A 72,089-nucleotide genomic window follows, 5' to 3' on the forward strand; every position below is an offset into this window, starting at 1 on the left:
AACACTACAGTGATTAGGTAATCTTTTCGCCATTCGAAGTTCCACATCATTAGAATATACTCCGAACCCCACTTGTCCATCCAATTTGGAGCCATCAGTGTAGAAATCTATATATTCTTTATTCCCCGGGGTCTGTGTGCACCACGCCTCACTGTTGGGGATTAGAGTCTCAAACTTTTTGTCGAAAAGTGGACTCGCCAAAGTGTAATCCACTACGTTAGGCACATCTGGCATTATTTTGAGGACAGAACTGTGACCGTAACCTTTTTCCGACCACAGCGATAGTTCGCGCAACCGCACAGCCGTTGTTGCAGCTGACTGTTTGGCCAAAATGTCTAAAGGCAATAGATGCAGCACGACATTAAGGGAATTTGTTCCTGTCTTGCTGAATGCGCCTGAAATACACAAACACGCCATACGCTGAACTTTATCTAAACAAGTCGGTTTCTGGAGTGCCGGCCACCAGACTACAACACCATATAGCATTATAGGTCTAACCACTGCCGTGTATAGCCAATGCACAATTTTTGGTTTCAGTCCCCACTTTTTTCCTATTGCCTTTTTGCACGAGTACAAAGCTACAGTTGCCTTTCTCGCCCTTTCTTCAATATTAAGCTTAAAGTTCAGCTTCCTGTCCAAAATAACGCCAAGGTATTTTGCACATTCACCAAAGGGAATTTCAATACCCCCTAAGGAAATAGGCCTAACCGTGGGAGTTTTGCGATCGTTGCAGTACATGACTAATTCTGTCTTTGCAGGATTTACCCCAAGACCATTGTCTTTCGCCCATTTCTCAGTCATCCGGAGGGCCCTCTGAATAATATCTCTGATCGTGGATGGGAATTTTCCCCTGACTGCCAGAGCCACATCATCTGCGTATGCCACCACTTTTATCCTTTCTTTTTCTAGAGTAACCAGAAGGCTATTTATAGCAACATTCCAAAGAAGAGGTGATAGAACTTCTCCTTGGGGAGTGCCTCTGTTCACATACCTTTGTATGTTTGCTTGTCCTAGTGTGGCTGAAATACGTCTCTTCATTAGCAGTTCGTCTAACAGCCTGAGTATACATGGATCAACATTCAGAGTTGTCAGTCCATTTAATATCGAGCTCGGATGGACATTATTGAACGCCCCTTCGATGTCTAGAAACGCCACGATTGTGTATTCTTTGACAGATAGTGAGCTTTCAATAAAGCTGACTAGTTCATGTAGTGCGGTCTCAGTAGACCTGCCCTTCGAGTATGCATGCTGTCCTTTCGAGAACAACCTTGAATCGATTCTAGTTCTAAGATAAATATCTATCATCATCTCCAGAGTCTTAAGTAGGAATGAGGATAAGCTGATTGGTCGGAAATCCTTCGCCCTCGAGTGAGAGGCTTTTCCCGCTTAAGTATGAAAACGACTTTTGTTTCCCTCCACTTTCCTGGGATATATGATAAGTTGATACATCCTTTATATATCACTGACAACCAGGGGATAATTTTGTCAGTTACAGCTTGTAACTCCGCCGGAGTAATTCCATCAGGTCCGGGGGATTTGAATGGTCCAAAGCTATTTAGCGCCCATCTTATTCTAGTTTCCGATACAATTTCCTCGACAGGAAACGACCGCTGAGCAACTGTGGCACCGCCAGTACATGGTTCAACCGTCTGATTTCCAGGAAAATGTGTGTCCAATAGTACCTCCAGCGTCTCCTCACTGGACGTTGTCCAATTTCCCTCCGATGTTTTAATGAAACCTGGAGCGGAATTGGTGGATGCTAGAACCTTCCGTAGTCTGGAAGCCTCGGACGTATTCTCAATACTGCTGCAGTAGTCATTCCAAGAGTTATGCTGAGCCTTTCTCAGTTATCGCTTGTATCCTCTCAGATTCCTCTTGTAAGCGTCCCAGTCCTCAGGGGCTCTGGTGGACTTTGCCTTGTTAAAGAGCTTCCTGCAGGATTTCCTCATATTACTTAATTCCGTAGACCACCATGGTGGTCGATGTTTCCCCCTTGGCTTTCCTCTAGGGCATGCAGCTTTCAGTGAGATGTTGAAGGCCTTAGTAATCCGCTCCACTGCGTGTTCGATATCTTGCACATTTCTCATATTTGTCTCTGTTATTTCCGGTATCATCATATTGAACGATTCCCTATACCTATTCCAGTCAGCTTTCCTAACATTTGGCGAAAATATGGTCTTGGTGATATGAACATCAAATTTGAAACTGATGTAGCGATGATCTGAGAAGCTGTGTTCACTTAAAACATGCCACTCAGATATCATTTCATTCAGTTCTTGCGAGGCCAAGGTGATGTCCAAAACCTCTTGCTTGTTTTTAGTGACAAAGGTTGGGGCATCTCCCTTGTTGCAAACTACCAGATTAGTACGCAAAATCAAGTACTAAGGAGGATTACATATTTAATATGCCTTTAATACATACCACCATAGAATGGTGATGGAGGTATAATAAGTTTGCAATTCCCTTTGTAATACATCGAAATATGAATTTCCGTCTATATATATAGGTATTCTCGATCAGGGAGAAATTCTAAGACGATATAACCATGTCCGTCTGTTTGTCTTTTGTAATCACGCTACAGCATTCAATAATGGCGCTATCGTCCGGAAATTTGACAAAAAATCGTGTTTTGACAGCACGCAGGCCATGTTCGAAAATAGACTATATCGGCCCAAGTTTCGGGGTGTAGCAGCCCAAGAAGTTAAATCGGGAAATCGGTCTATATGGGGTCTATACCAAAAACTGAACCTATATATATATATATATATATATATATATATATATATATATATATATATATATATATATATATATATATATATATATATATATATATATATATATATATATATATATATATATATATATATATATATATATATATATATATATATATATATATAGGTTCAGTTTTTGGTATAGACCCCATATAGACCGATTTCCCGATTTAACTTCTTGGGCTGCTACACCCCGAAATTTTTACTCGATTTGCCTGAAATTGAAAATACGTGTGCCGAATATGGTGTGAATCGGTCTATAGTTTAGACCTATCTTCCTATTTCATTTCTTGGGTTTCTATACTCCGAAATTTTTCTAAAATTATAAATATAGAGGACGTGTAGGTCCACAAATAGGTGTGCTGAATATGGTGTGTATCGGTCCATATAGACCGATTCCCGATTTGACTTCTTGGTGGTCTAGACCCTCGATGGAGGAGGGACTTTAGGTACACAGAGACCTGTATCAAATTTGGTTTACATCGGTCCGTATTTAGGTAAGTCCCTCGATTTACAGTTTTTAATAGACATTGCAATTAGACAAGATATTTAAAATTTCTTTAAAACTCAAACTAAACTGAGCCTATCTATTATTAATTAACATTTTTATACCCACCACCATAGAATGGTGACGGGGGTATAATAAGTTTGTCATTCGAAATATCGATTTCCGACTATATAAAGTATATATATATATATATATATATATATATATATATATATATATATATATATATATATATATATATATATATATATATATATATATATATATATATATATATATATATATATATATATATATATATATATATATATATATATATATATATATATATATATATATATATATATATATATATTCTTGATCAGGGAGAAATTCTAAGACGATATAACGATGTCCGTCTGTCTGGCTGTCTGTTGTAATCATGCTACAGTCTTCAATAATGAAGCAATCGTGCCGAAATTTTGCACAAACTCGTCTTTTGTCTGCAGGCAGGTCAAGTTCGAAGATGGGCTATATCGGTCTAGGTTTTGATATAGTCCCCATATAAACCGACCTCCCGATTTGGGGTCTAGGGCTTATAGAAATCGTAGTTTTTATCCAATTTGCCTGAAATTTGAAATCTAGAGGTATTTTATGACCATAAAGAGGTGTGCCAAAAAAGGTGAGTATCGGTCCATGTTTTGGTATAGCCCCCATATAGACCGATCTCCCGATTTTACTTCTTGGGCTTATAGAAACCGCAGTTTTTATTCAATTTACCCGAAATTGGAAATCTAGAGGTATTGTAGGACCACAAATACGTGTGCCAAAAATTGTGAGTATCGGTCCATATTTTGGTATAGCCCCCATATAGACCGATCTCCCGATTTTACTTCTTGGGCTTATAGAAACCGCAGTTTTTATTCAATTTACCTGAAATTGGAAATCTAGAGGTATTGTAGGACCACAAATACGTGTGCCAAAAATTGTGAGTATAGGTCCATGTTTTGGTATGTTGCCCATATAAAACGACCTCCCGATTTGGGGTCTTGTGCTTATAGAAATCGTAAATTGGAAATCTAGAGGTATTTTAGGGCCATAAAGAGGTGTGCCGAAAATGGTGAGTATTTTGATACAGCCCCCATATAGACCGATTTCCCGATTTTACTTCTTGGGCTTCTAGAATCCGAAGTTTTTATCCTATTTGCCTGAAATTGGAAATCTAGAGGTATTTTCGGGTCATAAAGAGGTGTGCCGAAAACAGTGAGTATCGGTCCATATTTTAGTATAGCCCCCATAAGAACGATCTACCGATTTAACTCCTTGGGTTTCTAGAAACCGTAGTTTTTATCTGATTTGCCTGAAATTGTAAATATTCTGGTATTTTAGGCTCACAAGAACGTGTATAGGATTAAGTTTTTATCGGTCCATTTGGTAATGCCTCCATATAGACCGACTTCACTTCTTGAGGGTGTAGAAGGAGCACTGATCATGAGAATTGCTTGAAACTCAATGTAAATTTCCAGATTTTACTTCTACAGATTTAAGATTTCAAATCAAGACGTTATTTTATAATTTTCTTGCACACTTACAAGAGATGTTAATGATTCCTCTAAAACTCAAACAAAAATGATTCTTATAAATTCAGAATCTGATATAGTCCTCATAGGTGAAATCTTTAAATTTATCTTCGGGAAATGTCCTCAAGCCCTCCTGAATTTTCACAGGAAACCCTAATATTTGGTTCATGGTGGTGGGTATTTTAGATTCGGCCCGGACGAACTTACTGCTGTATATACTTGTTATTCAGTCAGATAGGGAGTATAGAATGCTTTATGACTTCATCCATATTCGGCGTAGGCATATTTTCTTTTAGTACTGGATACCCAAGCCATGACGGACTAAAAGAAAACAGACTACTCGTTCATCCAGAACATGTCTAAAAATATGAAACACTGGCATGAAATAAGTTAAATCTTATGTTTTTAATGTATGAAGTACACAAATACTAATACAGATATAGTACTGCGGTTATTTATGACACTTTAACACTTTTAATTTCATGCTATTCGACAAATTAATCACAATAAATTGATACTATAAATCGAATAAATGTCATTATATCAAAATGCAATCTGGGAATACCGACTCGATTTGCACTGATGAGATGTTCTGGATAGCTCATACAAATGCTACATCCATTACCAATACATAAACATACGAACATAGGTCTAGTTTCTTTTAGTACTGGATCCCCAAGCCGTGACGTACTAAAAGAAAACAGAGTTCTCGTTTATACAGAGCATGCCAAAAATACGCAACGCTGGCATTAGCTGTTTAAGAGCAATCACAGAAAACAAGTGGAAAGAATTGTAAGCTCTACTCGAATTTAAGTTATTTGTTATTAATACCTCTCAAATATGCTGAATCCCATCAATTAACTATATTTTATGTAGGATATCTGAATATATAAATTGCTTTAATTATGAACATTCAACTGCTAGCTCAAGAGACATTAATGAATGTCATCCACAACGAGCTTAAATGAACGGCAGTTAAAACCTTATATCTTTGGCGGCATTTGTTTTATATGAGGGATATCTAAAATTGATGTTTTTAGGACACTGACTGCCTGTCGGACCTAGCAACAGCAATACTATTTACCATCGGAATTTAAACTAAATAACTATTTTATATTCAACCATTTATTATTCGACGTTTATTTGCCACTAGCTAACACCAGGGGCTCCACACGAAAGTGATGGAGCAGCAAATAAATTCAAATCCCTTGGATTATAGTGGGTGGCGTTGGTGGTGATTAAATTTGCCAACGTGCTAAATTTATGTTCATCAGTGGAATAGAATACCTTTGAACAACTACATCTGTTGATACGATTTGCATGACCCTTTAAAAAGAATGATCCTGGAAAAATGCCTTCATAATGGTATATACCTAAACATTATATACCTAAACAATTTACCATCAAGTCTGGCATTCTCTGTACAGAATGGATGCTTGCAACTGTGTTACTAAAATGGGTTAAATGTGATTCGATGGAATATAGTTGGTTGTCTTTTACTGATACTACAAACACCTGGAGCCAGTTAATAGGATCAAAGATAGTGTTAACTAATAAATGAGTTTTTTGAAACGTCGGCATCAATTTTACCCCAATTTTATTATTTTTCCATGATTTAAATTATAAAACAAATTAAGAACAAAACCAATGAAGCCCATTCAATTTGCGACATTATGTAGCCTACACTGAAAAAAATATTTATGTGATATTAAAGATTACGCAACCTAAATTTTAGGATGCGAAATTTACAAAATATTAAGGACAAATTTCTTTAAAATAATGAAATTTTAATTAAAATAAAGTTTATAATCTTTGCTTCAAAAATTTGTATACCCTGCGCCACACTGTGGAGCAGGGTATTATAAGTTAGTGCATATGTTTGCAACACCCAGAAGGAGACGAGATATACACATGGTGTCTTTGGCAAAATGCTCAGGGTGGGCTACTGAGTCGATATAGCCACACAGAAAAAAAGTGCCTCGTAAATTTAAGAAGATTTTTACAATAATTTATTACAAGAATTTTCCAGAATTTTAGTTCATTTTTCGTATCTTCAACGAAAATTAACTACTCGAAAGGAAATTTTACAAATTCTAAGTAGCAATCGTTTAGTTTATGGCCTACAAAATACGATGGAAATTTCCTTAAAAAATTTCTTAACTGGTAGTTAAAAATTCGTTTGTCATGCTTTAAAACTACTTGTGAAATGTAAAGTATTTTCTAAATAATAAGTGCAATTTACTATAAGATTTTTTTTGTATGAGAAAATATTTTTTTACGAAAAATGAACTTGAAAGTGGATAGCAGTTTCTTACTGACAATTCCTATAGTTAATAATTGTTGGCAAAAAATTATCCAATGAAATATTTTTAGTTCACATGTAATTAAATTTATAGACATTTTCGTCAAAAATGGTAGTTAACATTTCAAGAAAATTTTGCAAATTTTAAGTTAAACGTGCTTGGTAAATTTGACTGAAATCGGTTCAGATTTAGATATAGCTCCCATATATATCTTTCGTCCGATTTGGACTGATATGGCCTCAAAAGCCAGAGTTTTGCCCTGAATTGCTTCACATTTGGCACAAGGAGTACGTTTAATTGTATCGGTAAGTGTGCCAAATTTGGTTGAAATCGGTTCAGATTTAGATATAGCTCCCATATATATCTTTCGCCCGATTTACACTCATATGATCACGGAGGCTATAGTTATACTCCATTTACGTGGAATTTTGCAGACATTGCAGAATTATTATTCTAACTATGCATGTCAAATTTAGTCACAATCGGTTCAAATTATATATAGCTCCCATATATACGTACTCCAGAGTTGGGGAAATATGGTAGACTGTTTCATATTTTAGACCCATTTTCAATGAGACTCCAATTGACTGGATAGTTTCCACAGAGAATATATTTAATATGATATTTAAGTGTGTCAAGATCGATCTAATTTGGTTCAGATTTAGATAAAGCCTATATATATATATTCGTTTTTCCGGTTTATACAAATATGGCCAAAATTCCCACACTTGACACAAAATTCTGTGATAATTTCCCCATATCTTAGTCATATCCTAAACACTGTAATGCAAGAATTTCCACAGAACGGTTGAGTTTTAAATAAGGCTCCAAGTCGCCCGACTTGACCAAATAATATATCACAACCCACACTTGACTATATATCTTGGCGGGATCTAACCAATATCCCTGTAAAGTCGCCACAGCTAAGTATCAAAAATTGTAAATATCACTAAAATTGCCCTATATCTCGAATACATATGTATCACCTGATCAATCATAAATTCTCTTTTGTATAATTGCATTAAAATTTCTCTCGCTTCATATTTCCCATATTTTTTTACTATGTTAACATTGTGTTTCATCCCAGGGCGTTAGCCGATTTAAATTGTAATTCTAGAGTTTTTGTAAAAGTACAAAAAATTGTCTCCATTAAAAGTATTTGTATCTGGAAATGCAAACCTTTATATAGCTCCCAGCAAATTTGAAGTAGTTGAGAGTCTACATAGTGGTGAAGGCAAGGCCGTAGCCAGGATTTTAATTCGGGGGGGTTCAACTTTAAAAAAAAATATTAATATAATCTCATGTGTAGAAAATTTTATTTATGCATAGGTATGTATACAATATTTTTATACCCACCACCATAGAATGGTGACGGGGGTATAATAAGTTTGTCATTCCGTTTGTAATACATCGAAATATCGATTTACGTCTATATAAAGTATATTTATTCTTGATCCGGGAGAAATTCTAAGACGATATAGCCATATCCGTCTGTCTGTCTGGATGTCTGTCTGTCTGTTGTAATCAGGCTACAGTCTTCAATAATAAAGCAATCGTGCTGAAATTTCGCACAAACTCGTCTTTTGTCTGCAGGCAGGTCAAGTTCGAAGATGGGCTATATCGGTCCAGGTTTTGATATAGTCCCCATATAAACCGACCTCCCGATTTGGGGTTTTGGGCTTATAGAAATCGTATTTTTTATCCAATTTGCCTGAAATTTGAAATCTAGAGGTATTTTATGACCATAAAGAGGTGTGCCAAAAATGGACCGATCTCCCGATTTTACTTCTTGGGCTTATAGAAACCGCAGGTTTTATTCAATTTACCTGAAATTGGAAATCTAGAGGTATTGTAGGACCACAACTACGTGTGCCAAAAATTGTGAGTATCGGTCCATATTTTGGTATAGCCCCACATAGACCGATCTCCCGATTTTACATCTTGGGCTTATAGAAACCGCAGTTTTTATTCAATTTACCTGAAATTGGAAATCTAGAGGTATTGTAGGACCACAAATACGTGTGCCAAAAATTGTGAGTATCGGTCCATGTTTTGGTATGGTCCCCATATAAAACGACATCCCGATTTGGGGTCTTGGGCTTATAGAAACCGTAGTTTTTATACAATTTGTCTGAAATTGGAAATCTAGAGCTTTTTTAGGACCATAAAGAGGTGTGCCGAAAATGGTGAGTATCGGTCCATATTTTGGTATAGCCCCCATATAGACCGATTTCAAGATTTTACTTCTTAGGCTTCTAGAATCCGAAGACTTTATTTTATAAAGACTTTATTTTATAATTTTCTTGCACACTTACAAGAGATGTTAATGATTCCTTTAAAACTCAAACAAAAATGGTCCTTATAAATCCAGAATCTGATATAGTCCTCATAGGTGAAATCTTTGAATTTATCTTCGGGAATATCCTCAAGTCCTTAAGCCCTCCTGAAATTTCAAAGGAAACCCTAATATTTGGTTCATGGTGGTGGGTATTTAAGATTCGGCCCGGCCGAACTTAGTGCTGTCTATTCTTGTTATAATATTAAATTGAGCCGACGGGCTTTTTGGGCAGCAAATAAATCAATGACTTCTTCAGTCGGCACATTTATTCGGCGATGAACCGACATTAATGCCAATCCTTTGAGTCTACTCTCGCTAGTCGAATTTCTAAGATACATCTTTAATCTCTTCATTGTTGAAAATGAACGTTCGGATGAGCACGTAGTAACTGCAGGGATGGAAAATGCAGTACTATAGTACTTTTTTCAAACCGTTTTCACCCGGTCAGTACCGTAGTACCCCCGCGAATGATTTAGTACCTTTTGCTAATAGTCTTTTACAAATATGGCAAAACAGACATGTTCATGTGGGAAGAAAATCTCGATTTTGTAAAAGACATAGTCAAAAACAGAATTTTATTGTACTTCAAGAAAATTTTAGTCGAAAAAAGAATGCGATTCTATATTATCGATTTTTTATTTCGGTAGAAATAGTTGTCAACATTTTATTTCTATATAGAATTTTTGCAAAATTGTATTTTTATAGAAAATTTTGTCAAAATTTTATTTCAATTGAAAATTTTGTAAAAATTTTATTTCTATAGGAAATTTTTGCAAAATTTTATTTCTATAGAAAATTTTGGAATAATCTTCCAGTGAAATTTTTGTTGAAATTTAGTAAAAAGTACCTTTCCGCTCAAAAAATACCTTTTTTGTACTTTCTTAAAAATTGTATTTTCCATCCCTGAGTAACTGGCAAAGTGACCAAAATTTTTAAAAGAATATGCACATTTGGAAAAATCTCTTTATTGCTTCCATCGCTGAATTAGGCAGGTTCTTTTCGCCGGGTTTGCGCCATTTCATTTACACATGTGTGCTTAGCTGTTTCGTTGTTGTTGCTATGGCCAAACAAAGCGAGTCATGTTCACAAAAAAACAACAAACACACATAAAAAGCAGAAATACATTTTCCAAAAATGAAATTTGTGATGCGAGAACAAAAATAATTTGTTTTTTTTTTCGACCGTCGTTTGACGGTCTTTTCAACTAGTATTCTATGATTTGTGCAAGTTTTATAGGTAAGCGTTTTTCAAAATAAAACCTCCAGCTTTTCTTCAACATCTTCGATAAGATTTTTCTATGCAGCTAAAAATATATATTTATTTATATAAAAATATTCATTCATTTCGGGGGGGGTTTGATCCCCCTCATCCCCCCCCCCCCCCTGAATACGGCCTTGGGTGAAGGGTATAATATAGTCGGCTCCGCCCGACTTTACTTACTTGTTTTAATATGACTTTCTTTTAAAAAGAATATTTTTAATGTATATTATTATTTGTTAATTAATTTTTTTGGAAACCAGTTTAATGTTTTTCTTTGTTGTAAAAACAATATTTAATTTTGGCTTTATTTCAACTAGAATATTTACGTTTTTGTGTCCTTTTTATCATCAAAATTACAGCTTTTTAAAACCTTATTTTAATATTTCTTTAATCAAATTTTTTGGAAACCAATGTAGTATTTTTAATGTAAAAACAAATATTTAATTTCAGAATAACCCCTTAAAATTTGGACAAATTTTTAGTACTCCTTTGCCTGTAATTTAATAGTGAATTGGTAAGGATTCTTTAACTTTCTTTTAACCCTGGACGGTCATCCTTATTTTTGGTACATTAACGTCATCCTTCGTCATTTTGACTACGGCTGATTTCAAGACGCTATAAAAAGTGAATCAAACTTGAATTTATTTTCTTATTCAATTTGGGTTTAAGTAGTATAAAACAAAAATTCATAAAACGGTCGAATTAGTATAACTTAAATTTACCATTTCCCAATAGACTAAAATGCATTTTAAATCGAAAATAAAATTACGTGTCGTCATTTTGACGAATGATGACTGTCTAGGGTTATCAAGAATATTTGCTTTTTTATGCATATTATTATTTTTTTCATCAGATTTTTTGAAAACCTATTAAATAATTTTATTTAATGTAAAAAATAAATATTTAATTTCAGATTTCAAATAAATTTGGACAACTTTTTATATTTCCCCTCAGCGTAAAATTTAATAGAGAATTGGTAAGTTTTATATTAAAACTTTGGCTTTCTTTCAACTAGAATATTTATTTTATTATATCCTTCACATCGATAACAACACAGTTTTATGAGTTTATTTAGAATACTTCATTATTTCTCTAATTGTTTCAGGTACAAATTTTATGAGATACGTTTTCCAAAGAAAAGTTGAATTCCTTACACCATTTGATAAAAAGCCCCCAAATATGGTAAGTTACAAGCTAAAATGAAGAATTAAAAATTATATTTCACTACATGGTGTTAATTTTTAACAATTTTCATTATTGTTTCCATTTTTTCCAGCAAGATATGTGAAAAGATTACCTACGATGAATAAAAAAAGGATAAGTCAAAATGTCCAAACAGCGGGTTCAAATGAACTACTCTCTGTTCCACGTGGTCATAATTTTTATTCACAAAAAACATTGTATTAAGAACGTTCATCATAAGTTTTTATAATAAATTACTACTGCTTAAAGAAAGTTTAATTTTAATGTATGAAATTTTTCATAATAGTAATTGTTCCTTTAATTATTTAATTTCTCTCTACTGTGGAATGATTGATTTAAAAATAATTTAGTCGTCGACATTTTAAAGAGACTGTTAACCAATTTTTATTATCGGGTTTCCCACAAAATAAGCAAGTAAACCAAAACAATACTGACTTTTTAACTTGGTAGGTGTATATAAATCTTATGGTGTTGTACAAATGAACTAAACTACAATGTTGTAGATGAACTAAAATTTAAGAAAATTATAAACTAGACAAGTTGAAAAAAATCTTAAGGGCTAAATCATGGTCACTATTTCTACAGTTTAGTTCATTTTGCAATGGAAAAGGGTTCACTGTTTTTTCAGTGCATGTCCGTCTGTCCGTGAACACATTTTTGTAATCAAGGTCTAGGTCACAGTTTTAGTCCAATGGACTTCAAATTTGGCACAAGTATGTGTTTTGGCTCAGAATAGAACCCTATTGGTTTTGGAAGAAATCGGTTCAGATTTAGATATAGCTCCCATATATATATTTCACCCGATATAGACTTCTATGGCCCCAGAAACCAGAGTTTTACCCTAATTTGCTTAAAATTTTGCACCAAAAAAACAATTAGTACTATAGTCAAGTGTGCCAAATTTTATTGAAATCGGTTCAGATTTAGATATAGCTCCCATATATATCTTTCACCCGATATGGACTAATACGGTCCCAGAAGCCAGAGTTTTACCCCAATTTGGTTGAAATTTTGCACTAGGAGTACAATTAGTAGTGTAGTCAAGTGTACCAAATTTTACTGAATTCGGTTCAGATTTAGATATAGCTCCCATATATAGCTTTCGCCCGATTTACACTCATATGGCCACAGAGGCCAATTTTTTGCTCCGATTTAGTTGAAATTTTGCACAGGGAGTAGAATAAGCATTGTAGCTATGCGTGCCAAATTTGATTGAAATCGGTTCAGATTTATATATAGCTCCCATATATAGCTTTCGCCCGATTTATACTCATATGACCACAGATGCCAATTTTTTACTCCGATTTAGTTGAAATTTTGCACAGGGAGTAGAATTAGCATTGTAGCTATGCGTGCCCAAATTGGTTGAAATCGGTTCAGATTTAGATATAGCTCCCATATATATATGTTTTTCTGATTTCGACAAAAATGGTCAAAATACCAACATTTTCCTTGTAAAATCTTCATGCTTCAATGCTTCAGATTTAAATGTTTCCCATATTTTTATACCCACCACCATAGAATGGTGACGGGGGTATAATAAGTTTGTCATTCCGTTTGTAACACATCGAAATATCGATTTCCGACTATATAAAGTATATATATTCTTGATCAGGGAGAAATTCTAAGACGATATAACGATGTCCGTCTGTCCGTCTGTCTGTCTGTCTGTCTGTCTGTCTGTCTGTCTGTCTGTCTGTTGTAATCACGCTACAGTCTTCAATAATGAAGCAATCGTGCTGAAATTTTGCACAAACTCGTCTTTTGTCTGCAGGCAGGTCAAGTTCGAAGATGGGCTATATCGGTCCAGGTTTTGATATAGTCCCCATATAAACCGACCTCCCGGTTTGGGGTCTTGGGCTTATAGAAATCGTAGTTTTTATCCAATTTGCCTGAAATTTGAAATCTGGAGGTATTTTATGACCATAAAGAGATGTGCCAAAAATGGTGAGTATCGGTTCATGTTTTGGTATAGCCCCCATATAGACCGATCTCCCGATTTTACTTCTTGGGCTTATAGAAACCGCAGTTTTTATTCAATTTACTTGAATTTGGAAATCTAGAGGTATTGCAGGACCACAAATACGTGTGCCAAAAATTGTGAGTATCGGTCCATGTTTTGGTATGGTCCCCATATAAAACGACCTCCCGATTTGGGGTCTTGGGCTTATAGAAATCGTAGTTTTTATCCAATTTGCCTGAAATTTGAAATCTAGGGGTATTTTATGACCATAATGAGGTGTGCAAAAAATGGTTAGTATCGGTCAATGTTTTGGTATAGCCCCCATATAGACCGATCTCCCGATTTTACTTCTTGGGCTTATAGAAACCGCATTTTTTATTCAATTTACTTGAAATTAGAAATATAGAGGTATTGTAGGACCACAAATACGTGTGCCAAAAATTGTGAGTATCGGTCCATGTTTTGGTATGGTCCCCATATAAAACGACCTCCCGATTTGGGGTCTTGGGCTTATAAAAATCGTAGTTTTTATCCAATTTGCCTGAAATTTGAAATCTAAAGGTATTTTATGACCATAAAGAGGTGTGCCAAAAATTGTGAGTATCGGTCCATGTTTTGGTATAGCCCCCAAATAAAACGACCTCCCGATTTTGGGTCTTGGGCTTAAAGAAACCGTAGTTTCTATCCAATTTGTCTGAAATTGGATATCTAGAGGTATTTTAGGACCATAAAGAGGTGTGCCGAAAATGATGAGTATCGGTTCATATTTTGGTATAGCCCCCATATAGACCGATTTCCCAATTTAACTCCTTGGGTTTCTAGAAACCGTAGTTTTTATCTGATTTGCCTGAATTTGTAAATATTCTGATATTTTAGGCTCACAAAAACGTGTATCGGATTAAGTTTTTATCGGTCCATTTGATAATGCCTCCATATAGACCGACTTCACTTCTTGACGGTGTAGAAGGCGCACTGATCATGAAATTTGCTTGAAACTCAATGTAAAATTTCCAGATTTTACTTCCACAGATTTAAAATTTCAAATTAAGACGTTATTTTATAATTTTCTTGCACACTTACAAGAGATGTTAATGATTCCCCTAAAACTCAAACAAAAATGGTTCTTATAAATCCAGAATCTGATATAGTCCTCATAGGTGAAATCTTTAAATTTATGTTCGGGAAGTGTCCTCAAGTCCTCAAGCCCTCCTGAAATTTCAAAGGAAACCCTAATATTTGGTTCATGGTGGTGGGTATTTAAGATTCGGCCCGGCCGAACTTAGTGCTGTATATACTTGTTTTTACTAACATTGTGCTCCACCCTAGTGCATCAGCCGACTTAAATTTTGAGTCTATAGATTTTGTAGAAGTCTATCAAATTCTGTCCAGATCGACTGATATTTAACATAAATATATGTATTTTGGATAAACCTTTATATATAGCCCGCAACACATTTGACGGATGTGATATGGTATCGGAAATTTAGATCTACAAAGTGGTGCAGGGTATAATATAGTCGGCCCCGCCCGACTTTAGACTTTCCTTACTTGTTATACCCACCACCATAGAATGGTGACGGGGGTATAATAAGTTTGTCATTCCGTTTGTAACACATCGAAATATCGATTTCCGACTATATAAAGTATATATATTCTTGATCAGGGAGAAATTCTAAGACGATATAACGATGTCCGTCTGTCTGTCTGTTGTAATCACGCTACAGTCTTCAATAATGAAGCAATCGTGCTGAAATTTTGCACAAACTCGTCTTTTGTCTGCAGGCAGGTCAAGTTCGAAGATGGGCTATATCGGTCCAAGTTTTGATATAGTCCCCATATAAACCGACCTCCCGATTTGGGGTCTTGGGCTTATAGAAATCGTAGTTTTCATCCAATTTGCCTGAAATTTGAAATCTAGAGGTATTTTGTGACCATGAAGTGGTGTGCCAAAAATGGTGAGTATCGGTCAATGTTTTGGTATAGCCCCCATATAGACCGATCTCCCGATTTTACTTCTTGGGCTTATAGAAACCGCAGTTTTTATTCAATTTACCTGAAATTGGAAATCTAGAGATATTGTAGGACCACAAATACGTGTGCCAAAAATTGTGAGTATCGGTCCATATTTTGGTATAGCCCCCATATAGACCGATCTCCCGATTGTACTTCTTGGGCTTATAGAAACCGCAGTTTTTATTCAATTTACCTGAAATTGGAAATCTAGAGGTATTGTAACCACAAATTCGTGTGCCAAAAACTGTGAGTATCGGTCCATGTTTTGGTATGGTCCCCATATAAAACGACCTCCCGATTTGGGGTCTTGGGCTTATAGAAACCGTAGTTTTTATCCAATTTGCATGAACTTTGAAATCTAGAGGTATTTTATGACCATAAAGAGGTGTTTAAAAAATGGTGAGTATCGGTCCATGTTTTGGTATAGCCCCATATAGACCGATCTCCCGATTTTACTTCTTGGGCTTATAGAAACCGCAGTTTTTATTCATTTTATCTGATATTGGAAATCTAGAGGTATTGTAGGACCAAAAATACGTGTGCCAAAAACTGTGAGTATCGGTCCATGTTTTGGTATGGTCCCCATATAAAACGACCTCCCGATTTTGGGTCTTGGGCTTATAGAAACCGTAGTTTTTATCCAATTTGTCTGAAATTGGAAATCTAGAGGTATTTTAGGACCATAAAGAGGTGTGCTGAAAATGGTGAGTATCGGTCCATATTTTGGTATAGCCCCCATAAGAACGATCTCCCGATTTAACTCCTTGGGTTTCTAGAAACCGTAGTTTTTATCTGATTTGCCTGAAATTGTAAATATTCTGGTATTTAGGCTCAGAAAAACGTGTATCGGATTAAGTTTTTATCGGTCCATTTGGTAATGCCTCCATATAGACCGACTTCACTTCTTGAGGGTGTAGAAGGCACACTGATCATGAAAGATGCTTGAAACTCAATGTAAAATTTCCAGATTTTACTTCTCGGGTGAAAATCTACAGATTTAAGATTTCAAATCAAGACGTTATTTTATAATTTTCTTGCACACTTACAAGAGATGTTAATTATTCCTCTAAAACTCAAACAAAAATGGTTCTTATAAATCCACACCCAGAGAAGGAATATGATCACCTCAAACATGTTTTAAGAGCAAAATGTTATTTTTGGGTGGTGACAATGTAACATGGTTTTCGCAACCATGTTATTTTCTCGGAAATCGTGTATCTGATTTCGGCAAGCAGGTTATGTTTGACGAGAAAATAACATTTTAGTGACAAACATGCTACATGGTCACCATACAAAAATAACATTTTGCTCTTGAAACATGTTTGAGGTGATCATATTCCTTCTCTGCGTGCAGAATCTGATATAGTCCTCATAGGTGAAATCTTTAAATTTATCTTCGGGAAGTGTCCTCAAGTCCTCCTGAAATTTCAAAGGAAACCCTAATATTTGGTTCATGGTGGTGGGTATTTAAGATTCGGCCAGGCTGAACTTAGTGCTGTATATACTTGTTTTAATTAAATCGAATAAAACTCTGACTAAACAAATTAATGAAGGTGCTTTAGTTATTAAACTAAACATAAATTTAGGAACTTAAATCATAAGTTCAAACACAGTTTTATTTCATAAATATCAGACATCAAACATAATTCACTTATATAAAAATAAAACTATATATTGTCATCGACAACTGCTACCATGAAAGTCTTTAGCGGAACTTTGTGTTAAAGACATAAAAGACTTTAGCGGAACTTTGTGCGGTTGTATTTACTTGTTTAATATCATATAAAATCAATGGAAAATCGTAAATAGGTTTTCAAATTCTGGGTGGGCTAAAATTTTTCTGGAGAGGTCTAAGCCCCCTACCCAGAGGCCTTCCTACGCTTATGGTTAGAGTTTTTGAATTTCTTCGAAGATTTCAAACTTTTATACCAAACCCATGTTTTTGTTACAAATTTGTTATTTTTGATAATATTTTATCCAAAATTCCATTTCGTTTATATCAAGCAATGTTCATTTCTGTTTGTAAATCTTTAATAACCCATATTCGTAGTTTAATTGTAAAATTTTAATATAGTAATATGCAATGTCGAACATCTTTTCGGAATTTTTGGAATATATGTAAACAAAAATTTGGAATTCGGTCGGAGCAGGGGTTGAACCGACTACCCTTTGCTTGCAAGGCGGCCATGCTAACCATTGCTCCACGTGGACTACAAATGTATGTTTCTGTTAAATAATGTTTTGTTTGCAACGGCTCGTGGGCGCCGCAAGCTATGCTATATAAATATAACTTATAACAATAATTGTCTATACATGACAATAACAGCTACGTAGCCCACTGGATAGTGTGTTGGGTTACAAACTGTATGGTCCTCGGTTCGATTCTCCGTCTAGGCGAAAGTTAAAATTTAACAAATATATAATATTGAATAATTTCTTCAACAGTGTTTGTATTACAGAAAAAGGTTGTAAGAACTAAAAAACTCGTGGAAGTAAGATGTTAGGGAATATGCAATTAAGAAGAAATAATTTTTTTTTGATATGCGACTTTAACGAAGGGACGAAAATTTACAAAATTTGTGTGCTAAATTTAATGAAAACAAGTAAGGAAAGTCTATAGTCGGGCGGGGCCGACTATATTATACCCTGCACCACTTTGTAGATCTAAATTTTCGATACCATATCACATCCGTCAAATGTGGTGGGGGCTATATATAAAGGTTTGTCCTAAATACATACATTTAAATAACACTCGATCTGGACAGAATTTGATAGACTTCTACAAAATCTATAGACTCAAAATTTAAGTGCATTACTACGGTGGAACACAATGTTAGTAAAAAAACAAGTATATACAGCTGTAAGTTCGGCCGGGCCGAATCTTAAATACCCACCACCATGAACCAAATATTAGGGTTTCCTTTGAAATTTCAGGAGGGCTTGAGGACTTGAGGACACTTCCCGATGATAAATTTAAAGATTTCATCCATGAGGACTATATCAGATTCTGGATTTATAAGAACCATTTTTGTTTGAGTTTTAGAGGAATCATTAACATCTCTTGTAAGTGTGCAAGAAAATTATAAAATAACGTCTTGATTTTAAATCTTAAATCTGTAGAAGTAAAATCTGGAAATTTTACATTGAGTTTCAAGCAATTTTCATCATCAGTGCGCCTTCTACACCCTCAAGAAGTGAAGTCGGTCTATATGGAGGCATTACCAAATGGGCCTATAAAAACCTAATCCGATACACGTTTTTGTGAGCCTAAAATACCAGAATATTTACAATTTCAGGCAAATCAGATAAAAACTACGGTTTCTAGAAACCCAAGGAGTTAAATCGGGAGATCGTTCTTATGGGGGCTATACTAAAATATGGGCCGATTCTCACCGTTTTCGGCACACCTCTTTATGACCCGAAAATACCTCTAGATTTCCAATTTCAGGCAAATAGGATAAAAACTTCGGATTCTAGAAGCCCAAGAAGTAAAATCGGGAAATCGGTCTATATGGGGGCTATACCAAAATATAGACCGATCCTCACCATTTTCGGCAGACTTCTCTATGGTCCTAAAATACCTCTAGATTTCCAATTTCAGACAAATTGGATAAAAAATAAGGTTTCTATAAGCCCAAGACCCCAAATCGGGAGATCGGTCTATATGGGGGCTATACCAAAATATGGACCGATACTCGCAATTTTTGGCACACGTATTTGTGGTCCCACAATACCTCCAGATTTCCAATTTCCGGTAAATTGAATAAAAACTGCGATTTCTATAAGCCAAAGAAGTAAAATCGGGAGATGGGTCTATATGGGGGCTATACCAAAATATGGACCACTACTCACAATTTTTGGCACACGTACTTGTGGTCCTATAATACCTCTAGATTTCCAATTTCAGGTAAATTGAATAAAAACTGCGGTTTCTATAAGCCCAAGAAGTAAAATCGGGAGATCGGTATATATGGGGGCTATGCCAAAACGTGGACCGATACTCACCATTTTTGGCACACCTCTTTACGGTCACAAAATACCTCCAGATTTCAAATTTCAGGCAAATTGGATAAAAACTACGGTTTCTATAAGCCCAAGACCCCAAATCGGGAGGTCGGTTTATATGGGGACTATATCAAAACCTGGACCGATACAGCCCATCCTCGAACTTGACCTGCCTGCAAACAAAAGACGAGTTTGTGCAAAATTTCAGCACGATTGCTTCATTATTGAAGACTGTAGCGTGATTACAACAGACAGACAGACAGGCAGACGGACAGACGGACATCGTTATATCGTCTTAGAATTTCTCCCGGATCAAGAATATATATACTTTATATAGTCGGAAATCGATATTTCGATGTGTTACAAACGGAATGACAAACTTATTATACCCCCGTCACCATTCTATGGTGGTGGGTATAAAAATAGTAATTGAAATTAAGACTATTCGTTCATAAATGGATATCTTAATAACTCTGCAACAAAAAAAGAATCGCCAAAAAAGTAGTGAAACTGTCCTTTTTGTGTCCAGAAGTGGTGCAAAATTGGCGCAGAAGCGATGAATTTATGATGGGCATGGTATAGGACGGATGCCCAACATTTCAACAACCGTTACACTGACTTTGCATCACTCTTAAGCAGGGCTGTGGAGTCGAGTCAATTTTGCTTGACTCCGGCTCCGACTCCAGTATTTCTTATTAGCCTCGACTCCGACTCCGGAGTCGACTCCAGGTGGTGTACCTAAATCTCATTTTAACAGTATTCTAATAGTAATTTTAAGGTGGAGTGTTCCAAAAATAGACCGATATATGTCCAAAAGAACTCTAATTTTAAGTTTTGATACGACTCGACGACAAACCTCAGCATTTTAGGGATGTAAAGCACTCTAAATTTTAATTTCAGGCCTATAAATTGAAATACGACACAAGACTATATAGAGACCACATCAAAATATGGGTAGATAACAACAATGAATTTATAAAAACACAAAATTAAAAAAAAAAAAAAATAACTAGGCTAAAAGTAAAAATCGTGGTATTGGTCTATATAGCCATTTTATAAAAAAAAATAAATCTATATAAAAAAAGCACAATAGACAAAAATCAAAATTTTGGGCTACTCAGATACTCAGTTTAGATGTTAAAAAATGTAATGTGTCGGATATATAAAGCAAACATAAACTGCCAAAAATTAGGACGGGCGGAATTTTAAATAACCACTATTATACAACAGATGGCAGGAATAGCTACACTGAGAAAAAAAGCATGCTCGGCTCTAGAGATTTTATCTTTACTTTAAAAATGTTGGTATTGATTCCGAGCCAAAGAAGCGGAGAATATAAATACGGATACTTTTAAGACACAATTTTCTTTTAAATTTGGGTATTGTGTACTTGCTTCTAGGAAGAAAATTTTAATTTTTCGTTTTTTTTTCTGCTTGTTTTCTTGCTTCTAGGAAGAAAATTTTAATTTTTCGTTTTTTTTCAGCTTGTTTTCTTCATATGCTATCAAAGTCCTTTAAAAACGATTTAATGACAACTTTATTTTCCAAATTCAGACTCGACTTTCAGTAGAAATTATGCTATGTTTCAAGTAAAAAACGTCTTTAAAATAAAATGTTGAAAAACATGTGCAATTGTTGATCGATTTTTTGCTTTGTAGTCAAGATGCAAAAAGACTACAAATTTAAAGACAATTTCATTAATTTTAAAGAATTTTTCTGAATTATTAAAGTCAAGTTGACATTAGCCCAAAAATGATTTCTTTCGTGTTATGATTCCCATATTTAAGTCAAATCACTTAACTATAAGGGCAATACGACTTCATTGAAAAGTTTATCGACTTTTGGACAAGGAAAAAACTTTATATCAGAGAAATGCGTCTTCTATGCTAAGCTAAATTTGCATTCGTATTTTAAAAACATGAAATCTTTGACCTCACGACAATATTTTTTTCAGTGTGGAAAGTTACGAATATTGTTTCTATAGAAGTAAAATGGTGAAACATCGATTTATAAATGGTCTATCAGTTATGGACATTAGAGGTTTAATTTAAAATTACAGCTTCCAAGGACATTGGGTGTATATGGAGATTTCTCAAGTAATTATGTAGGGTTATCTCAAAATCTGGACCGACGGGAAACTTTCGCATTTATTTATGGATCTCAAATAACTCTAAATTCAACATTTCTGACAAATCTTATGAAAATTGTAGACTGGGAAAAACGTCTTAAAAAAATCGGAAAATGGGTTTATATGTAGGTGCCGGTATAGCCTATCTTCGAACTCGACATGCCTGCTAAAAATTCAGAACGTTAGGTTCTACTGCTATATTGCCATAAAATTTGACTTTTATTAAGAGATAGGATCAAATATCGATATTTTAATTTGTTCAAAATGGACAATACCATTGATCAATTCAGCCCATATTCTAGTAAAACCTACTTTTTGTATCACCGTGAAATTGCACTCATAAAATACACTTTGAATGGCCTGAAATCCAGTACTTCGTTTTACGTTTTTCGATTAATTTGCCAAAATATTTCTTTAGTTACAAAGATATGAAGTGTTTTTCAAATTTTATTTCGCCGGAGTCGAGCAAAATTTCTACGACTCCGGCTCCGACTCCAGCAAAATCTTCAGAAGCCGACTCCACAGCCCTGCTCTTAAGGTGTGATCCGAATTCAGTGTTTTGAATGTGAAAATTGTGATATTTTCCCAAATAAATAATGAGAAATGGGAACGTTTGATCTAAAATATCTTCAAACATTCCCAACTTTTCTAGAATGGAATTAGCATTTTTCGACATAATTTAAATAATTTGTATCATTTTATCAATTGAACCTATAACTTCAGTCCATCAATTTTTAGCTAGGGGGCTAAAGACCTCCCCTAAAATTGTTTAGCTACGCTAATGACTCTAACAACAGAAGAACGTGAAGTCGAGTATAAACATAAATAATTTTACAATATACACATAAATTTATTGAACTATTTTTTACTAGCATTTAACACCATTTTAAATGCATTTAAAATTTATTATATTTAAAAATACAAATAAATATGAATTTATATTAACAAATAATTTCACTCGTTTTAAAGAAAATAAACTTTTTCAATTGTTGCTTTGGATCATTCCCCACAAAGTTATAACACAATTTGCCAAAAAAAAGTTGTAAGGTTTTTCTGCTTTTACACGCAAAGAAAAAAACGTTTGGAAAACGTGTACCGAAAACGTGTTTCTTTTGTTAGAGTTTTTTGAATTGCTTCGATTCACCAAAAAATTCGTTTGTTACAAAGTTTTTATTTTTTCAATAAAAAAAGTTATTTTTGAACCAACAACACAGTCCATTTCGTTTATATCAAACACTGTTCTTTTCTGACTTTAGATCTTTAATAAGACACATTTTACAGTTCATAGTAATAGTAGTTATGTAGTAGAATGTAAAGTTGAACATTTTTTCGGAATCTTCCGACCATATCTGAAATATATGTAACAAAAAAAAAACTTTGGTCGAAGCAGGGATCGAACCCACGACCCTTGGCATGCAAGTCGGACGTAGCAACCACTGCTCCACGGTGCCCAACTAAATGTATTTTTCTGTTAAATAAACTTTGTTTAATGGGCTCATGGGCGCCACAAGATATGCTATATAAATATAACTTATATGGGCAATTGTCTATTGATGACAATAACGGCTACATAGCTTAGTGGATAGTGTGTTGGCTTACAAATTGTATGGTCCTCGGTTCGATTCTCCGTCCAGGCGAAAGGTAAAAAAAAAATTTTAAATTTATAAAATCGTATAATTTCTTCTACATTGTTTGTATTACAGAAAACAAGTATATACGGCCGTAAGTTCGGCCAGGCCGAAGCTTATGTACCCTCCATCATGGATTACGTAGAAACTTCATCTAAACACTGCCATCCACAATCGAATTACTTAAGTTGCGGTAACGCTTGCCGATGGCAAGGTATCTTAAAACCTCCTAACACCATCTTCTAAATTTGACAAAATTTTCTAGAGAAATAAAATTTTAACAAAATTTTCTATAGAAATAGAATTTTCACAAAATTTTCTATAGAAATACAAATTTTGACAAAATTTTCTATAGAAAGAAAATTTTGACAAAAATTTCTACAGAAATAAAATTTTAACAAAATTTTCTATAGAAATAAACTTTTGACAAAATTTTCTATAGAAATAAAATCTTGGTAGATTATTTTTGGCTCGAGTGGCAACCATGATTATGAACCGAATAAAATTTGAACAAAATTTTCTATAGAAATAAAATTTTGACAAAATTTTCTATACAAATAAAATTTTGACAATGATGAAAATTTTATTATGAACCGAATAAAATTTTAACAAAATTTTCTCTAGAAATAAAATTTTGACAAAATTTTCTATAGAAATAAAATTTTGGTTATTATTTTTGGCTCTAGTGGCAACCATGATTATGAACCGATATGGACCAATTTTTGTGTGATTGGACCAATTTTGGTATGGTTGTTAGCGACCATATACTAACACCACGTTCCTAATTTGAACCGGATCGGATGAATTTTGCTTCTCCAAGAGGCTCCGGAGGTCAAATCTGGAGAATGTTTTATATAGGGGCTATATATAATTATGGACCGATATGGACCAATTCTAGCACGGTTGTTAAAGATTATATACTAACACCATGTTCCAAATTACAACCGGATTGGATGAAATTTGCTTCTCTTGGAGACTTCGCAAGCCAAATCTGGGGATCGGTTTATATGGGGGCTATATATAATTATGAACCGATGTGGACCAATTTTTGCATGGTTGTTAGAGACCATATACCAATATCATGTACCAAATTTCAGGCGGATCGGATGAAATTTGCTTCTCTTTGAGGCTCCGCAACCGAAATCTGGGGATGGGTTTATATGGGCGCTATATATAATTTTGGACCGATGTGGACCAATTTTTGCACGGTTGTTAGAGACCATATACCAACATCATGTACCAAATTTCAGCCGAATCGGATGAAATTTGCTTCTCTTTGAGGCTCCGCAAGCCAAATCTGGGGATCGGTTTATATGGGGGCTATATATAATTATGGACCGATGTGAACCAGTTTTTGCACCGTTGTTAGAGACCATATACCAACATCATGTACCAAATTTCAGCCGAATCGGATGAAATTTGCTTCTCTTTGAGGCTCCGCAAGCCAAATCTGGGGATCGGTTTATATGGGGGCTATATATAATTATGGACCGATGTGGACTAATTTTTGCATGATTGTTAGAGACCATATACCAACACCATGTACCAAATTTCAGCCGGATCGGATGAAATATGCTTCTCTTAGAGGCTCCACAAGCCAAATCTGGGGATCGGTTTATATGGGGGCTATATATAATTATGGACCGATGTGGCCAATTTTCAATACCATCCGACCTACATCGATAACAACTACTTGTGCCAAATTTCAAGTCGATAGCTTGTTTCGTTCGGAAGTTAGCGTGATTTCAACAGACGGACGGACGGACGGACATGCTTAGATCGACTCAGAATTTCACCACGACCCAGAATATATATACTTTATGGGGTCTTAGAGCAATATTTCGATGTGTTACAAACGGAATGACAAAGTTAATATACCCCCATCCTATGATGGAGGGTATAAAAAGGTGCTAATAACTAAAAAACTTCGTGGAAGTGAGAAAGAGAAAATTCAATTAGCTAAAAAAAAATTTTTTTGAGGTAGCCTTTATGAAATTGTTTTTACATCTTGGACAAGAATAAACGTTTATCACAAAAAGTATATAATTTTCTTCCAAATACACATCCTTTCAACGAAAAGGAAATGAGAAATGAACTTTGTTTGTATAAAATTTCGTTTGGGAGGAAAGAATTATAATACAATAAAATAATAACAAAATTTTCTATAGAAATAGAATTTTCACAAAATTTTCTATAGAAATACAAATTTTGACAAAATTTTCTATAGAAAGAAAATTTTGACAAAAATTTCTACAGAAATAAAATTTTAACAAAATTTTCTATAGAAATAAACTTTTGACAAAATTTTCTATAGAAATAAAATCTTGGTAGATTATTTTTGGCTCGAGTGGCAACCATGATTATGAACCGAATAAAATTTGAACAAAATTTTCTATAGAAATAAAATTTTGACAAAATTTTCTATACAAATAAAATTTTGACAATGATGAAAATTTTATTATGAACCGAATAAAATTTTAACAAAATTTTCTCTAGAAATAAAATGTTGACAAAATTTTCTATAGAAATAAAATTTTGGTTATTATTTTTGGCTCTAGTGGCAACCATGATTATGAACCGATATGGACCAATTTTTGTGTGATTGGACCAATTTTGGTATGGTTGTTAGCGACCATATACTAACACCACGTTCCTAATTTGAACCGGATCGGATGAATTTTGCTTCTCCAAGAGGCTCCGGAGGTCAAATCTGGAGAATGTTTTATATAGGGGCTATATATAATTATGGACCGATATGGACCAATTCTAGCACGGTTGTTAGAGACCATATACCAACATCATGTACCAAATTTCAGCCGAATCGGATGAAATTTGCTTCTCTTTGAGGCTCCGCAAGCCAAATCTGGGGATCGGTTTATATGGGGGCTATATATAATTATGGACCGATGTGGACTAATTTTTGCATGATTGTTAGAGACCATATACCAACACCATGTACCAAATTTCAGCCGGATCGGATAAAATATGCTTCTCTTAGAGGCTCCACAAGCCAAATCTGGGGATCGGTTTATATGGGGGCTATATATAATTATGGACCGATGTGGCCCATTTTCAATACCATCCGACCTACATCGATAACAACTACTTGTGCCAAATTTCAAGTCGATAGCTTGTTTCGTTCGGAAGTTAGCGTGATTTCAACAGACGGACGGACGGACGGACGGACGGACATGCTTAGATCGACTCAGAATTTCACCACGACCCAGAATATATATACTTTATGGGGTCTTAGAGCAATATTTCGATGTGTTACAAACGGAATGACAAAGTTAATATACCCCCATCCTATGATGGAGGGTATAAAAAGGTGCTAATAACTAAAAAACTTCGTGGAAGTGAGAAAGAGAAAATTCAATTAGCTAAAAAAAAATTTTTTGAGGTAGCCTTTATGAAATTGTTTTTACATCTTGGACAAGAATAAACGTTTATCACAAAAAGTATATAATTTTCTTCCAAATACACATCCTTTCAACGAAAAGCAAATGAGAAATGAACTTTGTTTGTATAAAATTTCGTTTGGGAGGAAAGAATTATTTTTTTGCGTGTAGAGACTCAAATTTTGTCGCTAAAATGAAAAATAATTTTAGCGGCAAAGCTCGAACTTATTGCCCGCTTTTATTTTTGAAAGTGTCCGTCTTGGACTCTTGGACTAATTACACAAGGGAACAAAATTGAACTTTTTTGTGTTGATTTGAAATTTATAGCAACTTTTTACTAATTTGAGGTCGCTGAATCCAAATCCGCCCTTGGTTTTTAAACCCTCCACCATAGGATATATTAATATTGTCATTCCGCTTGCAACACATCGAAATATTGCTCTAAGACCCCATAAAGTATATATATTCTGGGTCGTGGTGAAATTCTGAGTCGATCTAAGCTCGTCCGTCCGTCCGACTGTTGAAATCACACTAACTTCCGAACGAAACAACTTGAAACTTGACAAAGTAGTTGTTATTTATGTAGGTCAGATGGTATTCAAAATGGGCCATATCGGACCACTTTTACGTATAGCCCCCATGTAAACAGACCCCCAGATTTGGCTTGCGGGGCCTCATAGAGAAGCAAATTTCATCCGATCCGGTTGAAATTTGGTACGTGGTGTAACTATATAGTCTCTAACAACCATGCAAAAATTGGTCCATATCGGTCCATAATTATATATAGCCCCTATATAAACCGATCCCCAGTTTTGACCTCCGGAGCCTCTTGGAGGATCAAAATTCATCCGATCCGGTTGAAATTTGGTACAAGATGTAAGTATATGGTATCTAACAAACATTCAACAATTGATCGATATCGGTCCATAATTATATATAGCCCCAATATAAACCGATCCCCGGAGCAAATTGGAGGAGCAAAATTCACCCGATCCGGTTGAAATTTGGTACGTGGTGTTAGTATATGGTATTTAACAACCATGCAAAAATTGGTCCATATCGGTCCATAATTATATTTAGCCCCCATATAAATCGATCCCCAGATTTGATCTTCGGATCCTCTGGTTTCTATACAACAATTTTTCAAGATTTTATTTCTATAGAAAATTATGTCAAAATTTTATTTCTATAGAAAATTTTTGTCAAAATTTTATTTCTGTAGAAAATTTTGTTAAACTTTTCTACAGAAATAAAATTTTATTTCTAAAAGAAAATTTGTCAAAAGTTTAGTTCTATAGAAAATTTTATCAAAATTTTGTTTCTATCGAAAATTTTGTCAAAATTTTATTTCTATAGAAAATTTTGTCAAAATTTTTTTTCTATAGAAAATTTTGTCAAAATTTTATTTCTATAGAAAATTTTGTCAATTTTTTTTTCTATAGAAAATTTTGTCAAAATTTTATTTTGACAAAATATAACTACGTATTTAATCGGACTTTTTTATACCCGCAACCATAGAATTGTGACAGGGGTATAATAAGTTTGTCGTTCCGTTTGTAACACATCGAAATATCGATTTCCGACTATATAAAATATATATGTATATTCTTGATCAGAGAGAAATTGTAAGACGATATAAGCATGTCCGTCTGTCCGACTGTCCGTCTGTCTGTCTTTTGTAATTACGCTACAGCCTTCAATAATGGCGCTATCGTCCAGGAATTTGGCACAGATTCGTCATTTGTATGCTGGCAGGTCAATATAGAAATATAGAGGTATTTTAGAACCATCAAAAAATGTACCGAAAATGATGCATATCGGTCCATGTTTTGGTATAGCCCCCATATGGACCGATTTCCTGATTTAGCTTCTTGGGCGTCTAGAAAGTGTATTTTTTTATCCGATTTGGAAATGTAGAGGTATTCTAGAAGGTATTCTAGGACCATAAAGAGGTCTGTATCGGTTCATGTTTTGATATAGCCCCCATATAGACCGATCTCCCGATTTTACTTCTTGGGCTTCTAGAATCCGTAGTTTTAATCCAATTTACCTGAAATTTGCAATCTAGAGGTATTCTAGGACTTTAAAGAGGTGTGCCAAAAATGGAGAGTATCGGTCCATGTTTTGATATAGCCCCCATATATACCGATCTCCCGACTTTACTTCTTGGGCTTCTAGAATCCGTAGTTTTTATCCAATTTGCCTGAAATTAGAAATCTAGAGGTATTCTAGGACTCTAAAAACGTGTGCCGAAAATGGTGAGTACCGGTCCATGTTTTGATATAGCCACATTATAGACCGATCTCCCGATTTTACTTCTTTGTCTTCTAGAATCCGTAATTTTTACCCAATTTGCCTCAAATCGGAAAATCTAGAGGTATTCTAGGACCTTAAAGAGGTGTGCCGAAAATTGTGAGTATCGGTCCATGTTTTGATATAGCCCCCATATATACCGATCTCCCGATTTTACTTCTTGGGCTTTTAGTATCCGTAGTTTTTATCCAATTTGCCTGAAATTTGAAATCTAGAGGTATTCTAGGACCATAAAGACGTGTGTCGAAAATGGTGAATACCGGTCCATGTTTTAATATATAGCTCCCATATAGACCGATCTCCCGATTTTACAAAATTTATTATACCCCCGTCACCATTCTATGGTGGGGGTATAAAATTCACTTTTATGAAAAATATTGTCAAATTTATGAGTCAAATTTAGACTGGACCAGTCGGTTCATTATAATAGCAAATGGTTTACGAATTTGCTTTGTTGAAACCATTTTAATGACATATGTCAAAGTGTATATATTCCTCCACCTGATCGTAAAGATAATTTAGAGCTTGGTCCACCTTTGAAACAGAGAAAGGGAATATACGCACTCAAAAAAAGTTTACTTGTGTACAAAGATTTTGACCTTATTATTATTGATTTCAAAAATCTTAAACCAAAGATGCAAAATCATCAACTAAACTCGTTTTTTAATGTAATTATAACATACTCTGACCATATTAGCATACTACAATTTTAGATCTAGATATTACATATTTCAATTAAAGCTCTTGACATTAACAGATTCAATTTTCAACACACACAAAAAAACTTAAATTTCAAATTAACTTAAGTTGTGTCTGACGTGTATTTAATTTTTATGTGACAAAATTGAGTACTTCTAGGGCATCATTATGATAATTCTGACAAATTGCTACGATTATCTTGTCTGTGTTATATCAACACAAATTTCACCAATGTTTCCAACGAAAAAATTCTTTTACTTTAATTTCTAAATATTGACCATGTCCAATTAGCCATTTGCTTCTTTTTTACAGAAAACACTGATATCCCATCAGTGTTCATCATCAGCATCCAATGCTGTGCTGAAATGACGGATTTGTATTTGACAAAATAGACATGACCGTAATTCGTTGGCTTACCGAATTACCAAAAACATCAATCACATTAAGACAAGGCCAGGCAAGGAAATGGCATCCACCAGTTACCCATGGTTAATTTGTATTCGTTACAAAGAACGTAAACAAGACACTAAATTCTTTTATGAGCCCATTTACCATTCCTCATGGACAAGAAATTACTTGAATACGGATTATTTACTGTGGAATAGATAGATGTCGAGGAGGAATATCGATCCAAAGGGAGCACAAATTCCAACAAGTGTAACATCAAAAGGAATTTTATGGGTTGGGTGAGACTTGGCTTGCTTTTGCAATTGTTCGTGTACTTAGTTTATTATAGGTTTTTTTCTTCTTAATCTTGAAATGCAATTTAAATATATTTAAATGTTTTCAGCACACATCTGTAGTGGCTCTAGTGTTGTTCTAAAAGAAAGCTACACATCTATCTAAAATTATCGATAAATTTCCTAATTTTTCGTCTACTTTATTTAAATGAACTGAAAAGGGGGATGGTTAGATTAGGTTCTAGAGGATGACAATATCAATTTATGTCCACATAGACCGCTATAGATCCATTGTGATTCCTCGAGGTAGTTTTAACATCTTCTTCTGCATGGGTTGGTCTCCATTTACGTTGCTCAAGAACTTAATTGTATCCTTCTTCTTTATAGTTGCTTATAAGTTCCAACCAGAGGCCCTGAAAAAGGCGGGTATGTTCCTTAAGCTACACTTCCGCAGATCGATGAATGCCTAAAAGAGCCCAGTATGTTGTTTCCTGTAATGGTAGGAAGTGGTACGAGTCTTCCGTAACTTCCGCGCCCACACACCATCTGCAAATGTCCCCATACTTACCACATGTGTGTTATGTCCAGGTATAACGTCAATTAAAGGCGTGAATTCTTGTTCATAGTCATAAGGATTTCGCAATTCCTACGGTTCTTGTCGCCTCATATCAACTAGGTGTACTCGATCCTTCCGAGAAGACCCAACGTCGTTACCACAGTCCATCATATTTGACATGAATCCTGTAAAGATATGAAATCAGCGGAGGAAAAAGGTCCGCAAGGACATCATTCGTTCCACCAGCGCCCTTCTTAGCCAACATATTTGCTACTCACTTTATGTTATACCACAATGTTAGGTTATGTTAGGTTATGAGGCAGCCCGATATATCAGGCTCACTTAGACTATTCAGTGCATTGTGATACCACAGTGGTGAACTTCTCTCTTATCACTGCCCGATTCCATGTTAAGCTCAATGACAAGAGACCTCCTTTTTATAGCCGAGTCCGAAAGGCGTTCCACATTGCAGTGAAACCACTTAGAGAAGCTTTGAAACACTCAGAAATGTCACCAGCATTACTGAGGTGGGATAATCCACCACTGACAAATTTTTTGGCGTTCGGTCGAAGCAGGAATCGAATCCACAAACTTGTGTATGCAAGGCCCACCCCAATGCCCAGGTATATCACAATGCCCAGGTACACATCACAGAGTTACATTTTGCTGTTTAACAGGAACCCTAAGCTCTCTAAGACATCCGCTGTCTATCTTAGATTTTATGTTTGCATTGTCCAAAACATTTATAGCTGCTTGGCTATCGATAAAGAACTGATATCGCTTTTGAATAACCAAAAACTAGTGCGAATAAAAGTTGTTATTTTTCCAATAAACCAAGAAGTGTTTAAGGGGTTTTTTCGGTAAAAATAATGATGAGTTCCATACATTCCTCACATTGTATTGGTCGGCCACTTTTTTACTATTAACTACGAATGAGTGACGCTACCTTTTCAGAATAACTATGTAAACGAATTAGTCCGTTTAAATGATTTTACTTAAAAATAGCCACCTAGGTTAGGTTAGGTTAAAGTGGCAGCCCGATTAAGATTCAGGCTCACTTAGACTATTCAGTCCATTGTGATACCACATTAACTAAAAGTACCTATTACATATGGGCACTTCTAGTTTTAACCGCTGAACCTTCTTGATTATTTTTCTTTGTTGAACCAACCAGATTGTTCCAAAAACATTAGGAGACTGCTTAAGTTAACGTTTTCCAGATCCGCCAGTAATCTGAAGCTATATGCTCCTAAAAGTTGCTTGCGCTTTACACAAAATGCAGGACACTCACACAAGAGGTGTTTAAGTGATTCATTTTCCTCCGCATCATGACAGCTCATACAATAGTCATTATACTTCGCGCCAATAGTGTTTGCAAAATCGCCTATCAGGCAGCGACCCGTTATAGCAGATATCAGGAGTGATATCTGACGTCTCGAGAACATTAGCATATCTAGTGTGCGGTTTAAGTTGAAATGGGGCCATATTTGCTTGGTGTCGTTACAACCCTTGCAATTCTCCCATCGAACATTTGCCATCATAACAGCCTTCTCACGCAGCATGAGCTTGCAGGTAGCTAGGGGCATACCAACAAATTCTAGTTCCCCTGGAATATGTAAGGTAGTCCCTAGCCTTGCCAACTCATCCGCTTCGCAGTTCCCCGGTATGTTCCTATGGCCAGGCACCCATATTAGGTGAATATTGTACTGCTCAGCCATCTCATTGAGAGATTTGCGGCAGTCGATGGCCGTTTTCGAGGTGAGGAACACAGAGTCCAAGGATTTTATTGCAGGTTGACTGTCTGAGTATATATTAATGCCCACATTTTTTGGAACATTACTTCTCAGCCAATTCGCCACCTCTCTTATTGCTAATATTTCAGCCTGAAAAACACTACAGTGATTAGGTAATCTTTTCGCTATTCGAAGTTCCAGATCATTAGAATATACTCCGAACCCCACTTGTCCATCCAATTTGGAGCCATCAGTGTAGAAATCTATATATTCTTTATTCCCCGGGGTCTGTGTGCACCACGCCTCACTGTTGGGGATTAGAGTCTTAAACTTTTTGTCGAAAAGTGGACTCGCCAAAGTGTAATCCACTACATTAGGCACATCTGGCATTATTTGGAGGACAGAACTGTGACCGTAACCTTTTTCCGACCACAGCGATAGTTCGCGCAACCGCACAGCCGTTGTTGCAGCTGACTGTTTGGCCAAAATGTCTAAAGGCAATAGATGCAGCACGACATTAAGGGAATTTGTTCCTGTCTTGCTGAATGCGCCTGAAATACACAAACACGCCATACGCTGAACTTTATCTAAACAAGTCGGTTTCTGAAGTGCCGGCCACCAGACTACAACACCATATAGCATTATAGGTCTAACCACTGCCGTGTATAGCCAATGCACAATTTTTGGCTTTAGTCCCCACTTTTTTCCTATTGCCTTTTTGCACGAGTACAAAGCTACAGTTGCCTTCCTCGCCCTTTCTTCAATATTAAGCTTAAAGTTCAGCTTCCTGTCCAAAATAACGCCAAGGTATTTTGCACATTCACCAAAGGGAATTTCAATACCCCCTAAGGAAATGGGCCTAACCGTGGGAGTTTTGCGATCGTTGCAGTACATGACTAATTCTGTCTTTGCTGGATTTACCCCAAGACCATTGTCTTTCGCCCATTTCTCAGTCATCCGGAGGGCCCTCTGAATAATATCTCTGATTGTGGATGGGAATTTTCCCCTGACTGCCAGAGCCACATCATCTGCGTATGCCACCACTTTTATCCTTTCTTTTTCTAGAGTAACCAGAAGGCTATTTATAGCAACATTCCAAAGAAGAGGTGATAGAACTCCTCCTTGGGGAGTGCCTCTGTTCACATACCTTTGTATGTTTGCTTGTCCTAGTGTGGCTGAAATACGTCTCTTCATTAGCAGTTCGTCTAACAGCCTGAGTATACATGGATCAACATTCAGAGTTGTCAGTCCATTTAATATCGAGCTCGGATGGACATTATTGAACGCCCCTTCGATGTCTAGAAACGCTACGATTGTGTATTCTTTGACAGATAGTGAGCTTTCAATAAAGCTGACTAGTTCATGTAGTGCGGTCTCAGTAGACCTGCCCTTCGAGTATGCATGCTGTCCTTTCGAGAACAACCTTGAATCGATGCTAGTTCTAAGATAAATATCTATCATCCTCTCCAGAGTCTTAAGTAGGAATGAGGATAAGCTGATTGGTCGGAAATCCTTCGCCCTCGAGTGAGAGGCTTTTCCCGCTTTAGGTATGAAAACGACTTTTGTTTCCCTCCACTTTCCTGGGATATATGATAAGTTGATACATCCTTTATATATCACTGACAACCAGGGGATAATTTTGTCAGTTACAGCTTGTAACTCCGCCGTAGTAATTCCATCAGGTCCGGGGGATTTGAATGGTCCAAAGCTATTTAGCGCCCATCTTATTCTAGTTTCCGATACAATTTCCTCGACAGGAAACGACCGCTGAGCAACTGTGGCACCGCCAGTACATGGTTCAACCGACTGATTTCCAGGAAAATGTGTGTCCAATAGTACCTCCAGCGTCTCCTCACTGGACGTTGTCCAATTTCCCTCCGATGTTTCAATGAAACGTGGAGCGGAGTTGGTGGATGCTAGAACCTTCCGTAGTCTGGAAGCCTCGGACGTATTCTCAATACTGCTGCAGTAGTCATTCCAAGAGTTATTCTGAGCCTTTCTCAGTTCTCGCTTGTATCCTCTCAGATTCCTCTTGTAAGCGTCCCAGTCCTCAGGGGCTCTGGTGGACTTTGCCTTGTTAAAGAGCTTCCTGCAGGATTTCCTCATATTACTTAATTCCGTAGACCACCATGGTGGTCGATGTTTCCCCCTTGGCTTTCCTCTAGGGCATGCAGCTTTCAGTGAGATGTTGAAGGCCTTAGTAATCCGCTCCACTGCGTGTTCGATATCTTGCACATTTCTCATATTTGTCTCTGTTATTTCCGGTATCATCATATTGAACGATTCCCTATACCTATTCCAGTCAGCTTTCCTAACATTTGGCGAAAATATGGTCTTGGTGATGTGAACATCAAATTTGAAACTGATGTAGCGATGATCTGAGAAGCTGTGTTCACTTAAAACATGCCACTCAGATATCATTTCATTCAGTTCTTGCGAGGCCAAGGTGATGTCCAAAACCTCTTGCCTGTTTTTAGTGACAAAGGTTGGGGCATCTCCCTTGTTGCAAACTACCATATTAGTACGCAAAATAAACTCTATTAGCGACTCTCCCCTTGCATTAGTATCACTACTTCCCCAAATACTATGATGCGCATTCGCATCGCATCCCATAATGAGTTTCGTCTTTGTTTTCAGTGACTCCTCAACTAAGGTCTTAACGGCACATGGAGGCATCTCCCTGTCATGTCCCATATAGACCGAAGATACCCAATATTTGCATTTGGCTATTTCTAAATTGGCAACGACAGTGTCTGCATTGCACATTGAAGGAAGCAGAAACAAGTTAAGCTCGTTTTTAGCAATTATACAGGCTCGAATTACATCATTACCAGTATACTGCAATAGTTTGAACCCCGGAGTACTTAATTCACATATTTTGTTTCTATAAACATATGGTTCTTGAATAAGAACTATGTCTATGTCCCCTTTCATCAGGAGAACTTTTAAGGCAGCACATGCAGCCTTACAATGATGAAGATTTATCTGGAGGATCCGTAGGACCATCGAGATTTTCAACAACCGTCACATCAGCCGCTTCAATCGAGTCATCAAGAATGTCCTCTTCAGAGATATCGGTGACTCTCGCAATAACCATAGGTTCGACTTTGGTGAGTTCTGAGGCAATAGAAGCCTCCTCACGCATACGGTATCTATCCATGTCTTCAACTTTGGTATCTCCCTCGACTTCGCAAGAGGATCCGCTTACTTCTGATTCAGACAGAGGCTTGTCCATTTCTGAATCCTTTAGCTGATCCTTTTTATACACCTTCATTTGGATATAATGAAAGCCATAACATACACGGCCCTGGGACTTTGCTAGATGTGGCAAAGACTGAGTGTTCAATATAAACACTGCATGCCGTCTTGGTCCATCCACTTCATCCAAACGGCCAACCTTCCAATCAGCTGTTGGAAGATCTGGATTGCATCGTTTCAGTCTATTTAAAATAGATTCAGGGTCAGAAGGGTTTGCAGGTATCCAGGCATGTGCTCTAGGTCTAGCCGGTATGTCTTACTTCTCGACTAACTCTAGACCAGCTCCTTCCCAAACTTCACCAATTAGTATCAGAGCAGCTTTAAAACATTCTATAGACCTCTGGTCCTCAAATGCGACTAGCTTAAATCGTCCTTGATACCAACCAGCCTCTTGGTGTCGAGGATCTGGGCCGGGAAACTTTTCCAGCACCTGTGAGTAGACGACAGACAGAGCATTCTCAATTTCCCCCCATTTTTGCTTTGGAACCATACCGTCCAATGATCCTTTATTAATGATAGCCATCACAAGGCTATCTTTAGCAACTGAGGCAAACGATCTTTGATCCCTTTTGGAGGATGGCAGCTCATCCGGCGATCGTTCCCTTTTTCCAGTGTCAAGAATTCCTTGAGCCCATTTTAAGGAATCGCTTTGTTTAGCCGACAGCGTGCTTGGGTCGACTGATCCTAACTTCTTTAGGATAAACAAAGCATTTCTGCGTTCCTTGAATCTCTTTCGTGAGGGATTACCTCCTTTTGATGTCGTTACCTTAGAAAAAGTTCGACTTGTCAGAGTGTCGCCACCTGTCGACCCGTCTACAGGTCGACTAATTGGGCCTAACTCTTGGTCATTGCCCAGATTTATAACTCCAGTCGATACCCGTCCACTGGGCCCTGAAGTTAGCAACCCAGTGGATGACTTGGAATTTCGCTGCATGGTGGCTTAATATCCCACCACACTTGAAATTCGTAGTAGGTACCTATTACGATTAGTTTATCCGCTATTGAAAAACACGTCCGTTCCGTTCGACGGTTGAGTAGAGATGGTTCTAGAGGATGACAATATCACCTAAGAAAACCAACACTTGAAACAGTTCTGCCAGGCCGAATCTTATGTACCCTCCACCATGGATTGCGTAGAAACTTCAACTAAAGACTGTCATCCACAATCGAATTACTTGCGGTTGCGGAAACACTTGCCGATGGCAAGGTATCTTAAAAAATCCTTACTACCGTCTTTTAAATTGTAAGTTAGTCCATTCGAGGGATATATTAAACAAAAACAAGTATATACAGCAGTAAGTTCGGCCGGGCCGAATCTTAAATACCCACCACCATGAACCATATATTAGGGTTTCCTTTGAAATTTCAGGAGGGCTTGAGGACTTGAGGACACAACCCGAAGATAAATTTAAAGATTTCACCTATGAGGACTATATCAGATTCTGGATTTATAAGAACCATTTTTGTTTGAGGTTTAGAGGAATCATTAACATCTCTTGTAAGTGTGCAAGAAAATTATAAAATAACGTCTTGATTTGAAATCTTAAATCTGTAGAAGTAAAATCTGGAAATTTTACATTGAGTTTCAAGCAATTTTCATGATCAGTGCGCCTTCTACACCCTCAAGAAGTGAAGTCGGTCTATATGGAGGCATTACCAAATGGACCGATAAAAACTTAATCCGATACACGTTTTTGTGAGCCTAAAATACCAGAATATTTACAATTTCAGGCATATCAGATAAAAACTACGGTTTCTAGAAACCCAAGGAGTTAAATCGGGAGATCGTTCTTATGGGGGCTATACTAAAATATGGACCGATACCCACCATTTTCGGCACACCTCTTTGTGACCCGAAAATACCTCTAGATTTCCAATTTCAGGCAAATAGGATAAAAACTTCGGATTCTAGAAGCCCAAGAAGTAAAATTGGGAAATCGGTCTATATGGGGGCTATACCAAAATATGGATCGATACTCACCATTTTCGGCACACCTCTTTATGGTCCTAAAATACATCTAGATTTCCAATTTCAGACAAATTGGATAAAAAATACGGTTTCTATAAGCCCAAGACCCCAAATCGGGAGATCGGTCTATATGGGGGCTATCCCAAAATACGGACCGATACTTACAATTTTTGGCACACGTATTTTTGGTCCTACAATACCTCTAGATTTCCAATTTCAGATAAATTGAATAAAAACTGCGGTTTCTATAAGCCCAAGAAGTAAAATCGGGAGATCGGTCTATATGGGGGCTATACCAAAATATGGACCGATACTCACAATTTTTGGCACACGTATTTGTGGTCCTACAATACCTCTAGATTTCCAATTTCAGGTAAATTGAATAAAAACTGCGGTTTCTATAAGCCCAAGAAGTAAAATCGGGAGATCGGTCTATATGGGGGCTATACCAAAATATGGACCGATACTCACAATTTTCGGCACACGTATTTGTGGTCCTACAATACCTCTAGATTTCCAATTTCAGGTAAATTGAATAAAAACTGCGTTTTCTATAAGCCCAAGAAGTAAAATCGGGAGATCGGTCTATATGGGGGCTATACCAAAATATGGACCGATACTCACAATTTTTGGCACATGTATTTGTGGTCCTACAATACCTCTAGATTTCAAATTTCAGGTAAATTGAATAAAAAATTCGGTTTCTATAAGCCCTAGAAGTAAAATCGGGAGATCGGTCTATATGGGGGCTATACCAAAACGTGGACCGATACTCACCATTTTTGGCACATATCTTTATGGTCATAAAATACCTCCAGATTTCAAATTTCAGGCAAATTGGATAAAAACTACGATTTCTATAAGCCCAAGACCCCAAATCGGGAGGTCGGTTTATATGGGGACTATATAAAAACCTGGACCGATATAGCCCATCTTCGAACTTGACCTGCCTACAGACAAAAGACGAGCTTGTGCAAAATTTCAGCACGATTGCTTCATTATTGAAGACTGTAGCGTGATTACAACAGACAGACAGACAGACAGACAGACAGACAGACAGACAGACGGACAGACGGACATCGTTATATCGTCTTAGAATTTCTCCCTGATCAAGAATATATATACTTTATATAGTCGGAAATCGATATTTCGATGCGTTACAAACGGAATGACAAACTTATTATACCCCCGTCACCATTCTATGGTGGTGGGTATAACAAGTGTACACGGCCGTAAGTTCGGACAGGCCGAATCTTATGTACTCTCCAGTTCGACAAAATTTTCTATAGAAATAAAATTTTAGCAAAATTTTCTATTGAAATAACATTTTGACAAAATTTTCTACAGAAATAAATTGTTGACAAAACTTTCTATAGTAATAAAATTTTGACAAAACTTTCTATAGTAATAAAATTTTGACAAAATTTTGTATAGAAGTAAAATTTTGGTAGATTATTTCTTGGCAATATGGACCAATTTTTGTGTGATTGGCCATTGGCTATATATAACTATAGACCGATATAGACCAATTTTTGCATGGCTGTTAGCGGCCACGTACTAGCGAAATGTACCACATTTCAACCGAATCGGATGAATTTTGCTCCTCCAAGAGGTTCCGGAAGTCAAATCTGGGGATCGATTTATATGGGGGCTATATATAATTATTGACCAATTTTTGCACGGTTGTTAGATACATTTCAACCGAATCGGATGAATTTTGCTCCTCCAAAAGGTTCCGGAAGTCAAATCTGGGGATCGATTTATATGGGGGCTATATATAATTATTGACCAATTTTTGCACGGTTGTTAGATACTAACACCAAGTACCAAATTTCCTCCGGATCGGATGAATTTTGCTTCTCCAAGAGGCTCCGGAGGTCAAATCAGGGGATCGGTTTATAGGGGGGCTATATATAATAATGGGCCTATATGAATCAATTTTTGCTTGGTTGTTAGAGACCATGTACTGACACCACGTACCAAATTTCGACTACTTCCGATGAATTCTGCTCCTCTAAGAGGCTCCGGAGGGCAAATCTGGGGATCGGTTTATAAAATTATATATATAATTATGGACCGATATGGACCAATTTTTGCATGGTTGTTATAGACCATATACTAACACCACATACCAAATTTCAACCGGATCGGATGAATTTTGCTCCTTCAAGAGGCTCCGGAGGTCAAATCTGGGGAGCGGTTTATATGGGGGCTATATATAATAATGGACCTATATGGACCAATTTTTGCTTGGTTGTTAGAGACCATATACTGACACCATGTACCAAATTTAAACTAGTTCGTATGAATTTTGCTCCTCTAAGAGGCTCCGGAGGTCAAATCTGGGGATCGGTTTATATGGGTGCTATATATTATTATGGACCGATATGGACCAATTTTTGCATGATTGTTATAGACCATATACTAACACCACATAACAAATTTCAACCGGATCGGATGAATTTTGCTCCTCCAAGAGGCTCCGGAGGTCAAATCTGGGTATCGGTTTGTATGGGGGCTATATATATTTATTTACCGATATGGACCAATTTTTGAATGGTTGTTATAGACCATATTCTAACACCACATACCAAATTTCAAGCGGATCGGAAGAATTTTGCTCCTCCAAGAGGCTCTGAAAGCCAATTCTGGGGGTTTCGGGGATCGGTTTATATGGGGGATATATATAATTATGGACCGATGTGGACTAATTTTTGCATGGTTGTTAGAGACCATATCCTAACATCATGTACCATATTTCAGCCGGATCGGATGAAATTTGCTTCTCTTAGAAGCTCCGCAAGCCAAACCTGGGGATCGGTTTATATGGGGGCTATATATAATTATGGACCGATTTTGCTCCTAAAAGGAGTTCCACAAGCCAAATCTGGGGGTCGGTTTATATGGGGGCTATACGTAAAAGTTGTCCGATATGGCCATCTGTCCTACATCAATAACAACTACTTATGCCAAGTTTCAAGTCGATAGCTTGTTTCGTTTGGAAGTTAGCGTGATTTCAACAGACGGACGGACGGACGGACATGCTTAAATCGACTCAGAATTTCCCCACGACCCAGAATATATATACTTTATGGGGTCTTAGACCAATATTTCGATGTGGTTTTTCATGTTTATTACTTTCCCATACATAAAGTACGCACAATTAAATTCCAATTTAAATTTACAATTTCATAGCTACATGTGTTCTGCGTCGTTGGAATCTAATTTTTTGAAAATTGGTTGATAAATGTAGATTTTACAACGGGAAAAGAATTTTTTTTACAATTTTTTTACCAACATTCATTTCATTTCTGTTAAAAATTAATTATTCTCCAATCTGTAGGTTTTATAATTTTCGGGCAAAATTTCTTTGGTTTCGGTTTATGCAGAAGTACAATATATTTTCCTAAAAATATATTTTTTGAAACTGCGTTATGATGTTTTAAATACAACAAACTTGATTTAATATATATCAATTTAATATATATCTATATCATAAACTGTACCGGTACACAATATATTCGGCACATCTATTTATGGTCCTAAAAACCTCCCGATTTCCAATTTCAGGCAAATCGGACCGGTATATATGGGGGCTATACTAAAACATGGACCGATACTCACCATTGTCAGCACACCTCTTTATGGTCCTAAAATACCTCTAAATTTCTAATTTCAGGTAAATTGAATAACAACTTCGGTTTCTATAAGCCCTGGACCCCAAATCGGAACGTCGGTTTATATGGGGACTATATCAAAACATATACCGATATAACCCGCCTTCGAACTTGGCTTGCCGGCAAATAAATACCGAATCTGTGACAAATTTCAGGATGATAGCGCCATTATTGAAGGCTACTGCTTACAACACGATTTCACTAAATAGCAAAAAATAATCTTTTATCACACCATTCTCTCTGCAAGGCTTTCGCAATTTTCGAAACTGAAACGAAAGAGACGAAAGTCTTTTTCTTTGAGAGCAAATAAATCCTAATTTATTAGAAGTGACTCAAATCTATATACCTTGCGCCACACTGTGGAACAGGTTATTATAAGTTAGTGCGTATGTTTGCAACACCCAGAAGGAGACGAGACAGGCATATGGTGTCTTTGGCAATAATGCTCAGGTCCGGCCCCTGAGTCGATCAAGCCATGCCCGTCTGTCTGTGAAGACATTTTTGTGGTCAAAGTCTAGGTCGCAATTTTAGTCCAATCGACTTCAAATTGGGCGCAAGTATGTGTTTTGGGTCCGAATAGAACGGAAATCGGTTCAGTTTCAGATATAGCTCCAATACACATATATCTTTCGCCCGATTTTCTTTAAATTTTGCACAAGGAGTTCAATTAATAGTATCGTAATGTGTGCCCAATTTGGTTGAAATCCCATATATATCTTTCGCCCGATATGCACATATATGGCTCTAGAAAGCACACTTTTACCCTATGTTTTAAATTTTTTACAGGTAGTAAAATTAACGTTCTCGATATACATGCCAATTTTGGTTGAAATCAGTTTAGATTTAGATAAGATAAGAGGAAATCGCTCAATTAGTGTGGGTTATGCATCCAAATTTGTGAAAATCGGGCTATATATCTTTATAAGAATTATATGTCCGTCAAAATTTGAGTAACATTGGTTAATAGATAATAGTATTATCACCAAATTTCGGAAAATCGAGCGATGCATATTTCGATGCCCTCATTCCAGAGTGCGCTAAGTCGACTTAGCATGTTTTATGGAGTTCGTGGTTTTTTATTCGGATTGATGTGAATTACTTCCTGTCAAAAGTTCAAATTTATTGGACACTTCTATCAAAAGTTATGGTTAACCCTCTAATGCCCAATGAATGCCTTTAGGCGGGATTCATTAAGTAAGGAAGTTTTTAGTAAAATACACCTTAAGACAACAAAAATGGGTAAACTTAGTAGAAACTGTCGCTTTGCAGCATATATTGTATTTCACCGTATAATTTTCTATTGCTTAGTTTTCTTGCTTTTGTGTCGTTAGCATTTAATATTTAATCAGAAAGCAAACAAAAATTGGGGCATTAGAGGGTTAATATTGTACTTAGCCTGTAACTAAAGTTTTAAAAAAATGTCCAATCCATGTTCTATTATCACTATTTTGAGTTCGTATGTTACATATTAAAAAAATCTATATTAAATCTGATTTTAAGACCGAAAAAAAGGAATTTTTATTTATTACGGTTTTTGAGAAATTGCCAAAAAAACTGTGAACTTGTTTCCTGTAAAAATCACTTTTTAGACTTAGCGCAATTTGGAATGAATACATCGATATATGGGAGCTATATCTAAATCTGAACCAATTTGGTTCAACGTTTGATTGATACCACAGAAGATTACCTTGTGCAAAATTTGAGCACGATCAGATAAAAAATGAGGTCAATAAATAAGACTATTATGCCCAAATGTTTAAAATCGGCCAATGGATATATATGGGATATATGGCTAAATCTGACACGATTTGGATAATATATGACAGGTTTTGTTGAAATCATAGAAAGTTACCTCGGGCGAAGCACACATAAGAGACCTATACTAAATCTGAACCGGTTTCGATGAAATTTTGCACATACAGTTAGTACTATAGAAAATTACATCTAGCCAGCTTGGGAAAAACGGGCGATACATATATATTGGATCTATATCTAAATCTGAACCGATTTCGATCAAATTTTGTACACTTGAAGAAAGGTGAATGATATTACTCTGTGCCAAATTTGACGAGATTAGGTTAGAAAAGAAACGCAATGGGACCCCATTTTGGAAAATCGGGTTATACATATATATGTAACCTATATCTAACTTTGTTACGATTTTTTTCCAAATTCACTAGCGTTCGTCCTTGTGCCAAAAAACAATCTGTTCCAAATTTCGGTGAAATATGTTAATAAATGCGGCCGGGATCCAGCGAACACCAAATACATGGACGGTGTAGTGACTACTATGTGGTGTAGTGTATAAATACAAAATAGTAAAAAAAGTATGAACAAAGTATGAAATTTCTGTATTGTCAACAACTAAGTTTTTTCCGAAGTTTACGACATTTTTAACGCAATGTGTAATGACGGAAGCAAATTTTAGGGGCATATAGCTACAGATTACTGGCGGACTTGGAAAACGTTAACTTAAGTGGTATCACAATGGACTGAATAGTCTAAGTGAGCCTGAATGCTGCCACTTTAACCTAACCTAACCTAACGTAATGTAAAAAAATTTCCTATTAGGGTTTTCCCACCAAATAAATTATGATAATTTTATTTATTTTGTTTCTATTATTTATAATTTTATTTTAGAATTTAAAATCAGGCCACCATTTAGGGTTTCCTCAAATGTTCGCTACCTTCGACAAGCTTTTTGTCCAAAACGAATTAAAAAAGGTCCACTTAATTTTATTTTGACTATTAAGTTTTCAATTCTCACAAATTCACAAATTCCTCTGTCCATTTACTGCTATTCTTTGACACATTTATTTAGGATTTATTCCCTGGACACAATGATACGTCAGAAGCAAAATATTATACAATACGATGCCATCGTGGGAAGGTAAACAAAAAATGTCACAATATTCAATAAACATCAAACATCAATGTGGCAATGGAGATCCCTTGGAGAATTACGTTGCTCACAATTTAGGATACTTTATTTATTTCATTTTGAATTCAGTAGGTTTTTGGTATTGCATTGTGATTGATGAAACAAAGAGGTGGAGCAGTAAACAAAGATAACAAAATTAATGAATAGCTAATGTGGAGGCCTACCAAAATCCAATATGGCAGAATACATACAATCGAACACGGCTATAACGAACTCCCAGGGATCGGAATTTGTAATTCGTTATATTTGTAGTAAAGAACAACTGTGGCATCTTACAATGTTCACACATTTGACTTTTGCTAATTTTCTGTACATATAAACAATTTCTATTTAAGTTGAAATTCCTTTTTATTTTTCATGTATTACAAACATTGTTAGTTAAATTCATAAATTCGTTATAAACGTAGTCATATACATATATCTGTGTACATCAGTAAATTAAGTTGGGAAATTGAGAGTACAAATGGTAATATATCTGTGACTAAAATAATATAATGTAAATATGGTTTATATCGGGAAATATTTTTATATGGCCCCGATAGAAGTAAAATTTCCTGATTTTAATTCTTGTGCTCATTCTACCTAAAAATTTGTCCTCCACCAAAAAATCGTATACTGTACAAATTGGTATATTGTCAAAAAATAAGTATGTTACGAAGGTTTTTTTTTGACGTACGGTAAAATACGTCGTAAATGTATTTCAAATGCCTTACAGTTTACGACAGACCATTTCCGATAATTATTTTTAAAACGACTATTTTAAAATTTCTTTGTTTTAAAGAAATTTGTCATAAAAGATCGGTTGCTTTCATATTCGGTCAATATTTTTCTCAGCAACTGTGAAATCAATGCGAATCCCCATTTCGGTAAAACCATTTGAAGACAATCAATTTGAAAACCTGCAATAAAAACTTTGGACTTTATTTTCTGTTGCGACCTTTTTATATTTTTTTTTTTTTTATAATTGAAATTATTGTAAAACAAGTAAGGAAAGTCTAAAGTCGGGCGGGGCCGACTATATTATACCCTGCACCACTTTGTAGATCAGAATTTTCGATACCATATCACATCAGTAAAATGTGTTGGGGGGTATATATAAAGGTTTGTCGCAAATACATACATTTAAATATCACTCGATCTGGACAGAATTTGATAGACTTCTACAAAATCTATGGACTCAAAATTTAAGTCGGCTCGATATATATGTATTAGAAGTTTAGGAAAATTTCAACTAAATCGGAGTAAAAGGTTGGCCACTGTGGTCATATGAGTGTAAATCGGGCGAACGATATATATGGGAGCTATATCTACATCTGAACCGATTTCAATAAAATTTGGCACACTTGACTACACTACTAATTGTACTCCTAGTGCAAAATTTCAACCAAATTGGGGTAAAACTCTGGATTCTGGGACCGCATTACTCCATATAGGGCGAAAGATATATATGGGAGCTATATCTAAATCTGAACCGATTTCAATAAAATTTGGCACACTTGACTATAACTAATTGTTCTTCTTGTGCAAAATTTTAAGCAAATTAGGGTAAAACTCTGGCTTCTTAGGCCATATAAATCTATATCGGGTGAAATATATATATGGGAGCTATATTTAAATCTGAACCGATTTCTTCCAAAATCAATAGGGTTCTATTCTGAGCCAAAACACATAACAGGTTGGCTGATAAGTCCCCGGTCTAACAAAGAAAAACACATTTTTTTGTCAAAATTCGTTTTTATTATTCAACATAGTTCCCTTCAAGAGCGATACAACGATCATAACTACCTTCCAATTTGTTGATACCATTTTGGTGGTACTCCTTCGGTTTTACCTCAAAATATGCCTCAGTTTCGGCGATCACCTCTTCATTGCAGCCAAATTTTTTCCCTGCGAGCATCCTTTTGAGGTCTGAGAACAAGAAAAAGTCGCTGGGGGACAGATCTGGAGAATACGGTGGGTGGGGAAGCAATTCGAAGCCCAATTTATGAAATTTTGCCATCGTTCTCAATGACTTGTGGCACGGTGCGTTGTCTTGGTGGAACAACACTTTTTTCTTCTTCATATGGACCGTTTTGCCGCGATTTCGACCTTCAAACGCTCCAATAACGCCAAATAATAGTGACTGTTGATGGTTTTTCCCTTATCAAGATAATCGATAAAAATTATTCCATGCGCATCCCAAAAAACATAGGTCATTACTTTTCCAGCGGACTTTTGAGTCTTTCCACGCTTCGGAGACGGTTCATCGGTCGCTGTGCACTCAGCCGACTGTCGATTGGACTCAGGAGTGTAGTGATGGAGCCATGTTTCATCCATTGTCACATATCGACGGAAAACTCGGGTGTATTACGAGTTAACAGCTGCTAACAACGCTCAGAATCATCAACACGTTGTTTTTGGTCAAATGTGAGCTCGCGCGGCACCCATTCTGCACAGAGCTTCCGCATATCCAAATATTGATGAGTGATATGACCAACATCCTTTGATATCTTTTAGGCCTCTGTTATCTCGATCAACTTAATTTTACGGTCATTCAATATCATTTTGTTGATTTTTGTGATGTTTTCGTCGGTAACCACCTCTTTCGGGCGTCCACTGCGTTCACCGTCCTCCGTGCTCATTTCACCACGCTTGAATTTTGCATACCAATCAATTATTGTTGGTTTCCCTGGGGCAGAGTCCGGAAACCCATTATCAAGCCAAGTTTTTGCTTCCACCGTATTTTTTCCCTTCAGAAAACAGTATCTTATCAAAACACGAAATTCTTTTTTTCCACTTTTTTCACAAAAACAAAAGTTGCTTCACAAAAGACGGGCTATCTCACAAACTAATTGACTTACAGACGTCAAATTTTGACACGAATCATTTGAAGGTTGGTACTAAATAAAAATAATATGCATTGAATACTAGCGACGCCATCTATGTGTCAGACCGGGGACTTATCAGCCAACCTGGTACTTGTGCCAAATTTGAAGTCGATTGGACTAAAACTGCGACCTAGACTTTGATTACAAAAATGTGTTCACAGACAGACGGACATGGCCCACCCTGAGCATTTTTGCCAAATACACCATGTGTTTATCTCATCTCCTTCTGGGTGTTGCAAACATATGCACTAACTTATAATATCCTGTTCCACAGTGTGGCGCAGGGTATAATTATTGAATACAGTGAGTATTTAAATGAATTTTCTACACTGTCTTTGCATACAATTTTTCGCATTAAAAAGCATAAAGTTAGCAACGAACAAAAGCAAACGCAATCATAACTAACGATATATGAACTAGTGAGAGCAAACCCAATTGACGAAAAGAAATGCAAATAAAATTGTTTTTGGAATTACATGTTTTGAATATATACATAGAATTGAATATTATTGCTATCCATAAGAAAAAACGGAACACAGCATGAAATGAATGTAACTTATTTGGTAACAAAGAAATTGAAATAAAGTCAGTGTTAAGTTGACCAGCTCACTATTTCACAACTCAAGTCTTTAACTTATTTTTATAAAGACATCGAGTTTTTTGGAAAGGCTAAAGTGTACAAGCTCCGTTCGGAAAAAAGATTCTCAGCGTTAGAGGAAGCACGCTCAAAAACAAACCCAGCCAACTGCACTTTGACAAAGGAAAAGAGATATGCTTGCTAATTTGTTTAGGCAAAACCGACTATCAAAAACCTTTTATCGGGAGGTTCAAGTGTGGATCACCTTGGGTTTAGTGAACTGCCTGAATTTATTCTGATAATTGATTGATAGTTTTGCTGCAAGTACAGGATGATGATGAGGAATGTGGTAATTTCGAAACGTGCGTCTATCCAAACATCTTGCAGTCTATAGGGATTTGCCCAAATAAATTTGACAAACATTATTTTCCTCTGTTGGATAAGCTACTCTTGTAGTTTTTGTAGTGAGATCAAAACAACAAATAAAATTTTATTTCTATAGAAAATTTTGTCAAAACATGGTTTCTAAAAAATTTTATCAAAATTTTATTTCCATAGAAAATTTTGTCAAAATTTTATTTCTATAGAAAATTTTATTTTTACGGAAAATTTTGTTAAAATTTTATTCTTTTAGAAAATTTTGTCAAAAGTTTATTTCTACGGAAATTTTTTTTTCAAAATTTTATTTCTATAGAAAATTTTGCCAAAAATATATCTTTTTTCTATGGAAAATTTTGTTAAAATTTAATTTTTATAGAAAATATTGACAACAATTTATTTCTATAAACAATTCTGTCAAATTTTTATTCCTGTAGAAATTTGTATCATTATTTATTTTTTAGAGAAAATTTTGTTCTCATTTTATTTCTATAGAGTATTTTGATTTCTATATATAGAAAATTGAATTACCACTTAGTGTGAGAGGAAGATTTTGCAAAACCTATCAAAGAGTAAAAAATCTGTTTGATATACACATTGTATAATACCCTGTTCCACAGTGTGGCGGAAAATGTGGCAAAAGCAATATTCCTCTCATGACCCGTAAAATAACTAGAAATAAAGCTTAATTCAATTGATTACTTAATGTTGAGATCCTGTAATAACAACTTCAAATAGCCTCAGTTTATAATTTCAAGACTATAATTTCCAGCTTTACTCACACATCCATTATGGAAATTTCCATGACTAGCGAATATTTTTTGTTTCACCTACAACTCTACAACTAGATGTAAAGCTTTACAATAATATCATTTTTCATTGAGTGTACATTCCAAGCACTTCGCGCACAATGATAATGAAAGTTAAATGGCATTCCTTACGGTACTGTCACATTGGGCAAATATATGACAGAAATCAAAAAAGAAGTCGTCGCCACAGTCAAACCAGCAAATATATTTAGCTAATATTGGATATCGTACATCACGCTAAGAACATCTTTCGAAAACAATATCCAAATATTTCCCAAGTGCTCCTAGAAAAATGTTTGACACTCATGGGCAAATATTTGCCTAGTGTGACCATACCCTTAGAATTGTTTCCTTAAATACTCACAGAAAGTTCTTCTTAGTTAAAGGGTCGTTATAGTGGAAATGCAAGTTCAAAATGTCACTACTTTATCAAGTTTCGCTAGTAATAAAATCATTCCTCCTCTTGATTGGAATGTCTACTATATTCATGTTCAATATCTGGTTATTGATTTTAGTGTACGTGTGTATGTAAGCGTAAGTAGTGAAAATGTGAATACAAATATGAATATGTTTGTGTTTAAATATCGTCATGAGACTTGTTGACTTTGAAATGGTGGTAAGGGGTGATAATATCACGTGGATATGTCAACATATTAATAACTCAATGTCCACAAAAGAGAAATTATATCTAAACAAGTAAGTAAAGTTTAAAGTCGGGCGGGACCGACTATATATACCCTTCACCACTATGTAGACCAAAATTTGTGTTACCATTTCAACTCCTTCAAATTTCTTGGGAGTTATTATGAAATATACAATATTTATATGCAAATATAAAAATATTTATATCTTAACCGATTTGGACATAATTTTTTGTAATTCTATAAATTCTCTAGAATTAAAATTAAAACCGGCTAACGCCCTGGGATGAAACACAATGTTAATAAAAAGTATGGCAAATATAAAGCTAGAGCAATTTTAATGCAATTGTACGAAATAACATTTACGATTTATCAGGCGATACATACGTATTCCTGATATAGGACAATTTGATATCACCATGGTAAACTTCTCTGTTATTATTGAGAGCTGCCCGATTCTATGTTTGGCTCAATGACAAGGGACTTCCTTTTTATAGCCGCGTCCAAACGGCGGCTTTGAGTTAATGAATTAATTAATTAAAATGAATTAGTAAAAAACAGAATAAATTATATGCACTGAAAAAAATATTGTCGTGAGGTCAAAGATTTCATGTCTTTAAAATACGAATGAAGATTTTGCTTAGCATAGAAGACGCATTTGTCTAATATTTTTTTCCTTGTCCAAAAGTCGATAAACTCTTCACTGAAGTCGTATTATCCTTATAATTAAGTGATTTCACTTAAAAATGGATATCATAATATGAAAGAAAACATGTTTGGGTTAAGGTCAACTTTACTTTAATAATTCAGAAAAATTCTTAAAATGTTTGTCTTCACAGAAAAAAAATTTACGAAAATTTTTCCAATTAAAATCTTAATTGAGTTTTAAAAAATATTCAATTAAATATTTAATTGATTCAACAAATTTTTTAATTGAAATAAAAACCAATCACACAAATTAATAGTATCAATTAAGTTTTTAATTGGATCAATTAATTTCTTAATTGACTGTCAATTAATTTTTTAATTGATACTATCATTTCTGTGATTGAAGACATTTCAATTAAAAAATTAATTGGATCCATTAATTTCGTGATTGAATCAGAAAAATATTTTTTTGTGTGTTTTTGCATCTTGACCACAAAGCAAAAAATATTTCAAATATATGACATGTTTTTCAACACTTCATTTTAAAGACGTTTTTACTTGAAACATATCATAAGTTGTTGTCGTTAACTCGTTTTTAAAGGACTTTGATAGCATATGAAGGAAAAAAGCTGAAAAAGCGAAAAATTAAAATTTGCTTCCTAGATGCCAGTATACAAAACCCAAATTTAAAAGAGAATTGTGTCTTAAAAGTATCCTTACTTGTATTCTCTGATTCGTTGGCTCGGAATCAATACCAAATTTTTTAAATAAAGACAAAATCTTTGGAACCGGAATTTGGAATTTGCTAAAATTGCACCCCCTAGCTACGCCAATGATTGTACTCGTATGTAATCCCGAACATCCTTTCGAAATCGTCAAAAAAAAATGGAATATATTTAATATTATTTTATTTCCTTTCTCAAAACTTGCATTTGTAAGAAAGGGAGAAACTAAACAAGTAAGGAAAGTCTAAAGACGGGCGGGGCCTTGCACCAATTTGTAGATCCAAATTTTCGATACCATATCACATCCGTCAATTGTGTTGGGGGCTATATATAAAGGTTTGTCCCAAATACATACATTTAAATATCACTCGATCTGGACAGAATTTGATAGACTTCTGCAAAATCTATAGACTCAAAATTTAAGTCGGCTAATTCACTAGGGTGGAACACAATTTTAGTAAAAAAAATATGTGAAACATTTAAATCTGAAGCAATTTTAAGGAAACTTCGTAAAAGTTTGCTTATGATTTCTCGCTCGATATATATGTATTAAAAATTTAGCAAAATTAGAGTCATTTTTACAACTTTTCGACTAAGCAGTGGCGATTTTACAAGGAAAATGTTGGTATTTTGACAATTTTTGTCGAAATCAGAAAAACATATATATGGGAGCTATATCTAAATCTGAACCGATTTCAACCAAATTTGGCACGCATAGCTACAATGCTAATTCTACTCCCTGTGGAAAATTTCAACTAAATCGGAGTTAATAATTGGCTTCTGTGGTCATATGAGTGTAAATCGTGCGATAGCTATATATGGGAGCTATACCGATTTCAACCAAATTTCGCACGCATAGCTACAATGCTAATTCTACTCCCTGTGCAAAATTGCAACTAAATCGGAGCAAAAATTGGCCTCTGTGGTCATATGAGTGTAAATCGGACGAAAGCTATATATGAGAGCTATATATAAATCTGAACCGATTTCAAACAAATTTGGCACGCATAACTACAATGCTAATTCTACTTCCTGTGCAAAATTTCAATTAAATCGGAGTAATACATGGCCACAGTGGTCATATTAGTCCATATCGGTGGAAAGATATATATGGGAGCTATATCTAAATCTGAACCGATTTCAATAAAATTTGGCACACTTGACTATAGTACTAATTGTTCCCCTTGTGCAAAATTTTAAGCAAATTAGGGTACAACTCTGGCTTCTGGGGCCATATAAGTCCATATCGGGCGAAATATATATATGGGAGCTATATCTGAATCTGAACCGATTTCTTCCAAAATCAATACGGTTCTAGTCTGAGTCAAAACACATACATGTGCCAAATTTAAAGTCGATTGGACTAAAACTGCGACCTAGACTTTGATTACAAAATTGTGTTCACGGACAGACGGACATGGCTATATCGACTCAGGAACCCACCCTGAGCATTTTTGCCAAAGACACCATGTGTCTATCTCGCCTCCTTCTGGGTGTTACAAACATATGCACTAACTTATAATACCCTGTTCCACAGTGTGGCGCAGGGTATAAATAGTTGTTCAATTTCCATATATGTGATAAAAAAATCCTTCAAAACATAACTGCCATTAAAGCTCGGTTAAACTTTTAAGAATAAATAGAAATTTATTTAATTCACTCACCACACAAAAGCTCCAATGTAAAAAGCCATGTACTAACAATAACTTTGCTGCCCATATGCTAACAAATCTGTAGGAAGCAAACGTAGCTATATGCAGTAGGTGGCGCTAAAGTGACAATTTGAGGGGCGTGGATTGGATAACTACGAAACATAGACCAAGAAAGATATGGACGCGTCAAGTCCATTGACAGCGCTATTTATTGTCTGCACACCGTAGATAAATTCGACTGCAAATGAGTGATTTTAATTTGTCTTTCCTATGTTTTTTTGATGAAACACCAAATATTGCAAAAGAATGCAAAATGCTGTTCATCCATACTTTTGTTTTAATGTAAATTGACGGATTTATACGGTAATCATTAGCGTAACTAGATAATTTTTGCTAGCTAGAAAATAATAGACTGAAGCTATACGTTCAAGTTATATTTAATTTTATACAAATGAATAAAAAATCAGACTTTAACAATATAATAAAGTAACTAAAAGTATCCAGCAAAAAAATTGGGGGATGTTCTCAAGACACAACTTAAAACGAACTTCCAAAAAATGTCGTTTTTGTTGCTTTTTTTTCAATGTTAAAAAAAGAGTAAGAATTAATAATTGTACAAAAATATTCAAATTTTGCAGCAAAAACCCTAACCCTGGGGAGGTGTGGGTTCTAAGCCCCCTCCTACGCCTATGACAGTAATTCTCGTTCTTCAAAAAGAAATTGAGTCACTTGAGTGCACGCAAAAAAATAATTCTTTCCTCCCAAACGAAATTTTAGACAAACAAAGTTCGTTTCTCATTTGCTTTTCGCTGTAAGGAAGTGTATTTGGAAGAAAAGTATATACTTTTTGTGATGAACGTTTACTCTTTTCCAGGATGTAAAAACAATTTCATAAAGACAAACTCAAAAAAAAAATTCTTGCTAATTGCATTTTCCTTCACAACTTTCTCACATCCACGAGGTTTTTAGTTCTTAACACTTTTTCCTGTAATACCAACAATGTAGAAGAAATTATACGATTTTATAAATTTTTAAATTTTTTTTACCTTTCGCCTGGACGGAGAATCGAACCGCGGACCATGCACTTTGTAAGCCAGCACACTAACCACTGAGCTATGTACCTGTTATGGTCATCAATAGATAAATATCAATATAAGTTATATTTATATAGCATAGCTTGCGGCGCCCACGAACCGAATAAACAAAATTTATTTAACAGAAACAAACATTTAGTTTGGCACCGTGGAGCAGTGGTTGCTACGTCCGACTTGTATGCCATGGGTCGTGGGTTCGATCCCTGCTTCGACCAAAGTTTTTTTTTTTTTTTTGTTTTACATATATTCCAGATATGTTCGGAAGATTCCGAAAAGTGTTTAACATTACAGTGTATTATATTAAATTTTGAACTGCAAAATGTGTCTTATTAAAGACCTAAAGTCAGAAAAGAACAGTTTTTGATAAAAACGAAATGGACTGTGTTGTTGTTTCAAAAATAACTTTTTTTTATTGAAAAAATAAAAATTTTGTAACAAACGAATTTTTTTGGTGATAAAAATTTTAAATTTTCGAAGCAATTCAAAAAACTCTAACAAAAGAAAAACGTTTTCGGTACACGTTTTCCAAACGTTTTTTTTTTCTTTGCGTGTGCCCAATTGATGATATAGTTGCAAAATTTTAAATTTTGAATCTAACAAAAATTCCAACTATAATTGTAACCAGAAAATTTATTAGCAACTATAAAACCTTATAAAATTATTTAATTTAAAGCTCAAATAATTTGAAATAAAACAAATAATAATACAATCAATCAATTCAATTTTTTATTCATCCAAAATCATCTTATTGCTATAAATAATAATACAATAAAAATGTTGCCCTAATTAAAAAATTAGTTGAGTTTCGCGACAAAAATCGATTACAGGAAACGAGTATTACTACACAAATCTGTTAATTTGCATTAAAAAAGGTCTGGATGTCCAGAATTTTATATGATTTTACAAAATTTTGCTCTTTTTTTCAAAATAATAAAGGAAAATAAATACAAAGTAATCCAGCAAAAAAATTTTGAAGTTCTTCTAAAGGCACAACTTTTAAAGTACTTCCAATAATGTCCTCCCAAAGTTGTTCTTTATTTTAACAGTACAAGAAGTTCATTTGAGTCACTTTTTTTAATTGGCTTTTTCGCATTTTTAATGGGAATTTTAAATATTTATTGTTTCAAATAGGTTAAAAACAGATTAAGAATTAATAAAATAGTGCTAATTATTTAAATATTGCCTAAAAAAATTCTAAATAATTTCTTGAAAAATTGCAAATTTTTTAAAATATTTGATATCAAATGTTCCAGGCAAGTGTTATAATGCATTAAAAATCATTAAAAAAAAAAAACAACAAGTATATACGGCCGTAAGTTCGGCCAGGCCGACTCTTATGTACCCTCCACCATGGATTGCGTAGAAACTTCTGCGAAAGATTGTCATCCACAACGAATTACTTGCGTTGTGGTAATACTTACCGATGGCAAGGTATCTTAAAACTTCTTAACATCGTTTTCTAAATTGTGAGTTAGTCCATACGTGGTATATATTAGACAAAAAAGTTATGTATAGGTAAGTCTACAAATAATTACGAATCGATATGGACTTTTGCGCGGTACGTGGAGAACCAGAATTGAAATATGGGGGTCGCTTATATGGGGGCTACAGTTATGAACTTGATATGGACCAATTTATGTGTGATTGGGATTGATTTATCTGAGGGCTATATATAACTATAGACCGATATGGACCTAGTTAGACATGGTTGTTAACGGCCATATACTAGCACAATGTACCAAATTTCAACTGGCTCGGATGAAATTTGTTCCTCCTAGAGGATCCAAAACCAAATCTGGGGATCGGTTTATATGGGGGCTATATATACTTATGGACTGATACGGACCAATACCTGCATGGTTGTTAGATACCATATAATAACACCACGTACTAAATTTCAATCAGATCGGATGAATTTTGCTTATCCACCGGAGGTCAAATCTGGGGATGGGTTTATAGGGGGGCTATATATAATTATGGACTGATATGAACCAATTCCTGCATGGTTGTTAGATACCATATACTAACATCACGTACCAAATTTCAACCGAATCGGATGAATTTTGCTACTCCAAGAGGCTCCGGAGGTTAAATCTGGGGATATGTTTATATGGGGGTTATATATAATTATGGACCGATATGGACCAAGTTTTGCATGGGTGTTTGAGGCCATATATTAACACCACGTACCAAATTTCAACTGAATCAGATGAATTTTGGTCTTCCAAGAGGCTCCGGAGATCAAATCTAGGGATCGGTTTATATGGGGGCTATATATAATTATAGACCGATGTGGACCAATTTTTGCATGGGTGTTTGAGGCCATATATTAACACCACGTACCAAATTTCAACTGAATTAGATGAATTTTGGTCTTCCAAGAGGCTCCGGAGATCAAATCTAGGGATCGGTTTATATGGGGGCTATATATGATTATAGACCGATGTGGACCAATTTTTGCATGGTTATTAGAGACCATATACAAACACCGTGTATCAAATTTCAACCGGATCGGATGAAATTTGCTTCTCTTAGAGACTCCGAAAACCAAATCGGGGGATCGGTTTATATGGGTCCTATATAGAATTATGGACCGATGTGGACCAATTTTTGCATGGTTGTTAGAGACCATATACAAACACCATGTATCAAATTTCAACCGGATTGGATGAAATTTGCTTCTCTTAGAGACTCCGAAAGCCAAATCGGGGGATCGGTTTATATGGGGGCTATATATAATTATGGACCGATGTGGACCAATTTTTGCATGGTTGTTAGAGACCATATACAAACACCATGTACTAAATTTCAACCGGATCGGATGAAATTTGCTTCTCTTAGAGGGTCTGCAAGCCAAATTTGGGGGTCCCTTTATATGGGGGCTATACGTAAAAGTGGACCGATATGGCTCATTTGCAATACCTTCCGACCTACATCAATAACAACTACTTGTGCCAAGTTTCATGTCGATAGTTTGTTTCGGTCGGAAGTTAGCGTGATTTCAACAGACGGACGGACGGACATGCTCAGATCGACTCAGAATTTCACCACGACCCAGAATATATATACTTTATGGGGTCTTAGAGCAATATTTCGATGTGTTTCAAACGGAATGACAAAGTTAATATACCCCCATCCTATGGTGGAGGGTATAAAAATAAAAAATAATTAGTTGTTAAAATATCACAATAATTTACATCCAAAACACCGGATCCAATCACACCTTAAGAAGTGATGCAAATTCAGTGCAACGGCTGTTGAAATGGTGGACCTTCTTTCTATGACAAGCCCATGTTAAATTCATCGCTTCTGCGTGAATTTTGCACCACTTCCAGATCCAAAAAGAACATTTTCATTACTTTTTTGGCGACGCATTTTTTGCTGGGAAAGGAAAGTAAATAAATTACAAAAAAAAATAAAATTCATTACTTTACTTAAGAAAAAGCGCTATCTAACGGTGTATAGTCCAATAACTGGGCTTTGAATTGAATTGAGACGTCTTTACATTTTTCTTGTTCTATGTTGTAACTCTTGAGCTTTCGGAATTAATCAAAGCATTATCCTTATCCACACACTTCCATTTCCTCAATTTTTTTTCCATTTCATCTACCAGTGACAATGAAGCTGCTCTATAGCTTTAAGCTCACATGTATTCATGTTAAGCTTTCATTATTTAATTTATTCGTCAAGTGGTTGTTGCATTTGATTACAGTTATTTCGTATCGGACAAAAAGTACAAATGATTGTGCTTTTGGTCACATGTATCCTAAAATCGAAATTTGTGAATTGCTCTTGAACACTTTTATACAGAGGCGATTCTCATCACTACATAGATTTTTGTCATTTTTACAATCGAATATAACTCCTTAAGGTGGGTATTAAGTTCGAGTTTAAGGTGAGTATTAAGTTCGAATTTAGCCGCTAAAATCGTAATTTTTTCACTAAAGTGAAAACTGAATCCGTAAAAAGGCAATTATACATATTTATTGCAAATTTTATTATAACTTGTAACCTATTTGAAAAGTAAAAAGTTACCCATTAAATCTGTTGGTATGCCTCTGGCTATATGCAAGCTCATACTGCCTGAAAAGGCTGTTATGATGGCGAATGTCCCATGGGAGGAACCAACGACACTAAGCAAATATGGCCCCATCTAAACTTAAACCGCACACTAGATATGTTCGTGTTTTCAAGACGTCAGATATCACTCCTGATGTCTGCTATAACGGGTCGCTGCCTGATAGGCGAGTTAGCAAAAACTATTGGCGAGAAGAAAAGGAATCGACTATACACATCTTGTGTGAATGTCCTGCATTTTGTGTAAGGCGTAAGCGAATAATAGGAGCATACAGCTTTAGATTATTGACGGGCTTGGAAAATGTTAACTTAAGCAGTCTGCTAATGTTTTTGCAATCTGGTTGGTTCAACAAAAGAAAATAATCGAGTAGGTTAAGCGGTTAAAACTATAAGAAGAGCCCATATGTAATAGGTTCTTTTAGTTAGTGTGGTCCCACAATGGACTGAATAGTCTAAGTGAGCCTAACAATAAATCGGGCTGCCACTTACCTAAACTATCTATTAACAAGTAAGGAAAGTCTAAAGACGGGCGGGGCCGACTATGTTATACCCTGCACCACCATGTAGACCAACATTTGTGTTACCATCTCAACTAATTCAAATTTGCTGGGAGCTATATAAAGGTTTGCATTTCTAGATACAAATACTTATAATGGAGACAATTTTTTGTACTTCTTCAAAATCTCTAGAATTAAAATTGAAATCGGCTAACGCCCTGGTATGGAACACAATGTTAGTAAACATATGGGAATGAAGCGAGAGAAATTTTAATGCAATTGTACAAAGGAGCATTTATGATTTATCAGGTGATACATATGTATTCGAGATATAGGACAATTTTAGTAATATTTAAAATTTTTGCTACTTAGCAGTGGCGATTTTACAAGGATATTGGTTAGATCCATCCAAGATATAGGGTCAAGTGTGGGTTATGATATTTGGTCAAATTATTATTTGGTCAAGTCGGGCGACTTGGAGCCTTATTTAAAACTCAACCGTTCTGTGGAAAGTCTGGCATTACAGTGTGTAGGATATGACTAAGATATGGGGAAATTATCACAGAATTTTGTGTAAAGTGTGGGAATTTTGGTCATATTTGTATAAACCAGAAAAACGAATATATGGAGGCTTTATCTAATTCTGAACCAAATTGGATCAAACTTGTCACACTTAAATATCATATTAAATATATTCTCCGTGGAAACTATGCAGTCAATTGGAGGAAAATCCCATTGAAAATGGGTCTAAAATATGAAATAGTCTCCCATATTTTCCCAACTCTGGTGTACATATAACGGGAGCTATATATAATTTGAACCGATTTCGACTAAATTTGACATGTATAGTTAGAGTAATAATTCTGTTATCTCTGCAAAATTTCACGTAAATGGGAGTTTAACTTTGGCCCCCGTGGTAATTTGAGTATAAATCAGGCGAAAGATATATATGGTAGCTATATCTAAATCTGAACCGATTTCAACCAAATTTGGCACACTTTTCGATACTGTTAAACGTACTCCTTGTGCAAAATTTGAACCAAATCACGGCAAAACTCTGGCTTTTGAGACCATATAAGTTCAAATCGGACGAAAGATATATATGGGAGCTATATCTAAATTTGAACCGATTTCAACCAAATTTGGTACACTTATCGATACTATTAAACGTACTCCTTGTGCAAAATTTGAACTAAATCACGGCAAAACCCTGGCTTTTGAGGCCATATAAGTGAAAATCGGACGAAAGATATATATGGGAGCTATATATAAATCTGAACCGATTTCAATCAAATTTACCAAGCATTGGTATAATGTCAATTCTACTCTTTATGCAAAATTTCACGTAAATCGGTAGTAAACTTTGGCCTCTGTGGTCATATGAGTCTAAATCGGTCGAGAGATATATATGGGAGCTATATCTAAATCTGAACCGATTTAGCTGATATTTTGCAAGTTTTTCGAGACTCATAAAATATTCGGATGTACTGAATTTGAAGAACATCGGTTGATAAACACGCCAATTATGACCAGATCGGGGATAAATATATATGGCAGCTATATCTAAATCTGAACCGATTTTTTCTAAAATAAATAGCGATTGTCTTTGTCCCAAAAAACGACCCTATGCCAAATTTGAGGACGATCGGACTTAAACTGCGACCTGTACTTTGCGCACAAAAATACATGAACAGACAGACAGACAGACGGACGGACAGACAGACAGACGGACGGACATCGCTAAATCGACTCAGAATTGGGTCTCAGACTTTTCCTTCTTGGGGTTACATACAAATGCACAAACTTATTATACCCTGTACCACAGTAGTTGTGAAGGGTATAAAAATACGAAAAAGCGCCTGTGTAGTTGAAATAAAGAACATCTCTGAGATGAGGTTGTTGGAAAACGGGTTTTGGTAACGTTGGTCTTTTATTTGTTTTTGAATTTCTTCGAAAAGTACAAACCTTTCTCACCACATTCAAAAAATGTGTATGTTTATTCCAAACTCACAGTCCAATTCCTTTATTTATATACACTATTATATTTTGACTTTATGACTTAAATAAGACTCATTTTAAGGTTTGGAGTACAAGTTTAATATCTTTCGGAACTTTGCAAATATTTTCGAATCGAATATATCCAAAATATATCAACTAAAAATATGAAAAAAACGAGGTATAAAAATTTACTTAAAAGAACTTGCCTCTAGAACTCCACCAATTTTTTTTGCTGGGTAGTGGAAATAAAGTTATATTTGGTATATCGTTTGTTTGAAAGGAATTGAATAAAGTTATTAGTTTTATTTAAATAAAGGCCCACCATATGGTCCATAAATAGAATTGCTTGACTGTATGCGTTGCTTGTGCATTGTGGCTACAACGATAATTGTGTGTTAATGACAAGGGATCAGTGATTAGCGTGTTTACTTATACGACGTTCTCACCAAGCATGTTTTGGGATTTGAAATGTTTTCCCTTTACACTGAATGAAACTGTTTCGTTATATCAATGAAATTTTTCGTTGTCTGAATTTTAATGAAATTTTCTTTGGGTGTATGAACATTTCAAAACGAGTCGTTTTCCCCATACAAAAAATCAAGTTAAAAACACAAGTTTTCCTCAAAACACGTCAGTTTTATAATGTAAACCCCCCTTATTTAGAATAGGCTTCGACTGAACATACTCTTTTCAAAATATACATATGTCAAATTATGGAAATAAATTTCATACGAAAAACGAATAAACAAAGGCTTTGAAGAACATAGGGGTGTGCAAATAACTTTTAAAATTTTTTTCCTTGGCGGTCACGGTATTTATCTGAACAAACTTTGCACATATTTGAATTTAGAGTTAATGGGAATTTCTAGTTTTCATGGAAACTGTCAATCTAAAACATCTCAACTTGGTGTAAACGGTCAAATGTTTTGGAAAAATGTGTGGGGAAAACGAGTCAGTTGGAACATAGCATTACAAACTGTTTGGTGCGCAATTCGAATTTATAAAACATTGTTTGTATTACAGAAAAAAGAGCATGTAGTTTTCGGGAAAATCATGTATTTTGTTTTTGTGAAAAGATTTTTCTAGTCGAGGAAAATTTATGCAGGCAATAAGCATTTAAATGGTTCTCAAACACAAACATGTTCTATTATTTAAATTTATAAAACATTGTTTGTATTACAGAAAAAACTGCTCAGAACTAAATAAAGACCGTAGAAGTGAGAAAGACACACGCACAGAAAAAACATGTTTGGACATGGTTGCCGCATCCACTTAATGCTTATCCAGAGCATGTAATTTTTGCGAGGATATTTGAAAATATTTTTCTAGCCCAGGAAAATTTATGCTGGCAATAAGTATTTAAATCAAAGAATACACAATCGTGGCATTTCTACACATCGAAGGGGCGTTCAATAACGTCCATCCGAGCTCGATATTAAATGGACTGACAACTCTGAATGTTTATCCAGTTATACTTAGGCTATTAGACGAACTTCTAAGGAAGAGACGCATTTCAGCCACACTATGACAAGCAAACATACAAAGGTATGTGAACAGAGGCACTCCTCAAGGAGGAGTTCTATCACCTCTTCTTTGGAATGTTGCTATAAACGACCTTCTGGTATCCCTAGAAAAAGAAAGGATACAAGTGGTGGCATACGCAGATGATGTGGCGTTAGCAGTCAGGGGAAAATTCCCTTCAACAGTTAGAGATATTATACAAAGAGCCCTCCGGATGACTGAGAAATGGGCGAAAGATAATGGTCTTGGTGTAAATCTTGCAAAGACAGAACTAGTCATGTACTGCAAAGATCGCAAAACTCCCACGGTTAGGCCCATTTCCTTAGGGGGTATTGAAATTCCCTTTAGGGAGTGTGCAAAATACCATGGCGTTATTTTGGACAGGAAACTGAACTTTAAGCTTAATATTGAAGAAAGGGCGAGGAAAGCAACAGTAGCTTTATACTCGTGCAAAAAGGCAATAGGGAAAAAGTGGGGACTAAAACCAAAAATTGTACATTGGCTATACACGGCAGTGGTTAGACCTATAATGCTATATGGTGTTGTAGTCTGGTGGCCGGCACTTCACCAACCGACAAGTTTAGACAAAGTTCAGCGTATGGCGTGCTTGTGTATCTCAGGTGCATTCAGCAAGACAGGAACAAACTCCCTTAATGTCATACTGCATCTATTGCCTTTAGACATTTTGGCCAAACAGTCAGCTGCAACAACGGCTGTGCGGTTGCGCGAGCTATCGCTGTGGTCGGAAAAAAGTTACGGTCACAGTTCGGTCCTAAAAATAATCACAGATGTGCCTAACGTAGTGGATTACACTTTGGCGAGTCCACTTTTCGACAAAAAGTTTGAGACTCTAATTCCCAACAGTGAGGCGTGGTGTACACGGACCCCGGGGAATAAAAGATATATAGATTTCTACACTGATGGCTCCAAATTGGATGGCCAAGTGGGTTTCGGAGTATATTCTAAAGATCTGGAACTTCGAATAGCGAAAAGATTACCTGATCACTGTAGTGTTTTTCAGGCTGAAATATTAGCAATAAGAGAAGTGGTGAATTGGCTGAGAAGTAATGCTCCAAGCAATATTGGCATTAGCCCTTTCACTGATGTCCACTTAGAAGGACATTCGAAAAGGACACCAAATTCTATTTTCCCACTCAGTTTCGATTTATTACTCGATGTTATTTTAAAGTAGAGGCTTTCGTCTAAATAAGCTATATATATTGTCCATATTGGTGAGGTCTGAAATACATTTTTATAAACTTCTTTAACAATAAACGAAAAATACGAAAATTTGAGATAATTTTCGTACTGTATGTTTCTAGTAAATGGACATTTATACAAAAACTATAGCTGATATTTTTACGGGTTAAAGGTCATTTGGTCATAATTCAAGAATCAAGTTTTCAGAAGAAGCTCATATAGCTCTTGAAGTAATTGTGGTAGGTTTTCAAAATGACAATTTTTGTTCTACATACTGTTAGTACAAGTAAAAAAATAAGAAAAATAAAAGTTTTTATCATTAGGTTTATTTCGGTAGTGAAAAGGTTAATATATACTCAGACAGTCAACCTGCAATAAAATCCTGGGACTCTGTGTTCCTCAACTCGAAAACGGCCATCGACTGCCGCAAATCTCCCAATGAGATGGCTGAGCAGCACAATATTCACTTAATATGGGTGCCTGGCCATAGGAACATACCGGGGAACTGCGAAGCAGATGAGCTAGCAAGGCTAGGAACTACCTTACATATTCAAGAAGTAATTGTGGTAGGTTTTCAAAATGACAATTTTTGTTCTACATACTGTTAGTACAAGTAAAAAAATAAGAAAAATAAAAGTTTTTATCATTAGGTTTATTTCGGTAGTGAAAGGGTTAATATATACTCAGACAGTCAACCTGCAATAAAATCCTTGGACTCTGTGTTCCTCAACTCGAAAACGGCCATCGACTGCCGCAAATCTCTCAATGAGATGGCTGAGCAGCACAATATTCACTTAATATGGGTGCCTGGCCATAGGAACATACCGGGGAACTGCGAAGCAGATGAGCTAGCAAGGCTAGGAACTACCTTACATATTCCAGGGGAACTAGAATCTGTTGGTATGCCTCTGGCTACCTGCAAGCTATTACTGCGTGAGAAAGCTGTCATGATGGCAAAGTTCGATGGGAGAATTGTAAGGGTAACGACTCCAAGCAAATATGGCCCTATTTAATATCACTCCTGATATCTGCTATAACGGGTCGCTGCCTGATAGGCGATTTTGCGAAAACTATTGGTGCGAAGGAAAAGGAATCAATAGAACACCTCTTGTGTGAGTGTCCTGCATTTTGTGTAAGGCGTAAGCAAATTTTAGGGGCATATAGCTTCAGATTACTGGCGGACCTGGAAAACGTTAACTTAAGCAGTCTGCTAATGTTTTTGGAACAATCTGGTTGGTTCAACAGAAGAAAATGATCGAGAAGGTTCAACGGTTAAAACTAGAAGTGCCCATATGTAATAGGTACTTTTAGTTAATGTGGTATCACAATGGACTGAATAGTCTAAGTGAGCCTGAATCTTAATCGGGATCCCACTTTAACCTAACCTAACCTAAGTATTTAAATGGTTCTCATGTCTGGTACCATTACATGTTCATAAGGACCATGTACATTTTTTTTCATGGCCATTTATTTTTTTAACTATTTTGCAGCGCAAAGAATTTTTTGAAAACTTTGAGCACGTACACACGATTTTCATTTTGAGCGTCAGTCTAACGTTGATTGTTGCTTAGAATGGATGGAGAATATGGAATTACTGCGTTTTGTGTTAATTTATTTATTCATAAGCAGTTTTAAGGGGAGGGAAGTGTAATTAAAGATGTGTTTGTTTTTTGCTCTGCATTTATTTTCTCAAATCGCGTCCTTTTTTGCTAACAAAAAAAATTCATAAAGATCATAGATCATTTTAGATTGTGGCCATATTCTTTTAATTGAGAGAAAAGTATTTTCTTGTATATCATAACATTTTTGGTCGTGACAATATCTTTTAACTGGAAGAAACACATTTCTGACGAATACCATAACATTTTAGATCATAACCATTGTCTTTTGACTCAAACAAAATTCTTTTTTTTATAAATATAATAACATTTTAGATGAGGAAAATTATATTTTTCTTAGAGCTATGTTCACTGAGCCAACATCCAGAAAAAAGTGCCTTCGAAACTAAAGGAAAAAATGTTTATCAATTTAGTTTAGCCATTTTATTTCCATTAAGTTAAATTTTGGGTGAAATAATAAAATCTGCTTGTTTTTGTAAAAAAAATCCTAAACTGAAAGCAGTTAGGAATAGTTCATTAACTAGAATAATGCATGGCATTATACTAATACTGTTTTCTTCGCTGGATATAAGAATTTACAAGAAAATTTTATTCACTGATAACAAAGCATTCGTGAAAATAAACAAAAACCGAACTACAACCAAGTTTACTCAAATTTAGTAAAATTTCTTATAAAATGATAATTCGGAATTCCTTTATTATAGAAAACTTATCATACATACGAATAACACTTAGCATAGAAAAATATTTTAGTTCATTCGAAATAAGAAGTATTCAATCCTTTCAAAACTTAAGGAAACACACTTGTTAGAATATAGGAAATTTTCCTATATTTCTTTTATCTACCTGTAATCAATACCTGTCATCGATGTAATCGATATGTTTGCACATGATTTGTTCTTTCGTTGGAATCGAGTTGTTATGGTATACGGAGAGATTTTTAAAAAATAATATAGTAAAATAATATAATAAATAAACAATATATAAAATATTTGTTATTTTAAATTAGTGAGAAAATTTTTCTTTTTTTCAAAACTATTGAACATAAATTACAAAAAATAAGTCTGTCAATGTTCATGATGGTGTATAAAGAAAGAAAACGCCAACAGAATAACAACCCCTTCATTCGTCTTCATTTTGGAATCTTCAATTATCAGGTAACATTCATACAGTGACGCTAACCTTTTGTGATAAAATTGGTATATGATTTTTTATATTTGTAGGTATTGAAATTGTAAAAGGAGGACAAAATCTTTACGCAGCATCTTATTAAAAGTGAAAGGAACAAGAAGAAGAAAACCATTACGTTTTACAGTTGGTAACATTACATGGAAATTGGAAATAGTGGAATAATAAACTAATATTTCAAGGGCAGTCGATGCTGTTGATTCTTAATAAATATATTTCATATATTAATAAAACATGACTTTTATTGCAGAAAAAACTGCTTTTATAAATAAATAAAACTGTAGGTAAGCAGGTCTAATTTTGAAGTAAAAGATTTATCACAAATATGTAAGATTTGTCCAAATGAATGAAAAAAGTTCAATAAAATCATTCCATATATGAATTCAATTCAGTAAAATTTTTTTATTCTGTAGTATAGTGGTACATAAATATAGGAACATGTTAACTAATATATGGAATGCATTCTACCTAGGTTAGGTTAGGTTAGGTGGCAGCCCGATGTATCAGGCTCACTTAGACTATTCAGTCCATTGTGATACCACATTGGTGAACTTCTCTCTTATCACTCAGTGCTGCCCGATTCTATGTTAAGCTCAATGACAAGGGACCTCGTTTTTATAGCCGAGTCCGAACGGTGTTCCACATTGCAGTGAAACCACTTAGAGAAGCTTTGAAACCCTCATTCTACCTAATTTCTACGAAAATCACATCGTTCAAACAAATAAAAATGTCTTTGGCGCTATACAAAGTTCAACTTTCTTCACAACGTGGAAAACGTTAACTTAAGCAGTCTGCTAATGTTTTTGGGACAATCTGGTTGGTTCAACAGAAGAAAATAATCGAGAAGGTTCAACGGTTAAAACTAGAAGTGCCCATATGTAATAGGTACTTTTAGTTAATTTGGTATCACAATGGACTGAATAGTCTAAGTGAGCCTGAATCTTAATCGGGCTGCCACTTTAACCTAACCTAACCTTCTTCACAATGAGTTCATTTTAACTTAAAGAAGTGATCACTTTTTTCTGGGTGAACATGCTTGCAGATGAAAACGTTACGTGGTTGCCGCAAAAATAGCTTCTATCATATTATTTTGCTCTTCAAATATGATCGTGGCAATCATATTTCTTCTCTGCGTGATGCAACTAGCCAAAATATTAAAACATTTTTTTTTATTTATTTCCAGACGTAATCAATTCATAAACGAAACTTGTTTGTCTAAAAAATTTGTTTGAGAGTAAAGAATTATTTTCTCTAATTGATTGTATATTTTCCAAATAATTTATACTCAATTATACGTTTTGCACATATTTTTGACTGTGTACAATCATCTCCCAAACGAGTATAAAATTATAATAGAGGAAAATTAAAATTCTTTCGAATCGGAAGAGGGAAAAGTTTGTAGTTCATATTGATTGTGGTATGCTATGTTATCAAATGTGAGTAATAATGGCTTCTAATTTTCTTAAAAGAGGAATAAAGAAGTTTATTTAAATTTTCCCTAACTACATCCGTTGAGATGTTATAACCATACTCATACATATCTTTGAATTTGATTTAACACAAAAATGATTGGCCTATAGGAACATCGTGTACGTGTCACATCGGTCATTTATGTAAAATATTCACAATCCACAAACATTTATCATTATACTTCATCTTGGCAATTCAATAGTCATTTTCTGGTGGATTCTTTTTTTTTCTTCCTTCTGTTGTGGGGGTATGGTAAAATACTTTAAATTAATCTTCTCGTATGCATATAATGCAGCGATAGCAACTTGCAGTGGTCCCACATGTATTGGACGTGCACAAAAAAAGGCCCAAGGAGGAAAGCATTGCACAAAGGATATACAAATTGTACGTAGTTTCTTGCTGACTCGTGAATGAAGCAAAGAAACTAATCCAATTCTCAACACGTTGGATTGCACATTGGGCAGAAATCACAATATGAATGAAATCGCGCAGAAAGTTCTTTGACAGAGCAAAAGTCCACTATGGCTCCGGAAGAATTTAACACTTGGCATATTTATTAATCGATAGAATCGAGGAAATATGCGTCTTACCACTACTGTGGTAAAGGGTATAATAAGTTTGTCCATTTTTATGCAACGCCGAGAAGGAGCAGTCTCAGACCCATCGTCTTACACACAAAAAAATATTTTGTTTTCGTCAATCACAGAAATGATAGCATTAACGTCAATTAACAAAAATTATCCAATTAAAAATTTAATTTTTATACCATCCACCATAGGATGGGGGTATATTAACTTTGTCATTCCGTTTGTAACACATCGAAATATTGCTCTAAGACCCCATAAAGTATATATATTCTGGGTCGTGGTGAAATTCTGAGTCGATCTGAGCATGTCCGTCCGTCAGTTCGTCTGTTGAAATCACGCTAACTTCCGAACGAAACAAGCTATCGACTTGAAACTTGGCACAAGTAGTTGTTATTGATGTAGGTCGGATGGTATTGCAAATGGGCCATATCGGTCCACTTTTACGTATTATAAGTTTTGAAAAACTTCAATGACAAAGTTTTGAAAAACTTAAATGACTTGGGAGTTTTGAAATTTTTTTGGAAAAAAAAATAGTAGCTTTGAAATTGATTGATAGAAAAAAAGGACAGACGATTGAGGAGAACGAAAAATTTCTTTGTATCGAGCAGCTGAAAGAAAAACAAGTGTATACGGCCGCAAGTTCGGCCAGGCCGAATCTTATGTACCCACCACCATGGATTGCGTAGAAACTTCTACGAAAGACTATCATCCACAATCGAATTACTTGGGTTGTGGTATCTTAAAACTTCTTAACATCGTTTTCTAAATTGCGATTTAGTCCATACATGGTATATATTAGACAAAAAAGTTATGTATAGTTAAGTCTACAAATAATTACGAATCGATATGGACTTTTTGTACGTAGAGAGCCAGAATTGAAATATGGGGGTCGCTTATATGGGAGCTATATAAAATTATGAACTTGATATGGACCAATTTTTGTGTGATTGGGGATCGATTTATCTGAGGGCCATATATAACTATAGACCGATATGGACCTAGTTAGGCATGGTTGTTAACGACCATATATTAGCACAATGTACCAAATTTCAACTCACTCGGATGAAATTTGCTCCTCCAAGAGGTTCCAAAACCAAATCTCGGGATCGGTTTATATGGGGCTATGTACGATTATGGGCTGATATGGACCACTTTTGGCATGGTTGTTAAATATCATATACTACCACCACGTACCAAATTTCAAGCAGATCGGATGAATTTTGCTTCTCCAAAAGGCACCGGAGGTCAAATCTGGGGATCGGTTTATATGGGAGCTATATATAATTATGGACTGATAGGAACCAATTCCTGCATGGTTGGTGGATACCATATACTAACATCACGTACCAAATTCCAACCGAATGGGAAGAATTTTGCTCTTCCAAGGGGCTCTGGAGGTCAAATCTGGGGATCGGTTTATATGGGGCCTATATATAATTATGGACCGATATCGACCAATTTTTGCATGGGAGTTTGAGGCCATATATTAACACCACGTACCAAATTTCGACTGAATCAGATGAATTTTGGTCTTCCAAGAGGTTCCGGAGATCAAATCTGGTGATCGGTTTATATGGGGGCTATATATAATTATGAACCGATGTGGGCCAATTTTTGCATGGTTGTTAGAGACCATATACTAATATCACGTACCAAATCTCAGCCGGATCGGATGAAATTTGCTTCCCTTAGAGGCCTCGCAAGCCAAATCGGGGGATCGGTTTATATGGGGGCTATATATAATTATGGACCGATGTGGACCAATTTTTGCATGGTTGTTAAAGACGATATACTAACACCATGTACCAAATTTCAGCCGGATCGGATGAAATTTGCTTCTCTTAGAGGCCTCGCAAGCCAAATCGGGGGATCGGTTTATATGGGGGCTATATATAATTATGGACCGATGTGGACCAATTTTTGCATGGTTGTTGGAGACCATATACTGACACCATGTACCAAATTTCAGCCGGATCGGATGAAATTTGCTTCTCTTAGGGGCCTCGCAAGCCAAATCGGGGGATCGTTTTATATGGGGGCTATATAATTATGGACCGATGTGGACCAATTTTTGCACGGTTGTTAGAGACCATATACCAACACCATGTACCAAATTTCAGCCGGATCGGATGAAACTTGCTTCTCTTAGAGGCCTCGCAAGCCAAATTTTGGGGTCCGTTTATATGGGGGCTATACGTAAAAGTGGACCGATATGGCCCATTTGCAATACCATCTGACCTACATCAATAACAACTACTTGTGCCAAGTTTCAAGTCGATAGCTTGTTTCGTTCGGAAGTTAGCGTGATTTCAACAGACGGACGGACGGACGGACGAACGGACGGACATGCTCAGATCGACTCAGAATTTCACCACGACCCAGAATATATATACTTTATGGGGTCTTAGAGCAATATTTCGATGTGTTACAAACGGAATGACAAAGTTAATATACACTGAAAAAACAGTGAACCCACAAGGAAGAAAACTTTTGTTTAATTTTAGAAAATTTTGAATAGTTTTAGAAATTTTTAACTAAACAGTATTACAAGCGCTGGCATCACGCCGATATCACAAAAATAAGTAAATACTTTTCGACAAATTCAAGAAAATTTATTAGACATAAATAATTTTTTTCACTTTTTAAAGAAAATTTTGTAGTTTGAAGGAAAAAATTGGAGTTCAAAATTGCAAGAATGTCTTTAGTGACATACGAAGTTCATGATGGACGCTGTTGTAGTAAAATTTACAAAATTAAAGAAATAATAAACTATTTTGTGAGAAGTACGAATTTAGTAAAACTATTCACTTCATTTGTGTACAATTTTTTACCGTCTTTTAGATCATTTAACTAATGTACGCAAAAAATTATTAGAGTAAATGAAACTTTCTCCAAATATAATAATTTCATGAACTAAAATATAGTTAAATTGGCTTTAGTGAAATAGTGAGTTCACTTTTTTTTTTGAGTGTACCCCCCATCCTATGGTGGTGGGTATAAAAATTTAAGCTATAAACTATATTGAACATAAGAAAATAAATTTTTGCAAATCAAAAGGAATTTCCAAACGGAAGCATTGACTTCGCTTTCACATTTGCTGGCATCGATCAGGGGAATTCAATTTAAAGGACCAAACGGAAACATTGAATTAACCTTTCCAATCGTATTAAGGAAACGGTCCTGCCGGAAAATATAGATATACATATTTTGGAAATCTTCTATATTTTTTTTCCACCGATTTGGGATACCGCCTATCAACATAGAGGATTTCTGATATCTAACCCCCTAACCGCTGACGAACAAAAAAAAAAAAAATTCAGACGAAATAATTAATCCCGCTTTTGTACTTATTTGTGCCTTGCATTTTTATTCACGCAGCTGTCCATATTTGTGCCTTGCATTTATACTCTAACTCGCTTCTCGAATTCTACAGGATACATCAATACCCGTTAAAGGAACGTGAGACGAATAATTATATACATATTCTTATTTTAGTTTTAATTCTTTTATTAATCTTTAATTTTAATTAGTTTTATTAACATCGTTATACGGAAAAACAAATATATATTAATTACAGTTACACAATTCCTTAATTTCATAATTTTATATAATTTAATTTTATAATTTTATAT

The sequence above is a fragment of the Haematobia irritans genome, chromosome 3 (assembly GCF_050003625.1).
Source record: "Haematobia irritans isolate KBUSLIRL chromosome 3, ASM5000362v1, whole genome shotgun sequence".
Taxonomy (NCBI): Eukaryota; Metazoa; Arthropoda; class Insecta; order Diptera; family Muscidae; genus Haematobia; species Haematobia irritans.